The sequence below is a fragment of the Dermacentor silvarum genome, chromosome 5, assembly GCF_013339745.2.
Source record: "Dermacentor silvarum isolate Dsil-2018 chromosome 5, BIME_Dsil_1.4, whole genome shotgun sequence".
NCBI lineage: Eukaryota > Metazoa > Arthropoda > Arachnida > Ixodida > Ixodidae > Dermacentor > Dermacentor silvarum.
The window spans coordinates 178,188,310-178,260,398 of NC_051158.1; the positions used below are offsets into that span (position 1 = coordinate 178,188,310).

The window sequence follows — 72,089 nt, forward strand, 5'->3', positions numbered from 1 at the left end:
TTAGCCTTTCTGAGCTCTGCTATTTCGGCTCGCATTGACTCGATTATGCTGCGCATCTCGGCATTTTCTTTCCTAAGCTGAGCTATTTCAGACGAACCATGCTCTGGCGCCGCGCCCCCCGTTACCTTTTCGGCAGGGCTCCCTCCGCTCCGCACTCTGTCCGCCCAGGTGGCGCCTTGTTTCCCAGGACCGGCTGGCTCCTCGAACCGGACCGTGTTCTGTGGGCCGCGGCGGCGACGGCCCGACCAAGCCGAGCGGAGCCCGTCTTCTGAACATCAAGACCCCCCCTGGGGCGGGCGATAATCTTCCAGTGCTCCTTCGGGAGCTGGGGCATTCGTGATGACTTGATGATCTTGTTCTTTAGGCTAAAGGGCTTCCTGCTGCCATTGAGATGCTCGCGGTGCATCTCGCTGCTTGCGGGTTCACGGGTGCTGTCGCGACGGGAGACGCGCAGGGCGTTTTTCTTGACAGCGGCGGAGCGCCAGCCGTGCTCCGCACCAAATTCTTCCGGAGGAAGATCGTCTCCTTCCATTACTACAACCATTCGCTCTGTCATGACGAGGCCGGCGGGGCGCCCTGCCCGGCGAACGCTGGTTAGGCCTTGCTGTCTGACCGAAGGGAGCGCGGCGTCACGGAAGAGAAGCAGTTCGAAAAACCGACGAAAATGCCACCCACCGTTGAAAAATTGGTATCCGTGGGTTCCTCTTGTCCTTATGCATCCGTTGGTGCAGAAATCATCGAGATCGAGAAGACTTTCGCAACGAAAATATCGAAAAATCTGGAGCCGATGTGGGCACGGCCGTACTACTCGGCGCCTTCTTCCTCCATGGGTAGAGATAGAAATAGAAATTTCTATTTCTATGGGTAGAGATAGAAATAGAAATTTATTGACAAGCTCTCTTCTCCGAGCCTCAACACAGCCAATATAGCGGAACACAAAATCTCGATAACTGTCGTTCTCTTCCACCCAGTGACCGAAGTAGTCTTTGTCACATGGCTCGCAGTCTCGTGACAATAGTAACATATGTGTGTCGTTTTGAGGTGCCTGTTACCTGAATATATCTAAGCATGCATTTAGCCCATATTTATTGTTTATTTACGTAGAACAGAGATGCAGCCACTGGCACTACACTAATGAATTTTGGTTTGGGATAGTGGGATCATTGTTTAAGTGTATACAGGGGAGCGCAAAAAAAAAAGACGGACGAAGGAGGGACACACTTTGCGGCCGTCCTGTTTACGTGTCCTTTCTTCCGCGTTTTTTTTTTTTTTTTTACGCTGCCCTGTCTGTAGGACTACTACATTGCAGGTCGAAACACACGGCGGTATAAACAGGTTAGAAGATTAGTGAGCGTAGGCAACGCGAACAGCGTTTGTATACGATTGTGTGATGCGTATGTCTACAATGTGTTGGGTTTGCTCTGTGGTGTGTTGGTATGTGCTTGAATGTTAAATTTCTGTTCGGTTATAACAGTCGCCAAACTCTCAAACGTATTTTTCTTCCATGTCTTAATGAGATATCTTGCTCTATGCTGTTACTAGTACGTTTCAGCGGTTCTAAGTATTTCTAAGTGGCGCTGTCTGGGGATTATTCATAAAGTCATCGGTTCCTGGAAGGTATCCAAACCATAGGAACAAATGTAGGTAACCATGTGATGTTGTTACCAGATTTGGTCCAACGCATCTCTCCGGAGACAGCAGCTGAGCGCTTCTTTTCTTTACCGTGGTTTATACAGTGTACTATCGACGCATTTCTACGTAATTTAATTAAAGGATGAGATGCTGCATTTAGGAGCATGTTAAAAGTTGTACAATTGGTCTTCTTAAACGTAACCTCAAGCATGCCCTTTTCATGTAAGAAAGCTCGCTTATGCTACTCTAATACCTCCTAAAATTGAATATGCTGCGGCGATTTGGGACACCGATCAAGCCTACGTTATCACTAACGTCGAATCCTTGCAGAGTCGTGCCGTTCGTTTTATTTTTTTTTCAGCCTACTACTACTATACAAGCGTCTAAGCACTAGAATAAGAAACAACGTGCTGAACTGGAACACCTATCGTATCGCCGTAAACTTGCTCGTTAGCAACTTTTCCATAAGCTTTATCGCCATCCATCCCTGCACAACGATTTCTTTCAGTCCCCTCATGTCATTTTTTCACAACATGATTATTCTTTCAAAGTTAAACGCGTAAATTGTCATTCATCCTCTCATTCATTTAGCCAACCATGCATCCTTTCACCATTCAGCCAGCTCATTTATTCCTTGCACGATCATTCAGTGGAAGAATTTGCCACAGAAATCGACACAAAAGAATTCCAAGATTTAAGTGGCGCTGTCTGGGGATTATTCATAAAGTCATCGGTTCCTGGAAGGTATCCAAACCATAGGAACAAATGTAGGTAACCATGTGATGTTGTTACCAGATTTGGTCCAACGCATCTCTCCGGACACAGCAGCTGAGCACTTCTTTTCTTTACCGTGGTTTATACTTCGCTGTGATGGAAATGTCGAATAATATATTTTTTTATTGTTCTTTTGTTCATCCTTACCTTTCGCATTATGCCTTATGTTTTAATTGCTGTTTTTTTTATTATTGCTCTATGCATTCTTGTTCCTCTTTCTAACATCATCATCATCATCAGCCTATTTTTATGCCCAAGCAGGACAAAGGCCTCTACCTGCGATCTCCAATTACCCCTGTCTTGCGCTAGCTGATTCCAATTTCCAACTGCAAATTTCTAAATTTCATCACCTCAACTAGTTTTCTGCCGTCCTTGACTGCACTTCCCTTTTCTTGGTACCCATTCTGTAACTCTAATGGTCCATCGGTCATCTACCCTACGCATTACATGACCGGCCCAGGTTCGTTTCTTGTCTTAATGTCCATTAGAATATCGGCTATTCCAGTTTGCTCTCTGATCCATACCGCCCTCTTCCTGTCTCTTAACGTAAACATATACAGTGTTTATTATTGATTATATCGCTCCTCTTCCTCCCTATGTAATAGCCTTCCCGTGAGGGCTTTTAAGGGTCACATTAATAAATAAAAAAATGTAGGATCGTAAACTGAGAGCTGAATCACTTGAAGCGAGATGGTGGATTTAATAGCCGCTCGAACTGCACTGCTGTCGTGCACTCGCCACTCATTCCGAAAACTTTGATAGGTTCTGTGTTCTTTGTGAAAATATTCAAAACCTACGCACAAAGTCTGCTCCGGGCCCAGACGGAGTTACCAACAAGATGATTCGTAACCTGGATGATCAGTCTATTGAAGCTCTAACAAAATACATGACCATCTGCTGGGAAAGAGGCAAAATCTCGAAACAGTGGAAAACAGCAAAAATCGTAATGATCCCGAATCCAGGCAAAAAACTACAGCTTGACAACCTCAGACCAATCTCGCTGACCTCTTGCATTGGGAAATTGAGGGAACACGTGGTCCTCGACAGATTAAACAGATACATGGACAACAGAGAAGCCTTTCCACACACAATGGTGGGCTTCCGCCCGAAATTATGCTGAGAATTAAGCACCATAATGCTGAGAATGCAACATAATGCTGAGAATTAAGCACCAAACAATAGACGGAAACAGCTGCTCCCGGATGGATATATACCAGGGCCATACTGGGACTAGACCTTTGACAATGTGAAACATGAAGCAATATTGGAAAACCTGGAAAAATTAGGAGTTCGGCGTAAGACGTACGAATACATGAAAGACTTTCTATCTGACAGAAGTGCAATTTTAACAATAGGAGCAGTGGCGTCGGACGAACTAGAGATGGGAAGCAGAGGTACGCCGCAAGGCTCTGTCCTCTCGCCTTTTCTCTTCAATGTCGCCATGATAGGCCTCCCAGAAATATTTAGTAACATTGAAGATCTAAATCATAGCCTATAAGCCGATGATATTGCGCTATGGATAGCGGGAGGCAGTGATGGTCATATTCAGGACACACTGCAAAAGGCGACTGATGCGGTAGAAGCATACGTTGGGTCGAGAGGTCTGGGATGCTCCCCGTAGAAATCCGAGCTCCTGCTATACCAGCCAACGTCAGGAGGGAAAAAGAAAACCGAAGTCCCCAATATACAGCTCTTCGCAAACCAAGGACAATCCATACCACTGGGTACAAGTATAAAGATCCTCGGTATGCGAATTTAGAACAACGGCTACAGTATTGAAACCATCACACAGTTAGAAAGCAATACATATCAGACAACGCGTCTTATTTCGCGCATAGCAAATAAACACCACGGTATGAAAGAAAATAGCTTCATCAGACTAATTCAAACCTCGTTCTCAGCCGGATCGTCTACGTAGCGTCATTCTTAGACCTTAAAACTGAAGAAAAGAAAAGAATCAACGTCATGATCAGGAAAATCTACAAGCAAGCTCTGGGGATCGCGGTCTCCACTTCGAATGAACGTTTTGAAGCGCTGGGGCTCCATAACACCATAAAAGAATTGATAGAAGCTCACAGAACTGCCCAGATGGAGAGGCTCTCCAAAAGTCAAACTGGAAGACATATTCTGGAATCACTGAAAATCAACTATGAACCCAGAACTGACATCAAAACAGATATACCTGCGGACATTAGGAGACACCTATATATACCCCCGTTACCCAAACACATGCATCCTTCGCACAACGAAGAACGAAGAAAAGAAAGAGCCAAAGCATTAGGAAGCAGGTTTGGTAATTCTAAAGATGTGCTCTATGTAGACGCAGCCGGCTACGAACATCAAGATGCCATGGCAGTGGCAGAAGTCAATAATCGAGGACATGCAATTGCGTCAGCCACAATCCTAACAACAACGCCAGAGGTAGGCGAAGAGGTCGCCATTGCACTAGCAATGACATCTTCTCCCAAATATAAAATTGTAATAAGTGATTCCAAGAACGCCATATTAAATTACGCTAAAGGACGCATCTCGCCAAAGGCGCAAAAAATCCTCCAGGCTGGTTTCCACGGAGACCGAGCAAGGGGAATACAAATCATCTGGGCACCAGCCCACTCTGGCCTGCCAGGCAACGTGAATGCGCATGACGCGGCTCAAGGTTTCGCAGACCGAGACGACGTCACCAACACCAACACGGACGCATTCGCAATCCGCCGGTCGGGCAGAGATAGGCTGGTTTCCTTTAGGGAAATCATTGATCATTACAGACTAGCCAGGGCTAGATATCCAGCAGCACATTGCTTAATAAACAAGTGGCAATCAGTGGCTTGGCGGCTAATACAAACGAACACTTTCCCAAACCCCATTGCCTTCAGTTACTATCACACAGATGCATACACAGACTTATCTAAGCATTGTAACAACCGAGCAGATCTTCAACACATAATCTGGGCATGCCCAAAGAAACAATATAACAATAACTGTTCAAAACCACAACTACCCAGTTTAATAATAAGAAATGAGGAGCAATGGGAGACCGTGTTGCTCAGCTCGGACCCGGATGTTCAAGCAAGAGTAGTCCAAATGGCTGAAGACGCCGCCGCGGCTCAGGGGCTGCCGGCCGCCGTCTAAAGGGGGGACGGGGGAGGCTTCTAGTCGTTACCCCCTCCTCTAACCACATTTTGGGCAAAATAAGGTTATTTTTCTCTGTCTCTCTTGTGAAAATATGACAGTGGGGACAAAATTACTCTACACAGTGCTAAAGAAGAAACATTGTCAATGTTGTCTCGCATTTATACGTCGACGGCCGACGTGCACCTTGCACTCGTCGAGAACATGGACCAGGTCACTCGACGGGATGAGCAAACCGCGAATCGCTCTTCCCATTTTCTATACTTGCGGCTGTGAAGAATGAGTAATACTTGTCGCTGTTGGTGCTATGAAATTCCCAGAGAAGCCGAACCCAATACCTGTGTCACACAGACAAAGGATGAAGCGTTGCTACGCATGATTTTAAAGTGTGGCTCTGATGGTGCTTCACTCGCGTTCGAGAAGTTGCATGCCGATCGATGCCAATGAGGACTGAAATAGCCTTTGTGGCTGTAGTACAGGAAAGGCATCCGTAACAGGAACCGTGGGGGTAATGTTTGTATTGTTTTAAATCTGTACAAACAAAGCACTATAACAAAAAAAAAATCACATCGTATTTGCGCCTGGCCAATTGGGAGCGCCGCGGCGAAGAGAAAAGGGCTGCGGCACTTTTCATGTTCCAGTGTCTTTATATAGCAAGGTACAGCAAGGAATAAGGCGCGCATGCATGGATTCTAAACAAAGAAAGTAATGGCATGCGCCTTTAAGAGAAAAGGTAGGTATGGCAATTCAAAGCTCCTATATATGGATGTATTAGTTCGTGGAAAAGCCTTCTTCCTGTGCTGTAAGATGGTTAGTTATATAGACATAGTAAAGCACCCTGAAGGGGCTAAATTGGTTTAGTGTGTAATGCATGATTGATGTGATATGACTGCATGGCGCTTCATCTGATAGAGAGGTTAGTGCTTACTATAGTGCGATATAAGTCAGGTGAAATGCGGCGGTTCTCCGTCAAAGGACCCTCTGCGAGCCAATGGTGTCGCTGTGTCAACGTGACGTCGCGATCGACGTCACGCCGCTGCAGTTACTGTGATATTTGCGCCGTTCATCGGCGATTTAAAACACTGTGCGCTACAAAGCGGTTGTCATCATGCTTTGCAGGTGTTTTGTCTTGTGCGTTAAGTGCCGCTCGCGCTGCCGTTTTGTCCCTCTTGTGTCTGTGGAGTACGTTGCTACTCGCGCTTCGCGACAGGTGGCGATAACTACTTGTTTGATTTTTCATCAATTACGCTAGTAAGTTGTAAATATTACGGTTGGGCATAGCGCACGACGTTAACGCCAGAGAGAAAATAGAGCAGCGTCACGTATGGTGTTCCCTTTGGAGTATATGTTGTCACAGGACTATTCCTCAAGAGGAGCGTCGATGAAGAAGACGTTTTTGATCTAGCGCGCTCTCGCCCATATGGTTCAGCGCTTCATCGCCTTGTAAATATATTGTAAATACGTTTTACTGTTACGTCTGCCTCCCCGTAACATCTTGGTGGAAGTGCTGGAGGTATGACGCAAGACGGGGCTCCGCAGCGGCCGCCAAGTCGCCATGCTCGGCATGTCTACTGGTGGTAAAACTGCGTCACCGGCGGCCGCCATGCCAGCCGTCATCCTGGCTCCACCCCGCGACCCTGGGACCTTTTCTGGCGCTGATGGCGAGGACGCCAACCAGTGGATTCGCCTCTATGTGTCAGCGCACATTACAGGTGGGACCCAACCTTGATGCTGGCGAACGTCTTATTTTATCTGAAGGGAACTGCGAAGGCCTGGTTTGATAACAACGAAGAGGCCATCACGAGCTGGAGCTTACGTAAGACTCAGCTTCGGGAGTTGTTTGGCCAACCTGCAGGCTGCCAACGTGCCACCAAAGAAGAACTTGCCTCGCGTGCGCAGACGTCTACCGAGTCGTACCTGACGTACATTCAGGATGTGCTGGCCCTTTGCCGGAAAGTTGACGCCAGCATGACAGAAGCGGATAAGGTCGCGCATGTATTGAAAGGGATCGCGGACGATGCGTTTCAGCTGCTCGTGTTTAAAAACTATTCTACAGTCACCGAGATTCTCACTGAATGCCGACGCTTCGAAGAAGCTAAAAGCCGACGTATTGCCCACCACTTCGCCCGCCTCCGGAACACGGCAGCGACATAAACCTGTGAGGACTTTCGTATGACGAATCCACCTTTCACGTCGGAGACTATCACCCGAATCATTCGACGCGAAATCGAAGCCGCATCGCCTGCACATTTCATGCGAGGGGAGCCCAGTGATACCCAACCAGCCATTTCACTGTTACAATCCGTTGTTCGTCAAGAACTGGCAAACGTGGGCCTTCAAAACATCTGCACTGTCAACCGTCCTGACCTTTACCCTTCAGCCAGCTTCAACCCTATCCAACGCCACTGTCCTACTCCGAATTATCGTGATCCGAATGCGTGGAGGACACCAGACGATAAGCCAATTTGCTTCCGATGTGGACGTGTTGGACACATTTCACGGTACTGCCGAAGTCCTTGGCCCTTGTCTACTCGACCAAGCTTTTCCAGCTTCCGCTATCCACCCCGAAGTCAACCCCAGGTACCATCCCAAACTGAACCAGAAACATTTGCTGAGAACACTAAGAACGCTGCCCAGTACAGCCACTCGCCCTCACCACGACGCCGACCTTCTCGTTCACCTCCACCACGCCGTTCCCCGTCCCCGTCCTACGCCCGGCGTTTTCCTTCGGAAAACTGACGGCTGCAGCTCCTGGAGGCGACGCTGCTGTAACGACCTGCCCTCAAATTCCTCTGTTGACGCTCGCTACCAATGAGAACCTGATCGACGTTGAAGTTGATGGCCTACCTGTTGAAGCTTTGATTGACACCGGTACCCATATTTCTGTTATGAGCTCTCACCTCCGTCAGCAGTTGAAGAAAGTTATGACCCCTGCCCCATTACTTGTTGTACGTGTGGCCGATGGTGGTACGTCTCCCGTAGCTGGCCTCTGTACCGCACGTGTCAGTGTTGCCGGCCGTCAAACTTCTGTTTTGTTCACCGTCCTCGCCCGCTGTTCCAATGATGTCATCCTCGGTCTTGACTTTTTATCCGCCGCCCACTCCGCCCTCATCGACTGTTCCGCTGGTACGGTACAAATTGACCTACCAAGTGTAATTGATCAACCCGGACCGATCACAAGCCGCCTATGTTCTGCTGAGCACGTCCGTTTGCCGCCGCAAGCCATGACTTGTGTTGCTGTGACGCCCTCCCCACCAGTACCTGACGGTGACTATGTGCTCGCTTCCATCACTGCCGTTATCTTGACACACAGTGTTGGCATTCCTCACACTGTTATAACTCTACGGGACAATCTGACTTGTCTTCCTGTGGTGAATTTCGGATTGCGCTCACAAGTGCTCCCAAAGGGCATTTCCCTCGCTAAGCTGACGCCCTCCTACGAGTACGTTATCTCGGCCTTGTCTCCACCTGATGCTGCTCACTCGTGCACCGCCGATATCCCGTCTGCTTCACGAGATCTGTCTCCTACCGACCTTTCGTCCCACCAAGCTGATGATCTCCTTCGCTTCCTCTCCTCTTATCGCGACGTCTTTGACCTTTGTTACCGTCCTCTGCGCTGTCAAGCACCGCATAAACACTGGGGTTGCCCACTCAATCCACCGACGTCCATATCGGGTATCTCCAGCTGAGCGCCACATCATTCAAAAGGAGGTCGACAAGATGCTCGCCAAAGATATAATCTAGCCTTCCTGCAGCCCTTGGGCTTCTCCTGTTGTTCTGGTTAAAAAGAAAGACAACAGTTGGAGGTTTTGCGTGGCCTACCGGCATCTTAACAAGATCACCAAAAACAAACGTGTACCCGCTCCTACGCATAGACGACGCCCTGGATTGCCTTCATGGCGCCAAACATTTTTCTTCAATCGACCTTCGGTCAGGGTACTGGCAGATAGCCGTCGATGACATGGACCGTGAGAAGACCGCTTTTGTTACCCCGGACGGCCTTTATCAGTTTAAAGTCATGCCCTTCGGCTTATGCAACGCCCCGGCCACCTTCGAACGCATGATGGACACTCTCTTACACGGTTTTAAGTGGTCCATTTGCCTGTGTTATCTTGATGACATCATTGAATTTTCACCGACATTTGGAACGCATCTCGACCGACTTTCCTCTATTATTTTTGTGTTTCGCAAAGCCGACCTGCAACTTAATTCATCTAAGTGCCACTTCGGACGTCAGCAACTTATCATGCTGGGCCATCTCGTCGACTCCACCGGTGTTCGCCCCGACCCTGACACAGTTCGAGCCGTGCAGAAGTTCCCCGTTCCAACTTGCACAAAGGAAGTTCGTAGCTTTCTGGGCCTATGCTCCTACTTCCGTCGTTTTGTCAAGCATTTCGCGGAAATCGCACGCCCTCTCACAAACTTACTGAAGAAAGGCGTCTCGTTTTATTGGGGCGCTGCACAGGCTACCGCCTTCTCTACCCTCATCACGTCGCTCACTACACCCCCTGTCCTGGCTCATTTCGACTGCTCCGCTCCAACAGAACTCCGCACCGATGCCAGCGGCCATGGAATCGGCGCTGTTTTGGTCCAGTATCAGAATGGGCATGCCCGTGTTATCGTATATGCCAGCCGCCTCCTTTGCCCAGCTGAACAGAACTACTCCATCACGGAACGGGAATGTCTTGCTCTCGTTTGGGCGGTGGGCAAATTTCGCCCCTGCTTACATGGCCGGCTTTTCCCGGACCTACGACCGCGTTCGGCGTCGCTTCTTCTGGCCCGGTCTTTCGCGCTCCATTCGTCGCTACGTTGCTGCTTGCGAACTGTGCCAACGCCGAAAGAAATCACGAACGCCTCGTGCTGGCCACCTTCAGCCCCTTGGCATCCCGTCTGACCCTTATTTCCGAGTTGGCCTTGACATCCTCGGTTCTTTCCCTGCCTCTAATTCTGGAAACAGATGGATTGCCGTTGCTACGGACCACGCCACCCGATACGCAATTACACGCGCCCTCCCTACCAGTTGTGCTACGGACGTCACTGATTTCCTGCTCCACGATATCATCTTGCATCACGGAGCTCCTTGTCAACTCCTCACCGACCGTGGCCGCTACTTTCTCTCCAGAGTTATCGATGACTTGCTTCGCTCCTGCGCGACAAAACACAAAGTTACGATGGCTTACCACCCGCAAACCAATGGCTTGACCGAACGCTTCAACCGGACGCTTACTGACATGCTTTCTCCCCGCAGGGGCGTCTGCGCAAGCAGGCGTTTGGTGAGTTGCGACACCACGGACCCGAGCACATGAGGGTTGGACCCTCCCACGTGTCGCCGTGCGTGGCTTAGCCGTGTCCGGGGAAAGGGGGATCCTGGGGGTTGAGCCAAAGCCGGGTGTTTGGACCTTTACGGCCCCTCGGCAGAGGCAACACACCTCTTTGGCCTCTGCTTCACGTAGACGGCCCCCCTGGGCTGACCCACCCAGGGGAAACCGGCTGGTCGCCTTTTCCTGTCTCTCTCTCCCTCCAACCTTCGTCTTTCTTACTTTCACTCTTTCCTGTCCTCTCTTTATTTTCCTTTCACTTCCGACTTCGCGGGCAGCAAGGGTTAACCTTGTGCATTATATCCTGCCTTGGGTATATGTATTTGGTTATAGTGGTGGCGTACAGTTGGCGTTTGCAGGACCTGTCCCTTACAGACTCTGCAGCGTCCCCTTGTTGGGCTCCATGGTGGGTGGCTGGCGCCACCGCCGAAACTCATCCCACATATATGGATAGCTCATTTCCTGCACTTGCTGATCGCCGCCCGAAACGGGGGCGCACCGAAGAAATATTCCAATTTTTTGGCCGACAAATTGAGAACTTTCCACGATACCACGTGGTACATAGTGAGAAAACTGACAAGTCCGTGAGAGTGATCTCACCCTTTATTGTTGCAAAGACTCTGACAGAGACTATAGGACCAGGTTACAAGGCGACGAAGTTGGCCAGCGGTGATCTCCTTCTAGAACTCCGCGATAAGAAACAACATGATAAACTACAGAATCTAGTGTCGTTTGGAAATTTTCCTGTGACTGTGACCCCGCACCGCACCATGAACACCTCCCGCGGTGTTATTTCTGATGACGACATGTTGGAGCTCACTGAAGATGAACTTCTGGAAGGATTTAAGGAACAAAATGTTTTGGCTGTAAAACGAATCAAGATGAGGCGCGATGGTAAGGAGATTTAGACAAAACACATAATTCTTACGTTTGGTTCAAGTGTTCTACCCGAGACCATTGAGGCCGGATACGTCAAACTACGTGTCAGGCCATACGTGCCAAACCCGCTCCGATGCTGCAAGTGCCAAAGATTCGGCCACAGCTCTCAGAACTGCCGAGGCCGACTGATATGTGCTAAATGTAGTGCCACTGAGCATCTCTCTGAATCATGCGAAAACTCTCTCCACTGTGTGAACTGTGATGGGGAGCACGCCGCATACTCGCGGTCGTGCCCATCTTGGAAAAAAGAAAAGGAAATAGTGACAATTAAGGTAAAAGAAAACATAACTTTCAAGGAGGCACGCAGGCGGGTATTGCACCTGCCAAAAACCAGCTTTGCCGAAGTGGCGCGTCAGGGGGCAGCGCCACAGCGGCTTCCGGCGGCTGTCCGGCTCACACACAGTGAGCTGCCAGCGACGCCATCCGCCCCCTCGGCGGCTGCAGCTAGCGCTGCTCCGCAACCCGAGCAGAAGGGGCCATCAACCTCCGGGCTAGTGGCCTCCAAGGCCTTGTCCCTCGAGAAGAGGCCTTCACCGCGAACAAACCGCTCTCAAGAGCGGGTGTCCAGCGCTCCGCAAGAGCCAATGGACACATCTTCCAGCCAGACGGCGCAGCCAGCGCCAAAGGAGCGGCGAGAATCTCTCGACCGCTCCAAAAAAGAAAAAGCCCGCATCACAGGGCCCGACAAGGGCTCTGTAAGTTAAATTAGTCTCTTTTTTAAACACACAGCACAAAAAACACTTCCAACATGAATACACAAATAATACAATGGAACGTCAGAGGACTCCTACACAACCTCGATGACGTCAAAGAAATTCTACACAGGTTTAATCCTAAGGTGCTGTGTGTTCAAGAGACACACCTTAAACCTACACAATCAAACTTTATCCGGCAATACGCCATTTTTCGTAAAGACCGCGATGACACAGTCGTGTCTTCCGGTGGTGTGGCTATTGTAGTCGATAGAGGTATTGCCTGCCGGGAATTAAAACTTCGTACGCCCCTAGAGGCAGTTGCTGTCCGAGGGGTGTTGTTTGACAAGCTAATCACTATTAGTTCCATATACATCCCTCCTAGCTATCCACTAAATAAAACGGAATTGCAAAACTACATAAATGAGCTTCCGGAGCCATACATAGTTCTCGGAGATTTCAATGCACATAACACCTTGTGGGGAGACACGCGTTGTGATGGAAGAGGTCGCCTAATTGAAAACTTCCTTTTTTCCTCGGGAGCATGTTTACTTAATAAGAAAGAGCCAACGTACTACAGCGTGGCGCATAATTCATACTCCTCCATAGATTTGAGTATCGTGTCGAGTACACTAATTCCGTACCTGCAGTGGTCCGTTCTGAAGAACCCCTTTGGGAGTGACCACTTTCCAATTATACTAAGTTTAACAAAACAAGATGGTTGCTCGCCACATGTTCCCCGATGGAAGGTCAACTCTGCTAACTGGCAACTTTTTAAAGAAATAACATATTTAGGCCGGGATGACATTGCGTCTCTTAACATAGACGATGCTGTGGCGTATATAACACGTTTTATCACTGACGCTGCAGAAAGGTGCATACAACAAACTAATGGACTAGCTAATAAGCGTCGCCTGCCTTGGTGGAACGAGGAATGCCAAAAAGCACGTAAAAAGCAAAACAAGGCCTGGGGATTGTTTCGCAACTCCCCAACAGCCGAAAACTTGATTAATTTTAAACAAGCGAAATCGCAGGGCAGGAGAACGCGCAGACGTGCTAAAAGAGAGAGCTGGGAAAAGTACATCTCCAGCATAAACTCGTATACAGATGAAACGAAAGTCTGGAATAGCGTGAATAAATTAATAGGTCGGGAGTCACATCCCCTACCCTTAGTAAATAGCCAAGGTGATAGCCTGGAAGACCAGGCGGATACTCTAGGCAAACACTTCGAATATGTATCGAGTGAATCGCACTATACACAATCTTTCCTGAAGTTCAAAGAACGCGAAGAGCGGCAGCCCCTTAATCGCAAAGGTTCATCAAATGAGGCTTACAACCGACCATTCAGCTTAGCCGAACTTAAAGCATCTCTCGCTTGTTGCAACAACTCAGCGCCAGGTGGCGACCGTATCATCTACGAAATGATTAGGTACTTACACCCCGAAACACTGACAACACTCCTCTCTCTCTTTAATGCCATGTGGGCGGCTGGATATATTCCTTCCTTGTGGAAAGAAGCCATAGTCATCCCGATTCTTAAACAAGGCAAGGACCCGTCTTTAGCTAGCAGCTACAGGCCAATAGCGCTAACAAGCTGCCTGTGCAAGTTGTATGAAAAAATGATAAACCGGCGCCTAATCTGTTTCCTAGAAAATGACAAAATACTAGACCCCTTCCAGTGTGGCTTCCGAGAAGGTAGGTCAACAATAGACCACCTTGTTCGCATCGAGGCAAACATCAGAGATGCGTTTATACATAAACAGTTTTTACTTTCGGTCTTTCTAGATCTAGAGAAAGCGTACGACACGACATGGCGCTTCGGAATTCTGCGAGATCTTTCCGCGATGGGGGTCCGTGGAAATATGTTAAACACAGTCGAAAGCTACTTGTCTAACCGGACGTTTCGCGTAAGAGTGGGCAATGTTTTATCTAGAACATTCACCCAGGAGGCTGGCGTGCCACAAGGGGGTGTGCTTAGTTGCACGCTCTTTATTGTAAAAATGAACTCCCTGTATACAGTTATTCCACGCAGCATGTTTTATTCTGTGTATGTCGATGATGTACAGATAGGTTTCAAATCATGCAACATTGCTATCTGCGAACGGCAGGTACAGCTTGGATTAAACAAACTGTCTAAATGGGCTGATGTAAATGGATTTAAAATAAATGCAAAGAAAAGTACGTGCATACTTTTCTCAAACAAAAGAGGCATGACACCAGTGCCAAATCTCACGATTAATCAAGAGGAACTATCCATGAGCAGTGAGCATAAATTCCTGGGAATAATTCTAGACTCAAAGCTCACCTTTATCCCCCACCTTAAATATTTGAAGGCAAGGTGTCTGAAGACGATGAACCTTTTAAAAATTTTGTCGCGCGCAACATGGGGTAGTGACCGAAAATGCCTACTGAACTTGTACAACAGTCTTGTCCGATCACGCCTTGATTACGGGGCTATAATTTATAATTCCGCAACGCCAAGTGCATTAAAAATTCTAGACCCCGTTCACCATCTGGGCATCCGCCTCGCGACCGGTGCTTTCCGAACAAGTTCGATCCACAGCCTCTACGTAGAGTCGAATCAGTGGTCACTTCATCTGCAGCGTACATACAATAGTTTTACATATTTTCTTAGAGTACACGCGAACATTGAACATCCCTCTTATTCAACCATAAACGACATGACCACTGCCATAATCTTTCAAAATCGACCGGCATCGAGAAAACCGTTCTCTTTGCGTGTGCGGAATCTTAGTGAGGAAATGGGTGTTCCGTTGCTTGAACACTGTCTTATGGCTCCAGCGAAACTGTTACCGCCGTGGCAGTGGCAGCTCATAGAGTGTGACACATCATTCGTGGAGGTCACTAAGCACGCACCAGAGGCACATATCAAAGTGCATTTCCTTGAACTCCAGTCCAAGTACACATGCACAGAGTTTTATACAGACGCTTCTAAGTCACGTGACGGGGTGTCGTATGCAGCCGTCGGCCCATCCTTCTCGGAATCCGGTGTACTCCACCCGGAAGCAAGTATCTTTACGGCTGAGGCCTATGCTTTATTGTCAGCTGTGAGGCATATAAGGAAATCTAAACTTCAAAAATCAATCATATTTACAGACTCTCTAAGTGTCGTAAACGCTTTAAAGTCACCCTGTAAACAGAAAAATCCTACACTCATTGAGCTCTATTCCGTACTGTGTAGAGCATATGTATCTAACCAGCATATCATTATATGCTGGGTGCCTGGCCATAGAAGCATTGAGGGTAATGTGCTAGCTGACCGAATGGCTACGTCAATAACATCGCACGCTACTAATCCTACAGCTGCTGTTTCTGCAACAGATTTGAAACATTTCTTCCGTAAGAAATTGCGAAGCCATTGGCAACGTCTGTGGGATGCACAAACAAATAATAAGCTTCACTTGATTAAGCCACAGTTAGGTTTCTGGCCCCCCGTAACGAAAACACGACGAACTGATGTCCTATTCTGTCGTCTCAGAATAGGTCATACATTTGGCACCCATAGTTTTTGTTAACCGGGGATGAACCACCAACCTGTGGTAGATGTGGTAAGAGGCTAACCGTCCTCCACGTTCTCCTGGAGTGTCGGGATGCCGAAGCAGATAGAAAAAAACATTTCCCTTTAGCTTACCGCTATCATGTCCCTCTGCATCCCAGTATGTTTCTTGGTGAGGAACCACTGTTTAGCACTAAAGCAGTCCTCGCTTTCTTAAATGACGTGGTACTGCATGTTCTAAGCCCAACAAATTCATAGCGCATCCTCTCTCCAGAGGATGCCGCTGTGATGGTAGTTTTGTATAAGCACATGCCTCCAGGCCCTTGTGATTCAAGGGCTCTGTTTAGGCAGTAGTGCTTCTTTCCAACTACTACATCTTAAATATTTTAAATATCGTGTCATTCTTTGTCAGTGCATTCTTCATTTCATAGTACACCTCATTAGTCATTGCCATGATTTTAGTGCATGTATATTTTACGCATTTTACAGCGATTATTTTTAGGCCCCTTTACAGCCACACTTCATCTACTTCTCAGAATTCATCGCTCCACTGCACACTCACAAACACTGGCATGGCGCTCTTTGGCCATAACTGGCCCTTGCGCCATAAAACACCACACATCATCATCAAGTCGCCAAATAGACGAAGGGGAATTTTCGGGCTTTTCACCATGAATGCAATAGGAGCTGTCCACTTAGTTCCGTGATTTAATCTCCCACCTTTTTTATTTTATGTCACTCAGTTGGGCTGAGACTGAATTCTCAAATGCGAATTGCATTGGAAGGTTTTTTGTCGCTAATTTTCTGTCAGAAGCCTGCAATAATTTGTTGTTTAGGACAAAAATAATTTGCCAATTTTTTACAAATAGTCACATGGTTTGAGTTTGCATTAAGTCTATACTTATTAAAATAATTCCATAAGATTGTTACCGCTGTAACGTTGTCTCACTTATACTTCTTGAGTAAGCTGTTGCGACGTTACAGGTTGGTATTTCAGCAGGTAGATTTCATTGGTATAGACAGCTGCCACAGTGCATGCTAAGCAATGAAACGCATAAATGAAATAAAAAAAGGCGAAAGCTTGCACTAGGCCGCGCGAAGCTCCAGACACAACGAAGCTGGCCGATTGATTGCGTCTCTTGGTTACAGCTATAGGTTAATTATATTTCACTCTTTCTTTCTTTTTTTTCTCTCTCTCTCGTTCTTTCTCTATTTCTCTCTCTCCTTCTTTCTCTTTCTTATTCTATCTTTCTCTCTTGCTCTCATTTTCTCTTTCTCTCTCCCAAATTTAGGAAGTTGTGTTGCAATCGTCAGTACAGTGCAACCTTATGGTTCCCGTAAATGCAGATTCTGCAAGCGTGGGTGTATAGCGCAGTGGTTATGACGCTCGGCTTCAGACCATGGGTCCTTTTTTGCCTAGAGCGTTCCTTTTGTTTTATTTGATTTCTCTCAGGCGGCGAGCGCTGACGCGCCAGGATGACGTCACGCGCATGTGCACTAGCGCGCAGCTCGGGGGAGCTCGGCGGAACCGTCTCTGTGTGGCGTCACCTGGTTGGCATGGCTACATTGCAGCAATTTCGTGTCACGCATAGAGTAACATACAAGGATTAAAGAGGACACTTCCATAGGCCCCTGCGGCTGATTCGATTTCGCAGCGCACCTACCTGGTGTGTGGAATCTACACAGACTTAGAGATTGGGAGCGCCATAAAACTAATCTCAAAGGCTATTTTCTGGCGATTGGAAAAATTACACTGCCTCCAAGATTGCCTTCCTGCGAGTGCTCGTCTCGGAGGCTATATTTAGATTTCTTAACGCGTTGCTTGCATGCGTCGAGTAGCTTCGTGTAATCTGTACCGCCAGAGCAGCAAGCACACGATGCCACTGTGTGTTTATGCAGACATTTCAAATAAACATGACAAGTGCTGGAAGAGACGAGACTTTGTTTTCAAGTCATATTTTCAGTAAGCACATGCACACTTTTTTTCCGCAACGTTCGATGAACGCAAGCACAAAAAGATGGGTGCACTGCAGAATGCAAGACATGCCAATACAGCTTCATTATGTTGAGAATAAATTTCACCGCAGGAATAAGCAGGCGGTATCATGAAATACCCCACAAAACAGTAAAACAGCAGAAGACAGCATTAGCATTAAAGAGAAAAACAACGCTCGTCTTTTGAAGCATAGCCTTTCTTTTTAAGTAGTAGTTTCGGGCTGCATAGCAAACAAGAACTGAAGGCTGCTCACTACAGTTGTCAGTCAACCCACGCTCTCTCCCTGTCCTGCCGTTGTTACTGCACCACGCAACACAGCAGTAATTGCCGTAGCACTTGACTCCGGACGGCATGACCTGAAAAAAGGAAGTGTTGGTTATGTATTCTCTCCCGCCTTCGCACAATTTTTCACCCACGCACTTCACATCGCGCTTTCGCGAAAAACGTCACGTACAATTGCCGCAGAAAAAAAAAAGCAACCTTCGGTGCCATGCAAGCGCTACGGAGGCAGGCGTGTATATTCAGAATACGTCGTAGCCACAGCTTACAAACATTCTTCTCAATTCGCAAGTTCTCTCTAATTGCGCTCGTAACAAAGGCTTCAAGCAATCTGCGAACACCACGAATAACGATCCTAAGCATAACTGCAATCTTTGACCCAATCGCACACATATGCATTGAATTCAGACTGTACGTGTACCAGCTTGTGTCGACTCACTTTCTCGCGCCAATAAACGATTTTCTAGCGAACATGCTGCGCAGCATTCAAAATTGCTGTTTCTTACTTAATGTGAAGCAATCCGCAAACATCATGCGCGAAGTGACGAACACAAAAAAGCGCTCTGTGCCGAACAGCACAATGCGACAAATGTCAACTTACGGCTGAAGTGACAAATACATAAGCAATTTGCAAAGTAATGAAGGGAAAAAAGAACGGAATGAAGGCGGTCTTACCAAGCAGCAGCCAAGCAGACAGACGTTCAGGCAGACGAACCCAACGAAGACCAGGGAGATGTTATCGCACATCTTTTATAGCGTCGCCTTGCCAGATCACACCATGTTCACGATAACGCCATCCCGCCATCGACCCGGCACTCTAGTCATGGCCGCCCTACTGATCGACGATTTCGAACTGTCCAATCACAGACGATAAAGACGGATTCAGAGCCGCACTGCGAGCCAGTGGAAGCCACGTCCACAGCCACATAGACAAGTAGACGTATAGTGTACTAGAAAAGTTACTACAGTAGATAACTAGTAGGCGCGTTCCCTTGGAGACAGGGAGTGTTGTAGTGCCCTCTAGCGGGCAGCATGAAGCTGCGTAGCTCCGCTGCTTTTAGGCTGGAGTGTCCACTCTTGTAATTCGTATGTTACTCTATGCCACACGCACTAATTACGGCTAGCTTAAAGTGCGGAAGAAGACGACGATGCTCGAGCCAATGCTGATGATGATAACTTCGGGGCACACGCACAAATTACGGCTGGCCTAAAATCGCGAAGACGACGACTCTCGAGCCAATGCTGATGATGATAATTTCGTGGCACACGCACAAATTACGGCTGGCTCAAACAACTTCGCTGTTAATAAAACACCTTGCCACTTCTGCGCTTGCTACCCGTAAGCAATGTTTGGATGCCACATTTTTTACATGCAGTTGCAAAAATTGCTCATACTTTTTGGCAGGTGCGAAGCTACAGACATAATTCAGGATATATTACTTGTCAGCATTTCACCCGTTCTCACTGTTGTGTCAGAAGGGGAAGCTGGAGCAGCCAGCTGCATGAGCTCATGGAGCTCGATTGCAGTGTTAAGCACCGTGAGAAGCAGTGTATGGCAAGTTGAACAGTAAGCCAGCCACTGTGTGCCGCAGCACTGCTCACAGCTCAACCAAAGCCGATATGTAACAAAATATTCAGCAAGAAAAAATGGGAGGCCTACATCAGACAATGTAGTTAAAACCTGCAAAAAAGTATGAGCAATTTTTGCAACTGCATGCCAAAAATATGGTATCTTGTGACATTGCTTACGGATAGCAAGCGTTAAGTGTTAACTTTATTCCAGGAAATGAGGTTTTGTTTGGAGCGTCATGAGCACATTACCGTTTTCTGTACTCAAAAATTATTCTTTTAGTATGGAGTGTTTCCAAGTACTGTTTAAACAAGCACATTTACTTAAACTAGCAAGCTGGCGACAAATAGCTTCAAGGTAACTGTGAGCAACATTCCAGGAAGCTGCCTTCGTTAGGCACATTTGTTCCAAGTTGGTATTTTCTATGACTGCTCAATCTGGTTCAGCTGTCGATTTCTCCTCGCTATCGCTGACATATTTCAAGCGATTTAGGAGCTTCGTGGGAAGTGAGCATGCCTGTTATACATAATTTGTACGCTGCAAGACCTAAATTAAATGGCCAGATGTTCTGCATTCCTCAAATAAATGCTCAGGAAACTATGGTAGGCAATGCTTGAACATTTGCAACTTTTTGAGCCAGCACAGGCAGAGTGGTATTGCTGAGTTTGTTCATGAACTGCGTGCTCATCACATTTCTTATGCACTCGTTTCCTTTATTGACGGTAAATATGCACCATTATTCGAAACAAAAGAAACATTTGTCATATTTAGCGTCTGGACACAATGAACTAATATATAAACCTGTGTTCTCCTACCATACCAAATGTCACAGCAGTGTACCAGCAGAGCATGCTGACATATTTTGCATTTTAAAACGTCGACGCATATGTCGGGGCCATATATCACAACGAGAGCACACAAATTGATTCCGGTTTTAAAGAACAGGCAATGGAGTGTGCTTTTAGGGCCCTCTTAGTGATCTGTGCTATAAAAATATTTTGTGCACTGGTTGAGGTATAAGATATGCATTGTAAGCGGACGTAAGGAAATGTGCGTATATTATCGGCCACAAAGCTATCATGAAGCGACGATGACGTCCCGCTCGGTCAGCTGTGACTTCCAGCCCCTCTTCTCACTCCTGAAGCCGATGTCATGGAGCAGGCGGCGAAGAGTACGTGGATTCAGGGGAGTAACATCACCGCTAGCGTTGAAATCAGCGGCAATTGTATTCACTGTCGGGATCTCATTGCGCACTTCGTGAAGTCATCGTATACTTATTTGCGTCGTCCCTTGCCTGCGCTTTGCGGCCGCTTTCGGGAGGATGTCGCAAGATTTCCATCATTTTCCTTCAGATTCTTCTTCACGGCCCTCACCAAACTCACACTGACTCCAAGAAGATCACTGACTGTCGCGAACGCTTCTTCCACGCTGAGCTCTGGGTGCAGATGCCGCAAGCGAACGTGCGCGTTCCTGATCATCATCCGTCCGCAGCTGCAGATGACACGGTCGCTATTGTTTTCATGTACCACCAGCGTTGCGTGGATATCAACGCACCATAGTTTTCAGTCGAGAACGATAAAGCACATTCCAATGCCACTCGGTCCGGCTCCATGGCGGAAGAGAGAACCGGCAATGCGCAAAACCAGAGGCGCAGGCAAACCCAAGCAAGCGGTTAAGGGAAAACCCGGAAGAGCATAAATTCACCGTGAGCAACAAAGTTGCAGTCGTTATTCGTTCTTAAGGCTTATTTTGTGGAAAATGTAGGTAATTTTCCACAACAATTACATGGATGTTCGCAACTAAACAACAGCAAAAAAAAACGAAGGAAAAAAAACTTATTTTTTGTTTTCTATTGCACTTCTCCAGCGTAGATCATAATTTCAACTGCATTACCTTTTGTTCAACTCACTACTCCAATTGACAAATAAGTCCTTTCACCTAGCTCTTGTATTGTGACCAGCAGATGAAGAATTTCAGCTAAGATTTTATTTTCGCGCGAATTAAGGCGCCCTTCGGAACTATACTTGTGCGTGCGGATGCACTCGGAGGAACCTAGCTCCAACGGCGACACTCGTAGGTGTAAGGCGGTCGTCCGCGACGTCACGTTGACACGGCACCATTGGCTGGAAGAGGGTTCTTTGACGGCGGAAAGCGGCATTTCTCTTGACTTTTATCGGGCTATAACCTTTTCTGTACACAGTTGTCCCGTGCCCAACTCCCAGTCCACCCTGTGTCTCCATATCTCGATGTGGATTCTCAAATTGCACTATTCTCTCGTCCTCTACGCTTCGTGTTTGCGCCATTATTGGCTGTGTGTGAACTACGTCTGTCAAAATAGTCAGATTTCTTGTATTTAAAGATCTGCACAGCCAACAAAAACTGTGCAAAAATATGCTAAGCGAAAAATTTATTTCTTCTAAGGAGAGCTCGTTATGGTCCATTTCAGGTTGCAGCATATCGATCTCTGCCTCGTTGTTCAGGACATGGACGACATATTCTCACCTTTGGCTTTCTTGTGGCACGCTATGATTGTCCTGGGCTGCTGCAGTGAGGTCAGTATAAATCAACTTTTTTTTTTTTTGCTACAATGCACACTCGCTAATACAGATACAGTTTGGTCCTATTGGCGGTTCAAGCGCAGATGGGAATACATTTGTAAATGCTACAAGAACAAAAATCCTGCAGTTCTACCTGCCAAAACTACGACATTGTTATGCGAATAAAGCACTGTTTCCACATAAAACTGTTTACACAGCGGATTCCAACGTTGGACAGTCTAGCTAATAGCTTGCGCGCGTGTGTCTTCTTCGTGGTCGTCTTTGTTCGGACGACAGTGTTACGGTCTTCTCCAATGTAAATAAGTATCATTATGCCCTGAGGCTGAAACGCCATCCCGGCTTATATAAAGATCGGCGGACGTAGTGGAGTGGTAGGATTTAAGGCAAGAGACGTGGACGATATCTCTTGATTGTGATGAAGATGACAATAGTAAGAGTAGCGGGGACGATCGCGTACATAACCGTTGTCACAGTACGAAGCATTCCGTAGCCGACTTTGTACGAGGGAGAAGCTTTTCTGAGAGCCCAACATGATGATACGGGAAACAAAGGAGCATAAGAAAGCTAGGAGTAAAAAGCACGTCCTGGTGTCGTCGATTGTACAAACGCCGTTAGTTCCCTTTCAAGGTCATAGGCGAGCATGAGCAATGCGACGTGCATGGGCGGCTTGGGTAAAAGCATCACGTGCATATTCACGAGCTGTGGTTGTTCATGATAGAAGTAGTGTGTCCAAAGGTAGCGTACGTTCTCGACCGGAGAACTGGAATAACGGGGAGTATAGCGCAGAGCGAGATCCCAATTGGTGGGGTCAGACGAAATATACTTCGAAAGCGTCTCTTTAATGGTCCGATAAGACGTTCGGCGACACTGTTCGTTTGCGGGTGGTACGACGTAGTGAGCTTCCGGCGCGTTGAGCATGAATTCAATGTGTTTACGATGACGGTGAGAGGAAGGTGTGGCCACGATGGGTGACCAGCTGGCATTGTGTTCCATGTTATTGAATGACCTCGTGTAGACTGAAATCGGCCACCTCGTACCGCAGCTTGTTGGAAGCGCTCGCGTGATAACGTAGCGCATGGCGTAATCGGTGGCAACCCACTTGTCGATAGGGTTGCATTTAGGAAAGCACGTCTCAGCACGTCTAATCCAACACGAACGAATGCTCCGGACGGGATGTAAAGAAGCTGCAGGTACGCGGCAGGTAGTGTAAGCGGTGTTTGTCGCGTTGGCATTTACGCCTGCAGTCACGTACTGTCGGACGGCAGGGTCAAGGCCAAGGTCAAGGCCGGGCCAAAGGAAGCGTCAGTGGACCCGGTGGAAGGTAAGAGACGCCGAGTCGGGCAGTGGATTCATCATGAAGTTGGTGAACAACCGTTTTAAGGTGCTTGGGAACATTGAGGAGAAGGGGAGGACCATCAGGTTGCACATCATGACAATATAAAAAAAACTGTCAGCCCTTCCACTTTGGTGGAGATGGAAGACCAGCGAAGCTGTACTATAATGGTGGGAATTATGTACTTACAATTAGGACTACTAAGATGTGATGGTGTAATTGGTTATTTGAACGATTGAAGAATGGGAAATATATATGATCCGGTGGTTTTATTTACTTAGTAACCACAGTGACCATGGCCTTAGGGTCGCTAGACTGTAAAAAGAAATAACTCTCAGGTGGGAGTATAACGCCTGTCCTCTAGCGACCCCCCGGTTGGGAGTTTATTATGCTCTGAATGATCGCAGTATCACTTTTACTCCGTGCGGGCGGAATTTTTGCGTGGTGCCATCAGAGTTTTTTTTTTTTTTGTCATTTGTATGTTTTGCTTCAGGCTGGGGTACACAGGGAGTATAAAAAATTATGTCAATTTGCATGGAGAATTTTAGATGTAAAGGCACGGGTCAAATTGCGAAATATACGCACAAGAATAAGCCAAATTCTGCGAAACAAGTGAAACGAGACCCGACAACCAGACATACATAAACACAAACATTTCAGAAACATTCGATAAAGAACTTAGAAAGACATCGAACGTACACGAGATAGAGCACTGCACGGGCTTGGGCTTACCCGAAAGCCCGAGCCCGGCCCGGCACGGCCCACGGGCCGGGTAGGGCAGTTTTTTCACGGGCTCGGCCCGTGCTCGGGCATGGCATGTGCTTTTTGACCCGGGCCCGGGCCGGGCTCGGGTATTTTGACGCGGGCCCGGGCCGGGCTCGGACTTTCTGGTGGTGTGCATGTAACGGGCAGCGACTTATCCTCGCGTGTCTCGACTCTAAAAAACCTGTTGCTCTGGCGCAGCTGGAAGGTAGCAGTGCTACTCCTGTGTACGTCTCTTTTCTTCTTCCGTCGTATACTGCGCTTTCTGAACAAAATTTAATAGTCCAGAAAGACCAAATTCGCCTCAAACCAAAAGATGCCATTGCATTTCTTACCTACATCAATATAATTAATGCTTTCAGTGCGGTGCAAGCGCGTTCCCTTCTTCTTCTTCTTCTTTCTAGGGTTTTACGTGCCAAAACCAGTTCTGATTATGAGGCACGCCGTAGTGGTGGGCTCCGGAATAATTTTGACCACCTGGGGTTCTTTAACGTGCACTACAACGCAAGCACACGGGCGTTTTTGCATTTAGCCTCCATCGAAATGCGCCCGCCGCGGCCGGGATGCGATCCCGCGATCTCGTGCTCAGCAGCGCAACGCCTTAGCTGACTGAGCCAGCCCGGCGGGTAAGCGCGTTCCCGACTTGCTGATTCTTCAAAGGCGAATTGGTAAAACGATGACGGGTATGATAAGATAATTCGTCAACCTGCTGAAATATGGCACTGCGTCCATCCATGATCGCACGCATGTTTTCAACCGGCCGCCTAGCAGCAACGCATTACGCTGCACCATGGAGGAAAGAGAAGCTTTCTTTCTCCATTTACTCCATCCAAGCGCTACGCTCACGACCGGTCGTGGCTGCGCTTCGGCTATTGTGCACTTGAATACGGTTGAGTGGGACGAGCGGCTGGGGCGGCGCATGCTTTGCAGTGAGGCGCCCGGCGTGGAAAAATACTGTGGCGGCGCTGCGAAAGAAGTGGATTAGCCCGCATCAAGGCCGGGCCTTTGGAAACTGCTGGCGATACTGCTCGGCAGGGTCATTGGTACTACTTCGCGCGCTGGTATTTGCGGGCACACCGCTCAAATGGTGCTATTAATTTGCATTTGAGATGTATTTACGCCTTAAGAATAAATTCCTTTCATTCTGTTCTTTATTTTATTTTTTTTTAATGCCGCTCGGTGATCCTTCTCGGTCTCGGGCCGGGCTCGGGCCTAAGGTCAAGGGGTGGCAGGCCAGGCCGGGCGGGTAACGTAGATTATTTCCGGGCCCGGGCTGGGCAAGGGTCTCGCTATGAAACTTTTGGTCCCGCTCGGGCTGGCCGCCCAACGTAAAAACAGGCCCGGCCAGGGCCCGGGCTGAAAAAATCGGCCCGTGCAGTGCTCTAACACGAGACACACAACAAGAAGCAACCCTGCCAGTATATATAGCCACGATACTGTGTGCCTCGAAACGGCCTAGCGATCATCTGTACTGTTTTCAGAATTACGACTCACATGCTCGCACATATGAGATCTGCCTCTCTGAAAGTAACATGAAACCTAAATCCACACGAAACTGTTAATTGAGAATAGTGAAAAAACAACGTTAATGGCATAATTTTTTAAAAATTACAATGCAATTCTGTGAGCGCTGAAGTGACTTCACACACTGCCGGCGTTCGCGGCCAAAAAGTAGTGCGTTAGTTGCAGTAAGCAAGAAAAGTGTAAGTGCGCGTGCTTCATGACAAAATTAGCTTTGTGCGAAAAAATGGCGGCACGTTAACAATTTATTACGTGTGGGCATTACCTGTAGCAGCCCAAGTAACACCGAAAATTGCGTAGTCATATATTTTTTGACCGCACTACTTGCTTAGCGTCCAAGCAATGTCCCTCGGTTGTGAAACGGAGCTATATCGCTGATGTGGCAAACGAATCCTCACGCTGGGAGCCAGCATGTATGCTCCTAAATCAGCATCTTCGATGGAGCATGATGTTAATGCAATATCCGAAGCAACGACGTGATGAAAACAGAACTGTGCGATAACAATTTGATTCACATCGCTCAGTAAGAAGCTTTATTCACACTACGTACTTACGTCCTATACCGTATTATTTCTTGGGCGAGGATATCCGTGCACAAATTCATAAAATGAGTTGCTTGCACCACGGTCTTACTAGGGAGCCTACCGGTGCATGTAGGCTCCCTAGGTCTTACTTACTGACAGCGCAGCGCCGTAACGGTGTCTGAATATGGCATTCATGTGCGGCTATCCCGGACGTTGTCGCTCGAACAGTGGCTGTTTTTGCCATTGCTACGCGGCACTTTACACCGGACATTGTCAAAAGGACATAAAAGTGGTATTTCACGCACTGAAGAACACAAGTCAAGGTCACACAACACGAAAGCACAGCCAGAAACCTGAGCCGACATCAGGAATCAAACGGTAGCTTCGTGGTCACACCTAAGCCTTTTTCCGCACTTGAAATCGTTGCTCTTGCATTCATCGTTGCCAGCAAAGTGATCGCAGCTAATGTACATAAAGATGAGATACAGTGAGCTTCAGGCACGCCTATAACACTTTCTGGAAGGAAGTATAGGAAAGAAAAGCAACGAAACGCTGTCACGGAACGACACTTCACAGATGTAAACAAACCGTCAGCCATGAGCACCGCCAACTCCGCCGAACGCGGTCGGTCGCTGGCGCGGGGCACAGTCCTATGGGAAGCACCACGTGACCAACCTGTTCCGGCAAGGGAGTTATTTACAACTCCATGTGCGGAGTTCCCGCAGAGAACAGAATTTTGAAGGCGGAGTAAAATCACGTCATGTCCGCCCTTATCCTCCCGCAGGTAGCGAGCGGAGTGAAACGATGGAATGCTGCTGTATGGCTCCCATACATCAGAGTAAATATTCAAGGATGGGAGTATATAGGGCACATCACATTGTTAAAATTCCCATGTGGGGGTATTTTCGTTTACAGTGTAGGGTACACCGCCATAGGATGTACGGCAAAGGTTGGTACGTTCTTCACCAACGCCGCGCGCGTTCGGTGCGAACGCGGGCAAAACGCCGCCGCCGTCGAAAACAGTTCTGCGCGTTGTTTGTGTGACCGCACACAACCGCTGTCAAAACGCTGGCGTGAGCAAGCGCGCCAGCAGCAGTGAGCGAAGGTTAATGCGGTGTATCGCTTCAACGGAAACTGAGCGGCGAAAGCACAGCGCATACAAAGGTAGGAGCTGTGTTGCAGATCGCTGTCAAGATACGGTGCGCGAGACCACCCGGCGCCGCGCAAAGTACAATTTGCTCGCAGAGTAGAAGCCGCAAGCCCTCCCTCCCGCGCTGCCTACCCGCTTTCCTTTTTTCGCCTGCGAGATTCCAGGTCCCCTTGCCCCTGCTCGCAAGATACGCATTTGGTGCCGCAACACAACGTTGCTCCCCATCGAATTAGTCACTCTTGAACGCATACTCTAGGCTTGCGAACGCATCAGCGACCCAAAAGTCAAGAATCAAGCCAGATGGGATGGCGCAATCAGTGGATCGGACAGTAAGAAACAACTATGGGCTGTCCAGCAGGCCCACGACGCTGCTGCGCAGCTAGGCTTTCGGTCCCGGAGTGGCAGCTGCCCGCTTAGCGGCCTTTTTGGCCGCTACTTCCAGGACTCAATAAAGTTTTCCATCCATGCCTGCCCCCCCCCCCCCCCCCCCCCACTTTTTTTCGTGCGACGGTAGACGTCGCGTTTGTTCTCCCCCGTGCGTTCGCTCCCCGTGAAAGCGCGCGTCCCTCGCGTGCTTTCACGCGTACACACAGCATGTTGAGCGCGGCGCCGATTTTATCGCCCTTGGACGTTATACGGAAACACAAGCTGACGGCGGCGACGACGCCGACGCCAGAAATCCGCTTGCAGTGTCCATATAAATCTTATCGCAATAAAATACCCTGAAGGAGGAGCCACGCATTCGTGGCGCCATCGCTTGAGGCGACGCAGAACCCGTGCCGCCACCCACCGTAGTTGCTTAGTGGCCATGGTGTCAGGCTGCTAAGCACGAGGTCGCGGGATCGAATCGCGGCCACGGCGTCCGCATTTTGATGTGGGCGATGTACTTAGATTTCGGTGCCCGTTAAAGAACCTCAGGTGGTCCAAAATAATCTGTAGTCCTCCACTACGGCGTGCCTCATAATCAGATGGTGGTTCTGGCACGTAAAACCCCATAATTTGACCCGCACCGCGGAACTCACGGACCGCCGGCATTCAAAATAGTGCAGGCAATCCTGTCTCAGCGCCAAAAGATGACAAGCAAGTGTACAGTGACCTAGTTGAATCTGCCTTTTGAACGTCGCTATTGGAAATCAGAAATAAAACTTCAACGTACTAGAAGTTACAGCTTGAGTGATATTGTGAACAAAGATTACGAAGAACTCAATATTTTTTGTCACTTGTTTGGGTATTAACAAGCGTATGTAATGCGGTCCTGTACAAAGTGTTGGGGGCCAGCGACCACAGTTTCTTGACTTTTGAGTGGATGTCCGGATGATCAAGATTTGTTCTGACAATGATGTCCGGGTATTTTCGTTTGGTTACCCGGATAACGACTCTGGCTTATGGCTCAAGGTCACTTGAAGGTCGACGACAACGGGAGCTAGACGTATTTCCTGCTCAATATGCGGATGCCACGCATTGTGGGAATCGATGTAAGTGAATCTTTGTAGGCTGTTTGCTTTGACTGACGATAATTATTGTCCTGCATGTCGCTTCCGGTGGTGGTGGTCGTCTTTCATGGCCGCCGCGTGTCGTTCCTTTGCCTGACGTGTTCGTGCCAGCATACATTCACAGTCTGCACAACGTTTCGCTGCGTGGCGAAGGCGCTCCTGTTCCGCGCGACGCTTCTTTCGGGCCTTGGTATCCTCGACGTTGAGTGCACGCTTTGAAGCCATTTCGCTGGCGCCTGTTCAAGAGCTCCTGCATACATTTCCAACATGCTGTTGAGACGCGCGCCGCAAGTACTCTCTTCAGACTATGAACGATTGTTATGTTTCCACTACCACAGCCTAGCACGATTGCACAGCCCAGCACCAGCATTTTGTCGCACAGGAAAGCAAGCACAGCACGCGCCATACGCACAAAGTGTGAAATGCTGCCGCGGCGGCGCCGGCCATCTCGCCTTCATGATGAAGGTCGCCGCCAGGGGGTGCACGTTTGTGTCGTAGCTGTTTCGCGCTTCCACAAAACCAAGTGCCTCGGAAAATGTGGTGACATCCGGTCGGCGAGGGCCAAGCTATCACATCGGAGCACAATGTGTTCAATGTTCAGCTCATCGTCCCCTTATGTCCTGCACCACACAGTACTGTCGTCTACCGACTGGTCGAAGCGGCGTCTATAGAACTTAGTGCGCAGTGTTCCCGCACGGTCTCTAACGAAAGGGCACTACCAACACTCTTTTCGTACAGCTGCTCTGCACAGATGGTCTCTTGTGGGCTCTGTACAAGGCTAGGCTAGATGTTTGGTCCATAGCGGATTGCCACATCGACGTCTCCGTTTCCTGTACTCTTGTTCGCACCTATAGTGACCATTTCCTTTCGCTGCCGCCTTGGATGGGGTCATTAAAGAGGGCAAACTTTCTGCACAGGTTGTAGAGACGCCTGCTCCACTGTGTGCTCACGCCCTTAGAGGTGTGTACGGGAACGCGCGCCTGAGGCGAAGACGTCCCTCGTAGGCAGCCTTGCTCCTTGCTTCGCGAGCCTCAAAGCAGGGCCATCCGAGTTTGCCCTGGATGGCCTCGACTGCAACACGCTCATGGCATGCCACGCTCCAACCAGTGGCGTGTTTCAGCGGACAGGCAGATGACGGCGTTGGCAATTGTTAGCACCGGCACGTGTATTGCCTTCGACAGCTAACGCACAAGAACGAACCTGTTGCACCGTCACAAGCTCCGTTGTCGCAACACATTGGCGGCTGTCATAGACGCCTGTCGAACCTGTTCTTCGTGGTGAAGTTCTGTGCAGCACTCCGAATTAGGACGAATTAAGAGGAAAAAAATAAACGCAGGACAGGCGCTGACCCTCAACTGAAAGTTATTTTGAAAAAAAAAATGTCGCAGTTTCGCCCGAAAGGCGAAGCATCAATTGCGATAGCAAATTAGTAGAGAGCTATTCGGAATAGGGATAGTAGTTTTACCGGAGGCATAAACTTGGACACATTCGCTTACTAACTGAATTAACAAGCTTGGTGTTAGCGCGCACAAGCAAACATGAATAGCTCACACTGAATGACCGCAGACAACGACTGTCAAAACGCTGGCAGCAAGCGCAGCCGCCGCATCGGGCGAAGGTTCGTGCGGTCTATCGCTTCAACGGAAACTGAGCAGCGAATGCACAGCGCATATAAAGGTCAAAGCCGTGTGGAGATAACAGACGGTGCGGGCGACAGCCACAGCCGCGGGCAAAGTACGAGCGCAGTTGTTGGCAGAGTAGAAGCTGCGCCTCCCCCTCCCTCCGCGCTGCCTTTCCACTTTCTTGCTTTCGCGTGGGTGATTGAGTGGCAAGTTCCCCTTACGCCCGGTGGCAAGATACGCCTTCGGTGCCGGAGCACAGCGTCGCCCCGCTTCCCTCCCTCCCATACCCCCACGGCCTTTCGCGCGACGGTCGCGTTTGCTTTCCGCCGTGCGTTCGCTCTCCGCGATAGTGCGCGTCCCCCACGCGCTTTCGCTCGCGCATACGGTGCGTGGCGACGATTTTATCGCATTTGGACTTTATACGGAACCTCACGGCAACGGCGACGCCGACGGCAGAAATCCGGTTGAAGTGTCTATATAATTGCTATCGCAATAAAACATGAAAGAAAGAAATCCACATGTCTTACAACACGTGATGAAACCCCAGAACTTTGTTGTCGTCCGGGAACAATCTCCAATTTGAAGTTCATCATCTGCTCCTATCTTACGTTGCCACACGTGCTGATCAGACATTCTAGCTCTTTGTCCAATAGTCAAAATGACGGTGGACCGACGCAGCCTTACCCTTTCCTTCTAATGTGAAAAGCTTCGATTATTTCAATCGCAGACTGGGATCGGTGCCTCGATAAGACTATATGGTTTCACTAAAATATGGAGTGCAACCGCATAAATTCTCCATGAACGCTTACCAGCTCGCTCAGTTTTTTTATCCTAATGTTCTTCGTGTTTGGAAAACAGGTATACCGCTGAGGCGTGAAAGTATCTTGGCTATCTTTGTATAGGTATCTTGGGGTGAACCCCAAGACACCTGCATTCATCCGCCACTGGGATGCTTTCTCCTCCGGGAAGCAGCATATTATTGTCCCCCTCTGTTACATCGTTAATCGGACACTCCGCTTGATGAAGGCGAGGTAGACATAAGCTGACAAGGTGGAAGAGTGGACGTTTATTTTCAGTTCACGTTGCAATATAAAGAAAGGTTAAGGAAGGAGGGAAAGGAAAGCAAGGTAATGGATAGGCATCCAGAATGGCATGTGTAGCTGTCGACTTCAGCTGAGTGAAGAAATGATAACACTGCAGTTTACATTTCTCCATCAATAATACTGAAGACGCTGCACAGGTCTCCACTCTCTTGTTGAGCGTCGGAGTTCCGTGGTCGCTGTAGGTTCACCGTTTCTCTCCTGTTGTGCGTCCTGGGGTTGGGGTGATGACTGACGCTAGGGTAGTGACCTTTCACGAGTTTGGGCTTCTGTCTTTCGGCCTGCTCCGGGAGTTTCTTGCGGAGTTCTCGAGATGGACGAGCTTTCACTTTCCCTGTGGCGTTGGGTAGACGTTAGGTCTTTCCTTGTGTGAACTTGATCAACGTGTCACCGAACGAGGCCCTCAAGCGTTTCCACTGGCTAGCTTCGTCTACTGACTTTAGCGTGCCCGTCTTCCACTTTTCACCCTTACCGAAATTACGGACGTACACATTTGTGTCCGGCGCCAGGGTCCAGTGATCCGATGTTCCCTATCTTCCTGCAACAAAAGGAGGAAATCATGTGTCGAAACGTAACCAGATTTGGTAGCCGATGGAGATTTGCCTGAGGCAAGGGGTGTTCTTCGGTAGTTTAAAAGTAGTCTGCAAAGGCAATCTTCTAATCAGCCCCCGTTCATCTTCTTCAGCCCATCTTTAACAGTTCGAACAACTCTCTCTGCTAGGCATTATCACTGTGGATGAAACGCAGCCGTGCGCAGGTGGGTTATGTTTTTGTTCGCAAAATTGGCAAACTCTTGGCTAGTGAACTGCGTTCCGTTATCTGAAACAATGGTGCGAGGAATGCCGAACCTGCTAAAGAAGCTGCGCAGGCGAGTGATAGTCGAAGACGTGGTCGCCTGGTTCATTGGTACGGCCTCAATCCATTTGCTGTGAGCATCCACGAGAACAAGGATCATGCTTCCTTTGATTGGCCCTGCGATATCTAGATGTACTCTCGACCAGTTTTTCTGGCAGGTCGGCCAGTTAACTGGTGGAGCAGATACCGGCATTCGTCGATTTTGGATGCAGCTCGTGCGCCCCGCTGACAGTTGTTCTATGCCGTGGTCTATTCTAAGCCACCAGAAAGCTGACCGACCGATGGATTTCATCGCCGGTGATCGTTGTTGTGTCTCGTGCAACATGTGCAACATTCTATGTCGCGCGTTGACTGGAATGGCAACTCTACGGACTCAATACAGCAAACGGTGGGCCAACGACAGTTGTCTGTGATCATAAAAGGGGAGTACGCTTCGTTCTGGTGCTTTAAAGGGACCCTGAAACGATTTTGACGATTTTGTACAAACGTACTGAGTCGTTAGAGTAGGTCCTTCTGATCATTATTTGACGCATCTAGCGCTCCACGTAAAGCGTGTAATTTATTATAACGTTTTAAAAATGTACATCGATACCGACTGCAGCACGCCAAGCGGCTGAGTTTTGTGCCCAGATGACGCGATTTGCCCAGAATACGTCACTGGGCCAGCTATCCGATTGGCTGCCCAGGGGGCGTCATCGATAATTTTTCCAACATTATGGTGAACAAATGTTGTTCGTAATAGTTTAGATGTTAGTTAATTTGCTTCTATAAAAAGAAAGTAACAGAAAGAGAATGCACAAGGACATGTATCACTACACAAAAAGCACTTTCGGCCCACAGCAAGTGTCGTCTGCTTGTGTTGCAACGTGCTCCGTGATGACGAGAGCTGCGCGGTCAGTGTTGGTCTTGTTCTTTCTTTTCACAAGCACGATGGTTCGCCCTTGCTCTATGGGCTGCAAACGTAGCGAACGGCGACATGTCAAGCTCGGACATCGTGCCCCGCTGCAAGGCAGCAGACGAGCGGAGTGGCTGCAGCGCATCGGACTGACGGTATCCAAACGGCGCCAGCATCTACGCGTTTGCGGCCGTCACTTCACGTCGAAGGGTTGCCACAATAGAATTTAGCTTGTCCGGTATTCAGGTGAACGCAAGCGCAAGTGTACTAGCCGTTTTACCACGTTTTACGTGATGAACGGAGGGGCAAACGTGAACTGCTTGCACGGTGCAGCCACCTGGCGGCACAAAGCTCAACAAAACACACGGCTAATATAGCAGTATCCAAGTTTTTTCTACTTTACTGCGGGCTCAAATTTTTAGCAGGAGCGTAATCTTGAACACATTGCCTTTTTATATGTTTAAAATGTTTGACACTTGGTTACAGGAATATTAAATCTGTATTTGGCTGTTTAAGCTCTGCGCCACCAGATGGCTGGACCATGCATGCCGATCAGGCCGCACACGTACATCTACGAAGCTCCTTCGTCACAGCGGTATGGAGGGGCTCAAGTTGGCGCCTCTGGCTATCCGTCAAAGCACCCAGCCCGCCTGTGGTTACCGGAAAACCGGACACGCTCGGCGCTGCGACAGAACTCTCGCAACGCACGCTGTTTGATCGCTCTCGCTGGGGATCGACGGCCGGGCGGCTAGCGGAGAGGTTGGAGTCTTGGAGAGCCTTCGCGCGCTGGCTCCAAGACAACGGGAAGTAGACGACAACGAACGTCACAACATGACGTAGAGCCAGCGAAGGCGGAGCTTAGCCCCGATCACTCGGCGAACGAGTTGAGGAGGAAATGCATTGCTAGGGAGGAGGGCAACATGTAATCGTCCGTAGCTCTCTTAATATGAGACGTTTCTCTTGAATTGTGACGCGAATGTTTTACTGTAGCTGTATCCTACACGTCTACAAAATTTGTCCGAACCGTTTCAGGGACCCTTTAATGCTTGGATGCCACCCGTCTCTTGTGTACTGCACGACCATTGAAAGTACTGGGTCGCCTGCGGTTAGCGCCTGTCTTCTGCCGAGACAGCCCCCTCCTGGATACATGCGAATGCCAAAGCGTAGTCACGTGGCTTCCCTTCCGCGATTGGCTCCGAAGTTTCTTACGGCAACCTACTAAGCGCGTCTGAGTTGAGGAGCTGCTTTCCTCGAACATCGAAGACAGAGCTCTGAGTACTTTTTCCCCGAAGCCAAAAGTTTTCCTCAGGTACTTAGATGATTGCGTCTGTATCGTGAACTAGTCGCAAGTCGAAAACCTGCAGAGCCATTTAAATTCCATAGACCCGGATATACAGTTCACGTCGGAGCGCGAACAAAACGGATCGCTACCATTCCTAGATGTACAAGTTACACGAACCAACGGCAATCTAAAATTCTCAGTCTACCGAAAACCAACCCACACAGGCCGCTGCCTACACTTCTCATCCAACCATCCGGCAAACCACAAGGCATCGGCCGTAAATTCTTTACTGAAAAAAGTCGAAACTCATTGCACATTGGAATCAGATCAAAAGAAAGAAAGGAGAACGGTTCTCAACCAACTCAAAAGGAACGGCTATACTACGGAATTCATTCGAAAAAAAACCCGACAACAAAAAAGAAAAAACAAACAACGAGACCTCCAACCGTTGACTTCCCCTCGACCACAGAAACGAGTGTCCATCCCATATGTCAAAGGTACCAGCGAAGCTCTCAGCCGAATATTGAAAAAAGAAGGCCTCAAAGTCGCGCATCAACCGATGAACACTTTGAATATCCTCATTCCTAAACCAAAAGACCATCCACCAAAAGAAAAAGCTCAAGGCGTCGGCTATAAAATCAGCTGTGGCGACTGTCCGGCGTCGTACATCGGGGAAACCAAAAATCTAAAAGAAAGAATCAGACAACATGAAAACGACGTCAGAACATTCAACCGAATACGCAGCGCCGTCGCCGAACATTCCGAAGACGCCGACCACAAGATTTATTTCCAAGAAAACCAAATCCTTCAAACAGAGACAAACTGGAGAAAAAGGCTACTACTCGAGTCTTGGCACATTCAGAACACGGCGGGTAATATAAACCGCGTGAAGGGCATTCTTCCTTCTTTGTATGTTCATGGCCTTGCAGACGCGACGAAGGGAAGAAAGGACCCCCCGCTCTAGGTCAGCAACACCAAAACAACTCGTCCCCCCCCCCCCCCCCCCTGTCCCTCGTCAACGCATTCCCACGACTAAAGGGCGCCCAGCATCGGTCAGCCCAGCCGACTAGCGACGCCGAAGCCTCCCCCCCCCCCCCCCCCCCACCACCTATTTTGTCTGTCTAGAACAGGTGCCCTGCCGTAAGGTGCGTAAGGTCTCCGCACCTTACGCTCTCTCCCCCTTCCTCTCCTTTGTTACGACGGACCTTTTAAAAGCGGCACACCGCCACCTCCGAAGAATACCCCCTGAAGAAGGAGCCGAATTGGTTCCGAAACGTCGGGCTAGTAAATTTCTTTATTTGGTTGGAGTCAATCTCTAAGTCTTAATCAATTTTCCCAACGAGACAGGTATTTCTGTCGAACTGTTTAGCTTCTAGCGAATACTGTAACTTGTAGCGATATACTCCCAAATACAGCGCCCAGCGCTGTATTTGGGAGGATATCAGGAGGCTCAGGAGCTGCTGGTCATCTGTGACCAGGATGAATTCTCGGCCCAGGAGATAATCACGAACCTTCATTACTCCAAATACGAGGGCTAATGCTTCAAGTTGAAGTTGCCAATAATTTCTTTCTGCTTTCGACAATGTCCTCGAACGAAACGCGATCGGCTTGTTGACGTTCCCGTTCTTTTGAAAAAGCACTGCGCCGATGCCTTTTCACAGCGCAGCTATTAAAGCTCTTCGGTTCCCCGCGTAGCGTTCGCAAAAACTTGCTTAGCGATGACTCACTGCGCACAGCTGCACCTCGCTTCACCTTACGATAGCCAATCGATAGCCATTCAATAGCTAATCGATAATTGATCAACAAAAACAATACATTCCGGAAAATGCTGGGGATGACTTGGTAGTGCTTAGCCTATCCGAAATACGTGGCCAATACCTCGCGATAGCCAATTAATAGCTCATCAATAATCTATCATTAATTACTAAATTCCGAACAATGCTGGGGATGACTTGGTAGTGCTTCGTATAGCACTACGTGGTCAATACCGCGGGCAAGATACGTGACCAATACCTTGCGATAGCCAATCGATAGCCAATCAATATTTATTTATTTATTTAATTATTTATTATACATATTTTCAAGTTTCAAGGCCTAGTAGACACAACAGAAAGGAGAGGTGAGAACATACAATATTTGCAGTACAGAACAAGAACGGAAAAATTAAACTGTAAGGCACTTTGAAAGGAAATTTTGAAGTTAGTGGTGTCACAAATGGAGATTGTGGAGGCGGGAAGGCGGTTCTATTCATTGGCGGTTCTTGGCAAAAAGGAAGAATGGTACAAATTAGTTCGACAAGATGGCAGTTCAATTTTGTGTTGATGGTCGATACGAGATGATATGTAACTGGGTGTGGTGAAAAGGGTTTTCTTTAAGAGGAGGGTTAAGGTAATATATTCTATGAAAAAGACAGAGACCAGAATACTTGCGACCTAATGAGAGGTCAGGCAGATCTAGTGTTCTTTTTATGGACGTGACGCTAGAATGACGTGAATAATTTGAGAGAATAAAACGGGCGGCGCGGTAATGAATGCTTGCAAGGGAAATGACGAGATTGGTATGAGCAGGGTCCCATCTGGCACAAACATATTCTAATTTCGGGCGGACGAGAGTTTTATATAGAGTAAGCTTTAGTGAGGCGGGTGCTGATGCAAAGTTTCGTCTCAAATAGCCTAAGGTTCGGTTAGTTTTGTTAGTGACATATTCAACATGCACGTTCCAAGAAATGTTGTTAGTGATATACAGGCCAAGATACTTATATGAGTTAACAACCGACAAGGCATTGCCATTAATAGAGTATGGGAATATATCAGAGGGGGTAGAGCTAAAGGAGACGCGCATACTTTTGCATTTCGTTATGTTAAGCTGCATTCGCTATTTGATGCACCAGTTGGATACACTGTCCAGGTCGTCCTGTAGCTTACGGGAATGACTAAGGTTAGTTGTCTTGCGATAGATGACACAATCATCCGCGAACAGCCCAATGGTTGAATTAGAGATACAGTCAGGAAGGTCATTAATGTAGATGAGAAAAAGCAGGGGACCGAGTACCGATCCTTGTGGTACACCGGATGTTACGGAACAAGGTCTGGATGTAAATTCGTTCGCGGTGACATACTGGGTCCTGTCAGAGAGGAAATCGTTTAGCCATAACCTTGGGGTCAATATTAAGAAGGGAAAGTTTGAAAATCAGTAAATCGTGAGAAACAGAATCGAAAGCTCGTGAGAAATCAAGAAATACGCAGTCGCTGTTGAATTTCTGGTCCGCATTATTAAACAGGTCGTTTGTAAAGAAAGCAGTTGCGTATCACAGAAGATTTTCGAAAGCCATGCTGTGTATTATTAACGAAAGAGTTGGTCTCGACAAAGCTAATAAGATGTGAATAAATAATATGCTCTAACATTTTGCTTGGAATGCATGTTGATGAAATTGGTCGATAATTTTAGCGGAATGAATGTCACCTGATTTATGAACCGGAACCACCTTTCCCACATTCCAGTCATTGGGCAGGGCAGCAAGCTGTAAGGACTGGTCAAAAATATTTGATAAAATAGTGGATGAAAACAATTCAGTGCATTTTAGCATTCTTGAGTTAATGGAGTCAGGGCCACAGGACGAGTAAATTTTTACATTGCTGATCAGTTTGCCAACGCCGATCCAGTCAAAAAAGATCGAATCCATAGGCGGAAAACTTGCATCTGATAAAAGAGGCACAGCAGTTGCAGGCGGCTGCTGAAAAAATGAGGAGAAGGTATCATTCAAGATATCGCAGCGCTCGCGGGGCGAAACAGGCACATCAGACCGCACTAACTGCAGGGCATTCTTTTTAGTACCAATCTAATAACTAATGTAACTAATTAATAATAATAATAATAATATTCAATAATAACTAATTAATCATCAATCAATAATAAAAAATCCGAAAGAAATGCTGGGGATGGTTTGGTATAGTGCTTAGCATTCTTGAGTTAATGGAGTCAGGGCCACAGGACGAGTAAATTTTTAGATTGCTGATCAGTTTGCCAACGCCGATCCAAATACGTGGCCAACACCTTGCGATAGCAATCGCTCGCCAATCAATCGATAATCGATACCGATCAATAATCAAGAAATTCCGGGAAATGCTGGGGATGACTTGGTAGTGCTTAGCCTAGCCCAAATACGTCGCCAACATCTTGCAAGCCAATCAATAGGTAATCAATAAGCAATCAATTATCAATAAATTCCGGAAAAGCATAACTCGTAAGGCCTGGAGCAGCAAGGTGCCAATCAGCTCCGCTGTTTCTTTAGCCTTGCGCTACTAGTGCAAGCTACGCATATTTTTTTTTTTTTTTTTTGTGATGCGTCCCACTCTAGTTTCAGCCGATGTGAATGGTCCAAATGAACACCCCTGCTTGTAGCAAGCACCGTTTTGCTTTCTTTAACGCTGTTTGTTGTTCTCCTCCCCAGAATCAACGTGTGTTCTTTTCCAACCACCGATACAATGGAGCGAGCACAGACGATATGTACGGCAAAATTTTGAGTAGAAAGTGATCATGCCATGAAAAGAACGCATTCAGCTACATTTTAAAGGCTAGGGGCTTCTGTTATTGCTTCGTAATTCTTTTCTATCATGTGCAAACCTTGCTGATCGATTGGATGGCCAAGATCTGTAATGGACATTTGCCGAAATTTACATAGCCCGAAGGCTTAGGCAAGAGATACGAACATTAGTAAACGAAATGGCAATCACTCTTCGACAGGAATTACACCAGTTAAAACACGAGCTTCAACAAGATAAGGAGCGCCTGAGCAACGAAATGCAACGGGACAGACTGGAACTCAAGGAGACTTTATCGCAAGATAGGCTGGAAATAAAGGAAGAAATCAAAACCACCCTGCAACCGATGTTCATTGAGCTAACCCAAGAGTTTAGACAACAAATTCGCGACGAAGTTACTCGGACGGTCGTCCACAACGCCACCCCCAACCGCACCCGTGTTTGTCCGCTCGAGGCAAGAGAAGATATCCGGGCGCATCCATACGCATGCCCTTCATCTCAAGCCAGTTTACAATAAAAGATGGCTAGACAACAAAATGTCGCGCAAACACAACCCATCAAAATTTGGCAATGGAACTGCCGCAGTTTCCGCCGGAAACGAGGAAATCTAACGCAGTTCACACACGCACAGACACACACACCAGACATATTGGCACAACAAGAAACATACATTGAACCTAACTGTCTGGATACAATACAAAGAACACCACAATGGTCCGATTAAAACAGCGACATTAGTGTGAAAGAGGTTAACCGCAATCGACCACACCCTCAGCTACGAACGCATACCGCACGTACTCATCGAAATCATTCTTGTAGACAGGAAAGAGCCTAGCTTCTTTGTCCTCAACATCTATAGTGCCCCTAAAGAGCGGGCAGACTGTTTCGATGGGCTCTTCAAACACGCACTAAAGGAAGCAAAGCAACGTTTGCTTATTGTAGGGGACTTCAACGCAGCACACCCCACGTGGGGTTATAATACCGCTAATCCAAAGGGTCGGCGGCTAGCACTGACGATAGCACAACTAGGCTTGACCATACTTACAGACGCAGCCCACCCAACGAGAATAGGCAACAGTGTCAGCCGAGACACCTGCCCCGACCTTACGCTGATTAAAGACAACAGGTACCAGGGATGGCACAACCTCGATGAGACCCTCAGTAGTGACCACAATATAATAGTAACGCATCTAATAACACCGCGAACAAAAATTAAAGAACGTAAAATACGAATGACGGATAGGGACAAGTTCCGACAGCAGCGTAAGCAAGAAAGCACCAACGAAACCTACGAAGGCAGCTTGAAACCAGAAACTCTGCAGGAATGGATCCGCCAAATTCAGACAGACTTCCGTGCGACAACGAAAATCATCGACACGTCACCAGAACATCCCGATGTCGACAGGCACCTATTACACCTTTGGAATGCTCGCCATTGCCTCCAAAAAAGGTGGAAAAAGCAAAAGCACAATCGCAAGCTCAGGTAGCGGATATCCGCCTTAACAGTTAAGCCCAGGCGGAAAGTTACGCAACCGAACTAACGCGAAATAATTGGAAGAACCTATGCAATCAAATGCAGGGTACCTTGGGCACCGCCAAAACGTGGCTACTGCTTAGAAATCTCATCGACCCCAATCAATCCAAAGCAACGAGCAGCAAAACCCTTCAAAAAATCTTGAGACAGGAACCTGGGACTGATGCGGCCATAATACAACAGCTAAAAGACGCTTACGTAGGTACAGGCCCCAAACCAACTTACATAGATTATCCGCATGCGGAGCCTTCGGAATTAGACAAAGACATCACACCACATGAAGTTAGAGCCGCACTGCATCGAATAGTACGCAACACCGCCCTGGGAGCAGACGGAATACAGTACCGGCTTTTAAAAAACCTCGACGACAGATCGATAAAAGAACTTACAGATTATTTTCAGTACCACTGGCTAGAGGGCACGCTGCCGCAAGAATGGCGGCACGCCGATATTACAATGATGCCAAAACCAGGCAAGCAGCCCTCTCTAAACCAACTGAGACCCATCTCGCTCACATCATGCATAGGAAAGTTATTTGAAAACGTCGTCCTGGCAAGACTTCACCCGTACCTAGAAGAGCAAGCCTTATTGCCGCACACAATGTTCGGTTTTCGAGCGGGGTTATCCACTCAAGACGTACTACTGCAAATTAAGGAAGAAATAATTGACCATATCAGCACTCAACAAAACAAAGACATTCTTGCGTTAGACCTGAAAGGCGCGTTAGATAACGTAGCTCACGACCTCATACTCACCAATCTAGCGGCAACAAAGTGTGGCTGACGACTATACAATTACGGCCGGGCGTTTCTATAGGCATCGACTATAGGCATCGGAAATATACGTTCGGACTCTTTCCCTCTTGCGGGAAAAGGCAAGCCTCAAGGGTCAGTGCTTTCCCCCGTGCTATTTAACATAGCTATGAGCAGACTACCTGCACTACTAGATGCCGTACCGGGAATTAGGCATGCGCTTTATGCTGATGATATCACCATCTGGGCCACCAGTGGCTCAGATGGTCAAATACAGGACGCACTACAAGCAGCAGCCGATGTCACCCAGCTCAAAAGTCAGAACCGCTTATAGTAAAAAAACTCCAAAGGAAACATCACCTACCGCCTGACATCACGGTGACTATCGAGGGTGAACCTGTAAATAAGGTTAACAAATTACGCTTACTAGGACTCCACGTTCAAGCCAATGCAAAAGCGACATATACCCTGACGCTACTGAAGAAACAGATTAATCAAGTAGTGCACATGATCCGGCGGGTGACGAACCGCCGCCACGGCCTAAAGGAATCCGACGTCATGTGCATCATACACACTTTAATCGTAAGCCGCATTACCTATCACGCACCTTACCACCGACTCACCCAAAACCAAACAAACCAGCTAGACACACTCATACGAACAGCGGTGAAAACGGCGACAGGCCTTCCTATCTACACCTCAACAGCCAGACTATTACAGCTTGGTTTGCATAACACCATGGCCGAATTAATCGAAGTCCAGAAAGTCGGTCAGATCGAACGACTGAAACGTACGTCGAGAGGAAGGCACGTACTCAGACAAATACGTTACCCAACATCAGAGTTTGCCCCACGAGAGCCCCTTTCAATCGGCCCAAACATCAAAGAAAGCATTACAGTGGCCCCCATACCTCGGAATATGCACCCCGAACACCATAAAGGCAGGCCCACTGCACGTGCAATGGCACTACACTGAGCATACGGCAACGACCTCGACACCTTCTATACAGACGCCGCGTGCTACCCCGACATTACAGTCAAAGTGGTAGCGGTGGCTGACTGGAGGCGCGAAGCACTATTATCAACCACAATACGCACTGACAACTGCACGGAAGCCGAAGAATGTGCCATAGCCCTCGCCATCAGCGCTCAACGCCCAGATAAGACCCTACATATTCTTACAGATTCCCAGCAAGCACGTCGAAACTACGCACAAGGACGGATTTCACCGATCGCTCCTAAAATTCTACACAAGAAGCAAAACATTCCACTAGTTCACCTAGTCTGGACAACTGGGCATGCGTCTCTCCCTGGCAATGAGCGCGTTCATGCGGCAGCCTGAGGCCTAACCCTCCAGGCACCGGTGGAAGGCCAGTCCAACCCAGACAAGGTGGAAACGATACCGCTTACATACACGCATATACTACAACACCATAGACTATCCCGTAGAACATTCCCTCCACCACACGTGAAGCTAAACCGTGCAGAGGCAGCCGCTGGGCGCCAGCTCCAAACTAATACGTTCCCCAGCCTTGCTCTCCGCCACACTTTTTACCCTAGCCAGTACCCCGACAAATGTCCTTTCTGTGGTGGTCACCCAAACCTCTACCATTCTACGTGGGAATGCTCCAAACCACCCGGCTTACCTAGAATACCCAACCCCTCCCCATCCCACTGGGAAGCCGCTCTTTCCAGCTCAGCCTTCGACGACCAGCGATGCCTGATCGACCGGGCCAGCCGGATAGCAGCAGCAAATGGGGCCCTGGACTGAGGGCTCCACACTCTGGGACTTCGTTTTAAAACATCAAATAAGGTTTTCTACTACTACTTACATTTGTCCAGGCGCAGTTTAACGCCACTCTCGCGGAAACCCTGAAGTACGGCTTTTAGCACGTCATCACTTCCGGCTCTTTTGGACACCAAGACATCGTCTAGATAAGCTTGCGCGCCTGATAAGCCTTGTAGAACTGTTCCCATCCTTCCTTGAAAAATGGCTGGCGCACAGACTATGCGGGAAGGTAATCTGTTGTAGCAGAAGATGCTTTTATGCATATTAATCACGCATATCTGGCGCGATTCCTCATCGAGAGGCACTTGGTGATACGCAGCACGTAAATCCAGCGTATTGAAATGTTTTCCACTGCTTAAAGACGCGCACGTGTCATTGATACCTTTTAACGGGTACTGTTCCAGCTCACATGCCGAATTTAAAGCGACGTTGAAGTCATCACATTTCCTAACGGTGCGTCCTTCTTAAGGAGAGGTACAATGCGCGTAGCCCACTCGGAATGCGGCACCGGTGACAAGACGCTTAATGCCACGAGCCTATCAAGTTCTTCAGATACCTTGTCACGCAGAGAGAAAGGAATAAATAGATCGGGCCTTGCAGAACCTGGGCGTGGCTCCCGCCTTCAGCTGTAGATGTGCCCCGGGTCCTTCGATGAGGCCTAGATCCGAGCTGATAACATCTGGAAACTCGGCGAATACGTCAGCAGTGACCTGCGTTCCGGCATTTTACTGCCAAGTGACCACGACGACGGCAGCGATAACAACGAGCATTACTCCAACGGCAGACATTACTGTTGTGTCTTATGCAGCCACGACGCCCACAATGGGCCAGGACCTTTGTCGTTGTGGTAGACTGCGCCCTAATTTTAAGCACCGCCGACGCGTCTGCAGCCATTTTATTCGCGTCATTATCTGCAGCTTCAGCCGACAGTGCCATCGTTTCGGTGTCCTCTAAGGACATATCTTTATTTGTCAGGAGTTGTTTCTGCAGTGCACTCGATCTTAAGCCACACACAATTCTATCCCGTAGCATTCGGTCGAGCATAGTACCAAAATTGCAGTTGTCTGCAATTCGACGAATTTCAGTAATGAATTCTTGAACAGGCCCACCATGAAGCTGGCAGCGGCTGAAAAAAAAGTGTCGCAGTTTCACCCGAAAGGCGAATCATTAATTGAGATAGCCAATTAGAAGAGAGCTATACGGAGTAAGGATAGTAGTTTTATCAGCTGCATAAACTTGGACATGTAGCAGCAGCAGCAACGCGCAGAACTGTTGTCGAGGCCGTGGGCGTTTTGCCCGCGTTCGCACCGAACGAGCGTGGCGTTGGTGACTGTTGCCGGTGCCACTGGCGGCAAATTCGGAGGTTTTCGACGAGATCAAAACGGCACACTCGTCGAGCAGCGTCAGAAGTCTTTACCACCTCCCCCCCCCCCCCCCTTGCAACGTTTTTATATAACTACGCATGTGGTGCCGCAGCTAAACGTCGCCTCCCCTCTCTCACTCCCGTGAGGGAGGGGGGAGGGGAGGGGACGTTTAGCTGCGGCACCAAATCCGGGCAATCTGGGCTAGCTTCTGGGCCTCGACAATCTCACTGAAAGTGTTATGAAGGCCTAGCGCCATAAGTGTTATAAGGCCTAGTGCCATAAGTCCAAGTACCTGTTTGATACTGTTTCTGATGATCAGATTGAGCTTGTTCTCATCCCCTTTGGTCCAGGGGTGAGCTACAGCTACGTAATTGATATGGCTCATTAGGAAAGCATGGAAGAGACGCCGTAGATTTTCTACCGATAGTCCGCCTCGTTTGTTGGTAACTAGTTTGATTAGTTTAGACATGGAGTCTGCGTTAGTGGCTATGCGCTCTATGCGGAGTCCGTTCCTGCCGTCCTCCTGCAGAATCACTCCTAGTATACGAACCGAAGTGACTTGTGGAATTTGCGTACCGTCTTCTGTGTATAATGAAATGGGTGAGTTGGGAAGCCATTTGGGACCTAGTTTCGGTCTGTACAGTAAACGCTCAGACTTCTTGGTCGATAGCCGTAAACCCGTCTGTCGGAGGTAGGCCTGTACCTTGTATACCGCCGTCTGTAGATTGCGTTCGATGTCCCCGTCGCTAGTGCCCCCACACCAGATGGTAATATCATCGGCGTAGAAAGCTTGGTGGACGTCATCGATTGAGCTCAATTCTCTCGAGAGAGCACTCAACACTAAGTTGAAGAAAAATGGAGAGAGCACTGCTCCCTGCGGTGTGCCTCTGGGACCCAAGTTGTACGTCTTGGAACCTAAACAGCCTAGTCTAATGGTGGCTTTGCGTTCTTTGAGAAACGACCGCACGTATGCATAGAATCGGTTGCCGAGTCCAGCGTCGGCAATCGCTTGTAGTATGTGCGAGTGTTCAACGTTCTCGAAAGGCCTTTTCTAGATCTAGTGCGAACACGGCCCTGGTGTCCCGGGACTTGCCCGTTAAGATCTTGTGTTTCAAAATAAGCATGACATCCTGTAGCGACATGGACGGCCGAAAGCCTATTTGATTAAAATGGACGAGGTGTTTCTGTTCCGCATGTTTCGTGGCCCGTTTGAGAATGACGTGCTCAGCCACCTTGCCCACACACTAGGTGAGGGAGATGGGCCTGAGCAAGCCGAGCTCAAGGGGTTTGCCTGGCTTAGGTATGAGCACGACGGCGGCTTCGCGCCACTCAAGCGGGCTGCAAAGAAATGGCAAACCTAAGCCGTGTACAGAAATGTGTACACCATGACTGAACAGGATACAGTAACCTTTAGTAAAGGGACACGTAGCCTTTTTGTATTGTAACTTCTCATATGGGCATACAGTCTTCCAAGTCTTCACCCACGCGTCCTGCTGCGCATACCCATGTATTTAGGACATTGACTCTTCGGCCACCCGTCAAACTGTACCGCAATACACCAGCGTAACTCACCGAGCAGCACTTCATCAAAATTACATTTCAATAGATCGTCTGAATTTTAGCAACATTCAGTTACCAATGTGAGCAGGATACTCTATTCTGAAAATATAGGTATTTAAGGCACTTTGTGGTAATTTCTCCGGTGCGTTAATAGTAGCGCTTTGGACAAGGTTAAAACGCTGTTCTAACTCAGCAAGGAAGTCACGACTAAGTGCCGGAAAAACGTATGTTATCAGAAAAGGGTATCCTTTCGACGTAGGTAACGGAAAGTTTTTGCCCTTGAACCAAGGTTCGCCCCTTGAGCTTGGCTCGCTCAGGCCCATCTCCCTCACCTCGCGTGTGGGCAAGGTGGCTGAGCACGTCATTCTAAAACGGGCCACGAAACATGCGGAAGAGAAACACCTACTCCCTTTTAATCAAATAGGCTTTCGCCCGTCCATGTCGACACAGGATGTCATGCTTATTCTGAAACACAAGATCTTAACAGGCAAGTCCTGGGACACCAGGGCCGTGCTCGCACTAGATCAACCGATCAGCCGATCTTCTGAAATACAATTTTTTGATAGCGCTGCTCAATTAGTTACACTAGTGCTTTGCGGTGAAGTTTGACGGGTGCCGAAGAGTCAACGTCCTAAATTCATGGACATGCGCAGAAGGACGCACGGGTGAACACGTGCAAGAATGTATGCCCATACGAAAGACAAAAAAAAATGGTTCATAAAAATGGCACATTGAAGGCAGCCAGTACTGAAAGCCTACCAATTTTCCATAAATGGTGCCTGGCACCAGTATCGAGAAATTGGGAGTAATAATCTGCAATGAAGTGCGTTGCTGTTTCAGTTATTGTTTCTGCATGCCCTGCAGCAAAATTCTGTACGTAAATATCTGAACCGGAGCAGCAATGCATTTTATGGCTTGTTTGCCATATGTGCTTTTGAGACTATTTTGCGACAGAATGCTTCCAGCAACCGCACCAGCTCTGCCGTTAAGTACAATTAGTTGTTTACATGCTCATCCGTCAAATATAGGTAATATTCTTACTAACGATTATTTCGGAAATTCGGTTGCGATTGCTATAAAACGTGTTCAATATAAATCAACACTTCGCCTCAAATTCTCTATTTTTATTATTGAAGAACAGTCTGTGTTCGTCTTCCTCTCTGTAGTACCGTCCCGTTGTGCTGCATTTCAAGCTGGTTCTTATGTCAAAATACCAACTAGCCCAACACTCAACTCTTTTAAAGGCTGGATTACAGCGTATGAATCACCTTTGCCAACTTGCTATTTTACAGCGCCGGTCAGTTACATAAGGCAGCTTGCAGTAATTAGTTATAGAAGGCACGATGTATCAAAAAAGTTGTACCTCTTGAACTAATCGGGCACATATTTAGTAATTTTAGCATTAAATGGGCAACACACAGAATAATTGATGAAATACACAGTATGCTGCTTTTGTAGAGGCGGATGCATTTTAGAGAGGCTCGACCCACAACCTATTTCTTTGCTGTGGACCATGTTGAAAGAGAGTTTTCTGTAAACAGTATTATGGCACCATCACAATATAATGAGATTTCTAATTATATCTTGCACAAGTGGAAAGCACCACATCAGAAGAGGTGGCACAACAGAGAATCCCTACGCATTTCTGCATGCAACATTGCCTGCACCGCAAAGAAACTTATGGAAGTATGAGGCAGCAGTACCCCCATTCTGTAAATGATGCGAGTTGCAGCTCAGAAGCTGACACAAAACATTTAGTGAAAATTTCCCTTCACAAGCAAAAATACATTTTGCCTTGCTCTGTTCTTTTCCCTTCATAGCCATGAAGCGCTAATGAAAAGACCTTGGAGCACAGCACTGCGTGACAGCACAAATTTCTACAGCAGCACCTCATGGAATGGTGCCAATAGACACAAATGTTGAAAATTCGTGTGCGTTATGATTAAATACAAATACATATAAGTTTTAGACTATCATAAAGAAGACGATTGCATCCCTGTTACGAGCACAATCATGTCTTTTAGCTGCCAGTATGTCAATTGCTAATTCTTTGATCTTGCTGGGTAGTGCAACCTACAAGGACAGAATACTAATCTCACAATCGTATACTTACTTGTTAGTGGCGCACTGCAAACACAGCTCTTAATATCTAATGAAATAGGCATAAATACACCACAAACACAGGAAAAAAAACTACCACACAACAAATATTTAAACACGCGTGCATATTTGAGCATGCTTTTCTGCTATCAAATTTCGGTAACAATAAAAATTCTACATTAAAGAACTGAACGCATATTAATTCCCAAGTCACTTCGTACACCCTTCTAGTTCAAAAGACAACACCGCAAGAATGCAACATCAGTAAAACCAACAGTAAAAAGGCAACATCGTCATTATAAATGAATTAGTGCAATTAATATTCTTTAAATAAGGATAATTTACAATTCATTTCTAAGCCACTCGCAGACACACGCCAGCAAATAAATAACCGAACAAGAAGCATCGCTCCCCTAGGTCACATTTATTGCTGCCTACGGCATTGGTTACAGCATTCACAACACAACGGATGCTCACTACTCTCGGGTAAGCGAACAACTTTTACCATTGGTCACCGACAATGCGCCTCGTTGCAGCGGTCACACAGCACAACAAACATTTCCCTGCGCCACGGGGTCATGGCTTCATTTCAGCAGCTCGCGCACCTTCTGGAATCCTCTAGGTAACTGTATCACGCCTCACGGGCTGCTCAGACACACAACACTCCTGGTAAGCGCACGCCACCAAATCGGAGAGCGTAAAAACGTGGTTAAAGCGATGATCAAAAAGCGCGACACGATCGTTTCAAAAGGGCCGCACCAACGATTCTCTTCCCGGCATGCATCTCGAGATTTGCGCCACGCAGATGACATATCAGTGCGCTCATGTATGGCTAAAACTGAAGCGCGTTTGATTACGTCATGCATCCAGCGCAACTAAAAATAATAATCAGACTACACTTCCGTCAAAGTGTCACAAAACCATATATCAACATGTTATTACTCTATAATTTAAAGATGTTGCTGGTCGTTTGTATATGTATGTTTTCTCCTTGCTCATTTGGTCGGCCGCCATTGTGGCCTCATATCGTGAGCGCACGTTCATCTTTATACGAGACCTTACTGGAGCGGCTGTCGCCCGTTGTCATGTGAATATAGCGGCGTCTTTCTCGCGTGTTAGTGAGCGCGCAGAAAGTGGTGCGTGTCTGGCGTTCTCTAATGAACCCGAGATTTGCTGCAATTTAATCGCGTTAAACACGAAAAAAAAAAGAAACACGGCGGCAATACATTCTGTTCCAGTGTACACTAAGTCTTATTACAAAACATCTTTCTCCTCCTATAGAATAGTTATTCGGCCTGCTTAACGCTTTTAGTCTGTCGGTCGGAGAGCTTTCACAGTACTCAAGCGTGCGCCCTTCAGTGTACGCCCGCTTTAAGGTTGTCGCGTTTCACGAGGAGGAGGCGGAGGAAACAACTTTATTTCGTCAGTTTGGCTTAGGGAGGGGTGGCTACCAGTCGATGCCTTACACCCACCTCCTCGGCTCTTTCGATGGCCCGAAGTTAACCTTCAAGCTCGGGTAGCGGAGTACTGCTTCCCACGCTCCGGGAGATCTGGTTGGGGGGGGTCTTACCTGCAGTTCCAGAGAAAATGGTCTAAAGAGGCTATGGACCCACATAATGAGCAGTGTGGGACTATCAGGTCAGGGTAAATGTGTGCGCATATTTGAAGGTTGGGAAAGGAGATAAAACAAACGCGACTAGCGGGAACTTTCATACAGAAGAAAATCAACGGAATTATTAAGTACAAATATATATTCAATCACCCAAATGCATACGCTTTTAGATTTTGTGCAGGTTTACAATTCTGCGCTTTATACCAAAGCCTAAATGCCCGCGTTGGTAAGCGTGGGGCTTTCCACCCCATTGAACCATAGTGATAATTTATGCCACAACATCGTTTGTGCGGCTTGCTTTTAAATTATAATGGCACGTATGCAGTATGGATAATTGACCAATGAATTGAGCATGCGATTGTGCAAGATTTAAACTTGTTTTGACATTGCGAAACCAGGGATCCCTACTGGTACCAATGAAATCTTAATTTAGTCCAGCCTGTTTCAGTCCCCCGGCTGCGCACCATATCGCACACGTAAGTCCCGGCTGAAAGTAGCATATCAGGATTCCAATACGACGCAATAATCTTTAAACTGCCAATCCATACAATAGGTCCCCTGAGCCACGAATTACAACTCTTTTAGTAGGTTACAATCTAAAGCTTACGAGACATTTGGCATTGCAGTAACTTTTAAAATAGACGCTTCGACACATGTAACCTCTAGACGCGACTAAAATTAACAAAACGAAAAAGATCAGTTTGTTTTAGTAACAAAGTAACCTTTATGTTACATGCTATTTGCAAGTATAGGTTAACTTAAAGTTACCGTCCAAAGAGGGTATATACACGAGCGTTGTTGCATTCCACCCCTATCCCAATGCATCCTCCGCGGCCGGAATCGAACCGAGCCCATCGAGCTCAGCAGGGCAATCCCATAGCATCTGCGCTACCACTGTGGGCGGAATAAAGCCATTGTTCGCAACAAATATTGCAATGAAACTTTCTGTGGTGTGTCTAGTGAGAGCATCAATTCTATGCCACGTGTGCTGATAACGACGGCATCCTTGTCACCAATCAGTTCTGGCACGACCTGGAGATTATTGTCAAGCATTTATTTTTTTAACGAAGGATTCAGAAAAAGAACGACACCCCCTCCCCATTCTCTGCCGCCACCCCCCCGCCCCCCTTTAGCTTCGCGACCGAAATGTGCGGCGCTAGTGCGGTGCAAAATTTCAAATTGAGCAGCACACCTGCCCCCCGACACCGTTCATTATTTGAATCGATTATTTAAGCCCCTCCACGCCCCTCCCAGTTATAGCTACTACTTGCCGGACAACGATTTCTCATGGAATGTTGCATTTCTCCCAGGTGACTCACATGATGCAGTTCGATCCATACGAGGACGTGATAGCCACCGCTCAGTTCACTCTTGACATGGTCTACATGCTGGTGGGCTTCGTGGCCGTCTCCTTCTCGGCGGCCGCCGTGTGCGAGGCGCACGATGACTCGCTGCCTCAGGTCAACCGCCTGGCGGCCGTGCACTGTGCGGTTGCACCGGTCCCTGACCAGGAGTTCCTGGAGCAGGCGTCCCTCCTCATGTCGCAGATGCAGACTAAGGACGTGTCCCTGACGGCATGGAAGTTCTACGAGCTCAACCGCGCCGCACTCGTCACGACAGGAGGCGCCGTGGCGACTTACGTGGTGGTGGTCCTCCAGATGGCCCCGTCATTTTTGGAAGCCGCGAAAGAATGAAACATTCGTTGCTTGAGTTGGTTGAAAAAGCCGCAAATAAACGCACAACCAAAATCACATAGTAATTCAGTAATCCAGCCAACACAAGGCGTGATGGTCACTTACCACGTTTAAGTGCCTGCCAAATATGTAAGGCCGAAATTTCGCCGGAGCCCAAGTGATCACAAGGCAATCTTTCTCCGTCGTAGAATAATTCGCTTCCGCTTTTGACAGTGACTGGCTAGCGCAAGCTATTACGCTTTCAACCCCCTCCTTCCTTTGAACTAGCACGGCACCGAGGCCTACGCTACTTGCATCGGTGTGGATTTTCGTTTCGGCGTCTTCGTCGAAGTGTGAAAGCACCGGCGGTGACTGCAGCCGTCGTTTCAGCTCCTCAAGAGCGTCGTATTGCCGTATTTCCCACTTAAAGTCGACGTCGGCTTTCGTGAAATGAGTTAATGGTTACAGTGTGTTGAAAAGTCTTTTATAAAGCGCCGGCATTACGCACACAGGTCAAGGAACATTCGCACTGCGTTTTTGTCGACGGGCGGCGGGTATACTTATAGCAATGGCAGCGTTCTTTTGAGCGTTGGGACGGGCTCCGGACTTGCTGATGATGTGACCTAGGAACAGAAGTCCTTAGTAAGTGAAACGGTGCTTTTCCGGCTTCATGGTGAGTCCAGATGACTTCATCACCTCTAATACTGTCTCAAGCCGCCTCAGGTGATCGTCTAAGTTCGTGGCCACCTCATCCAAGTAGGCGAGGCAAGTCTGCCACCTCAGTCCTGCCAAGACTGTGTCTATCATGCGCTGGAACGTTGCAGTCGCACAGCAAAGTCCGAGTGGCATCACCTGAACTCGAAGAGACTGTCTGGCGTGATAAATGCAGTCTTCACTTGATCCATCGACGAACAGTACTTAGTATTGCAGAGTCAGTCTAGTGCGTCGTATATCCGTGGGAGAAGGTATAAGTCCTTCTTCGTTATTTGGTTCAAGTGGTGATAATCGACGCAGAAGCGCAAAGTTCCATCCTTCTTGACTAAGACCACAGGAGACGCCCGTGGGCTTTTCGATGGCTATGTGATGTTATCGTGCAGCATTTCCTTGACTTTTTCCCTTATAGCTTCTCGTTCTCGCGTCGACACTCGGCAAGGGCTCTAGCGGAGTGGCCGACCGGATTCTTCGGTTATTATGCGATGCTTCGTAACTGGTGTTTGCCGAATTCTCGATGACGTTGAAAAGCAATCTTTGTATCGTCGGAGAAGACATTTGAGTTGTTGCTGCTTACTCATAGGAAGACTTGGATTTATGTCGAAGTATGGTTAAGGAACCATGGTCGTCGAGGTAGATTCGGCAGAATGGGAGAGCACAAACGCATTCCTGATTTCCACAATTTCCTCGAGGTAAGCGATTGTCGTGCCCTTGTTGTCGTGCTTGAACTCTTGGCTGAAGTTGGTCAGCATCACTTTCGCTTTTCCTCCGTGCAGTCGAGTGACCCCTCTTGCGACGAAAATTTCATGATCGAGCAGTAGATCGCCCTCGATGACACCTTTTACGTCTGCGGGCGTTTTGGTGTCGACAGAAATGACAATGTTGGAGCGAGGCGGAATGCTCACTTGATCTTCGAGCACATTCAAGGCGTGATGACTACTAGAGCTCTCCGGCGGTGTCGTGTGATCTTCGGATAGCGTTATCGACTTTGACTTCAGGTCGACGATTGCGCCGTGTTGGTTCAGGAAGTTTATGCTGAGAATTACGTCTAGTGAACACTGTTCGGGGATAACGAAGGTGGCAGGGTAGTTTCGGTCTTGAACGGCAATTTTTGCCGTCAAGATTGCGGTCGGTGTTATTAGGTGTCCTCCAGCTGTCCGGATTTGAGGTTCTTCCCATGAAGTCTTTACTTTCTACAACTAAGCGGCAATGGGTCGACTCATGGCGGAGTAGTCGGCTCCTTTGTCCAATAAGACCGTGACTGCGTTGGCGTCGAGAAGCCGGTCAAGGTCGGTGGTTCTTTGTCTTGCGTTGCAGGTTGGCCTTGGCGTCGCAACACGGCTGCGTGGTGTTGAGCTGTGGCTGGAACGTCGCGTCGTCAGGTCTTTCGTCGGCGCATTCTTTGCTTCTAGGGTTCATCGGGATGGCGGCGTCTCGTTGAAAGGTCGTCTAGATAGTCTTTTCGGCGCCTTTGTCGGCGGCGGAGGATCTTCATCAGTTCGACGAACAACAACCGCACCTCCATCGGTTGCTGCTTTTAGTTTTCCGGGTATGGGCTGGCAGACCGGCCCCGGGCTGGGTCATTGTGTGGTTGACGTTACGGCAACAGGTAGTGGACTGGGGGCGTACTCTGAAACGCTCCACTTCGGCGATAGTATCAGTTCGGTGACAATATCGACGTCAGGCGTGCGCCGATTGCCTGGTTGAGCAAAACTGGAAGACGTCATGCTCAACCAGCCAAGCAGCTCATCCAATTTTGCTAAAACATACATGCCCCGTTGGCGGAGGCATGGCCAAGTCGATAGTACCAAAGAAGTGCATCGTTTCAGAATACGTCCCCACTTGACGGCGAACGAGACGGTCATCAAGGGATCCACTGAGCGGCGGCGAGGTAGTCAGCGATATTCCGAGGACGTTCACCTTGCTGTGGGCATGACGCACTCACGGCGAATCCTTATAGTCCCATCTCGCGGTATGGGCACCGGCGGTAGACGTGGCCCGCTTCTCAGCAGTGATATCACAGTTGACGGTCATCGGGAGCACGCCAAACGTCGGTATTCCTTGCGGTGGAAGATGAAACTGTGGTATTACCGAGCCGTGGCGTGAGCGCAGATGGGTAGCGTGACGGCGGGTAACGGCGGCGTAGCTCATTGCTTCGAGCTGAGGATACGGCGGAGACGACGACGAAGTGATTCTTGTACAGATCAGTGTTCCTTCGCGCTGCAGTATTTTCGGTTATTACCCGTGGTTCAATGGGAGACGCCGCTCCCATTGCTACGGCAATGGAAGCGGAGTCAACAGAACGCCGACGGGACGTGACTACCAAGGCAGGAACCGGCCCGAGGAAGAGAAACTGCCCTCCAAGTCAAGCCGGCAGTGAGGACACTGTGTTGTACTCCTGCTCAAGCGATGACGCCTCAGATGATGAAGGCTTCGAGAGAGTGGTACACCGGAAGGCCAAGAGAAGAAACATCAGCGAACGGTCTTCGTCAAGTAAGTCAACTGTCCTGCCACAGCGAAGGCCATCGGCGCACACACCTCTCTTTATGCCTGACAGGCCTGTGGACAACCTCAACCGCCTTAATCGACAAGCGGTTTCCGTTTCTCTGGAGGCTCTTGTCTTTAGGAGAGATTAAAGATATCAGGATGAATAATCGAAAGAATTTCCTGGCTATTGATGTTTACAGCCGAAGCGCAATCAATGCTTTAATTGCCGTAAAGCTCCTGGGCAACATTAATGTCCACTACGTCATTCCGCAGGACTACGAAACCACGGCTGGTGTGGTTTACGATATTGATACATCGATAAGCGACAGCGACCTGCCAATTTTAATCAAACCTGCGACAGATGGTATTGCCTTACTGCAAGCTCGGCACCTTGGCAACTCGAGCTGTGTAAAGCTCGTCTTTAAAGGTGGCTGCCTACCATCACACGTAAAGGTAGGACATTTTCGTCATGTGGTACGGTCTTTTGTACCAAAACCACTTCAGTGCAGAAGATGTCAAAGACTTGGACACGTGAGTGCTGTCTGCCGAAATTCAACGGTATGCCCACGATGTTCCGAACAACACGACGCTGACACCTGCCGTGCAACGGAGCTCAAGTGCACAAATTGTGAAGGATCGCACGCTTCATCCTCAAAAGACTGTCCACGCCTAAAGAAAGAGCAGAAAATCTTGAGGAAAACGGCCAGAGACGGATCATCACACAGAAATGCTTCTGCTGCAATAAGGCGACATCGCTCCCGAAAGGGAAAGTCCAATAAATCCTCTTCAGGTTCGAGGGAGATGACTCGTCGTGCAGCGCCGCCTCCTGCTCCATCTGTCTTCAATAAGAGCCCGAATGTCAGCGGGAAAAGCCGCCATGCTGTTGATACCTCATCAAGTGAGGAGTGGCCAGCGCTGCCGAAGACATGCCAAACACCAGAGCCACAGCACATGACTCGCCAGTTGCAGTCCAACGTCGCTGCAGTTGACCACATGCGAGACAAGGATTCACAAGTGATTGCTATGCGGAAGTCGCTCACGAATGTCATGTGTCTACTACTGACAAACATGGATACTCCGGCTGCTCGTAGCGTCCTGCAAATACTGGACACGTTGACTCCAGTGCTTGAAAGCTTCGTATAGCACTATGGCCCGTTCCTCGCAGCTATTCCACAAGGAAGTCAAGAAAGCCTCTCTATTGCAATGGAATGCCCGAGGCCTCAAATCAAGAATTTCAGATTTTAGGCACTTTTAGACACGACACTTATAGACACGAGGATGGGAAAACCCTTTTACCATCCTCGTAATTTGTGAACCGAACGTGAAACATTCATGTCCTCTACCTCTGGTGATGTGAGCAAGGTCATATTAGATGTGAACTGACATACGTGTTGCACCCAATCCCACCTCACGATCCCAACCAGTACGTTTGTTTAATCATAAAGACGAAGGATCTTGTGTTTACTACTCTCGTCGCTGCCTACATTGCTCCTTCAAGTCGCTTCGACTCTAAACGACTGCACGACGTGTTATCCCTACGATCCTCACCGGAAATTTTAATGCTCACCATCCGCTTTGGGGGAGTTTGAAGATGGACTCTAGGGGATAGAGGCTTGCATATTTTGCAACACAGAACGACCTTTATTGCCTCAACGATGGTAGTCCAACATATTTCTTAGGGATTACATACAGCAGCTGCCTAGATCTGACCCTGATCTATCGGCGTCTTGAAAGCAAAATGCAACGGTTCTCAGATATCGAATCACATGGCAGCGACCATATTCCCACGTATCTGAAGATCAAGGGACTATTTAAATACTCCTGCACGACTCTCCAACGAATTGAATGGTCAGCGTTTCGGTCACACATGGAAGAAGTATGTCAGTAAGGAAACCATTCTAGTCTAGAACACTAAATTCAAAAAGCCGTGAAAGAAACTACGCGCGGTTATCAGCCTTTCCCAAAATATGAAGAATTTCAAGCCGAACAGTGTTGCCAGGTCCGACGAGGCGGCGTAGCCAAAAGCTAGAGAAGTTGTAGCCCAAATGTAGCCAAACAGAAAAAAATGTGCAAAATATTTCGTAGCCAAAAATAGCCATTGCTATTAGCAAGTTTATTTGTGTATATACTTTGACATTCGACAACGGCAATCCTTTTTTGCAATCCTTTTTTGTTTTCAGCTAAAACAAGTCTTTCGCACTATGATGTGTCGTGTTATTTGCCTCGTCGTTTTATCTTGTTTTTTTTTTCAGTTAGCTTGGCCCGGGTTAGCTGGTACATGCTCTATAGTGTCCATTTACATCAACCTGGCCGCCATCTTAGGTCTCTAGCAGGGCAAGAACATGCGTTAAAATAAAGTGACAGACAACAGATGCCACTCATTGTATGAATCGGTGTAAGCGGAGCTTTAAAAGAGCGCAAACCTGCACACTAGTGTAAGAAGCACGCAGTCGTTTTCGGCGACGCGCACGTCCCGGACTCGCTCGCTCGAAATTGTAAAAGCCGCGACGGCGTACAAAGAGCAACGGTAAACAACAAATTGATAACAGCGGCAATGCTGTGAAAACCGGTTACTGTAAAAAAGCAAACCATGTTGATGGCTAATAAAGTTTTAGAAAAGGGGCCCCTAAAGTTTGGGGCCCCAAAGAGCTTTGCCGGTGTTTGCGTTGGGGCATGCAGGAATGAAGAGTATTGGAATAGGCGTTTTTCGTTTGCGGATAGCGTATTGCGTTTGCAGCGTCACTACGGCAGCAAAGAAAAGCTGTTATAAATATTAAAATAAAATATACAATTTTATGACAAGAAAAGTAATTTAGACTTTCGTGTTTTCGCCTTTAATTACAATTTAGAGCTTATTGTATTAGCAGTATGCAACTTGTTGCATACTGCTAATAGGAGGAGCTTTTGAGTAACCAACTTTACGCACCTTCACCCAGCCAAGTCAATCCGTGATAGGCCTATGAGCCATGAAATCGACAATTGAATTTGGAATCAGCGGCGTATAATGAATCAATCTTCATTACACATGTTAGTTGAGAGAAAGCGATAACCGCAATCACTTCTTCTAGCTTACGAACTCCGCACATTACCGCCAATCGAGCCCAGTTTTGTGCTAAATTAGAGCCGTCACTTCGATGGGCGCCGCTATGTTTGTTGACGAAAGCTTTTGGGGCAGCTTTTGGGGCTCCCGCTAAATCAATGAAATGGCGTGCCCGACGCAAAACCCAAACACAGTTTCCGTCTTGCGCATGCGCAGTGGCTTCGACGCTATTTCTTTTGGGCCCCAATACGTTTGAGGCCCGTATTCTAAAACTATAATAATTGCGGGGGTTTTACGTGCCAAAACCACGATATGATTGGGAGGCATGACGCAGTGGGGGACTCCAGATTAATTTTGGCCGCCTCAGGTTCTTTAACGTGCACCTAAGTACACGGGTGTTCCTGCATTTCGCCTTGATCGAAATGCTGCCGCCGTGGCCGGGAATCAAACCCGCGTCCTCGAGCCAGCAGCGCGACACCTCACAAGTTAAGCTAACACGGTGGGTGAAGTTCATGTGACGTGGTGCACGGATGTCATCGTGGCAAGCATGTTTCAATATTATCAGAGTGAGTATCTGCATCCATGACGTTACGGGCAAACCATCTAGAAGTGAAAGCACCAGAACCCACCTTTGGCTCGGGGTCTTGCTCCCATTCTTTTTTATACGTTCTTGCATACTTGGCCCACTTCCTCATGTTTGGATTCTCCTCTCTGAGGAGGATCCGGTCTTACGTCCAACCGATCGAAATGAGTCTCGAATCTAAGCACGAAGAAAAATTGATCTAGCAGGGGAAGGAAAATGGCAGTAAAGCTTCGCGCGAGAAACGTGTAGTAGGTTGAAAGCTGTGCCCGGCGCGATACTTCACCCGGCCAGAAGACATGGCCATGAACACACTGGAGTGTGTCATCCACCCGTGCTTCTTTTCTTTCATGTCGACGCCACGATCGCCTGAAGGCCCCGACCCTATGTTATTGCTCTCCCTTCCTTAGCATAGCCATGTTAGTACAATGCACTGTGAAAAACCCACTACTCCCTGGTTCATCCCGATGGCCGGGGATCGGGTGCATAACGGTCAAGCGGGTTGTGAGTTTAAGCGCATCGAAGATCAAAGCCAACGGCTGAGACAACGGCGCAGAGAGGGAAGGAAAGGGGGGGGGGGGGGTGAGTCATTTCGCAAACGCACACACGCACAGCCACGCGGCTGGCTCAGCCATCTAAAACATAGCCTTCGAGATTTGCTTCTACCCGATCAGAGCCACCTCTGAGCGTACTGGAGCGTGGATTAGGGCGCCACTTATAGCCCAAACAAAGCCAAGTCGCAGATTTTCAGTAGCCCAAATATAGCCACATAGCCAACTCGTCCAAGTCGACGCCAAAATGTTTTTCCTGTAGCCCAATTTGGCTATATATAGCCAAACCTGGCAACACTGAAGCCGAATTGCAGCGATTACTTGCGATTCGCCGGCGGGCTGAAAGAAGATACACGAGAACTAAATCCTCCCACGAACTCAGAGAGTCAAGGCGAATGCAAAAGAAGATTCAGCGGCGCATCGATGCGCTCCAATCTCAAAAATGGAAACGATTCTGTGAGTCATTAGATCCACGTCAGCGCTTACCTCAGATATGGAGGACCGTGCATGGACTTCGCGTATCACCGCAACCGCGTATTCCTTTCAAATCTCACGTTTTGCACTAAGGTTGCAGGGAGATTGAGATTGCTGAAGAATTTTGTTCAAGACCTGCTGGCGTGCAGCCCCAATGTGCACTTACACCATGCGTCACTCCTGCGTCTCGGGACTCCCGTATGGATGTCATGTTTTCGATGGAGGAGCTTGAAGCGGCCCTGGCTACTTGCAGGCGCTCTTCATCCCCTGGACCAGACGGCGTTACTAATACCGCGCTCGGCAATCTTGGCCAGAAGGCGCAACTCATGCTGCTAAACCATTACAACGAGTCTTGGCGCAACAATGTGGTTCCACGTGAATGGAAATGCAGCCGCTTGGTACCACTTCTCAAACCAGGTAAATCACCGTTAAATTTGTCATCGTGCCGCCCCATCGCTCTGGCCAGCTGCATCGGAAAAATAATGGAAAGAATGGTTTTGACGCACCTGGAATGATACCTGGAGAATTACAATGTGTACCCAGATGCTATGGCTGGCTTCCGGCGTGGGCGCTCATCCATAGTTAATGTCATCAATTTGGTTACAATTGTTCAACATCAAAAAATTCTGAAACGACTCACTGCGGCATTGTTCCTTGACATAAAAGGCGCCTATGATAACGTAGCACATTATGCCATTATGGAGGCTCTGATTGAAGCCGGAATTGGTGGCCGCACTTTTGAGTGGCTATGCAGCTATTTGACCGACAGACATTTGTTCGTGATGACCGAGGATGGCGCCCCGACTCACCACCAAACAATCCGTGGAGTACCTCAAGGTGGGGTGTTGAGCCCGACACTATTCAACTTAGCGCTCGTTGGCCTAGTCAGATGCTTGCCCAACACCGTTGGACTATCAATCTATGCTGACGATATCTGCATCTGGGCGTCTGCTGCAACACGACTGCAGGTACGAGCAAGGCTACAAAAGGCAGCTATGTTAACATCACTGTACTTACGAAAGCACCTTAGAGCTGTCTTCAGAGAAATTCTGCCTTGTTACATTCACTCGGAAGGCAATGAGGCCTTACTCTGTAAGTGTCAATGGGCAAGCAATTGCAAACGCACGAAAACACCGCTTTTTAGGGGTAATTATCGACCGCGACCTATCTTGGAGCCCGCACGTTTCATACCTAAAGAAGAGGTTAACGACCATAACACACCTCCTCAATTTCCTCGGTGGAAAATCATGGGGCACATAGGTGCGGTAAATGCTGCAGCTTTAAAATGCCTTGTTCCTCGGTATCGCAAGATACAGCCTCCCGGTGCTAGGCAACACCTGCAAAACAAAGCTGCGTGTACTCCAGGGACTACAAGCTCGAGCCCTAAGGACGTGTCTCGGTCTTCCGAAGTGTTCGTCTACGGCGGCAACGATTATCATAGCGCGAGATCACCCAATATCAACGTACTTAGCCACCGACGCTCTCAGGGCGCATATTCGGCACGTTGCCCGACTACCTTCCCACCATCTTGCATTTTTACTTACAGAAAGACCACACACAACTTTCAGCCATATAATTGCTGCCAATCGTATCTCGTTGCCATCGAACTACATGCCTGCAGCAAGACCATCCTCGCCGTTATGGTGCCTGCACAAACCTGACATACGCCTCACCATCCCAGGAATCACAAAGAAAGCTCACATGCCGTCATTTGCCCTGATACAGGCCACGTTAGGACTTTTACATGAGATTCACAGTGGCCGCGTACATGTTTATGTCGATGGCTCAGTCACACCTACAAGTTCAGCTGCCGCAGTATGATTCCAGCAAGATCCGTCAAGATACAGTTAAAGACGTCACATGTCTCATCAACGACAGCTGCTGAACTGGTAGCCCTCCGTGCGGCTCTTCATTTCATTCTGGAGGAACCACCCCATCTATGGTCAATCTTCTGTGACTCCAAGGAAGCATTCCAGAGTTTACTCTCAGTACTGCGCCATGGATCACATGAGCAGCTCGTCGCAGAGATAAGACAAGTACACCATCACATAGTTGATGAAGGGCACGATATAATATATCAGTGGTTGCCTAGTTACTGTGGCATACATAGCAATGATCGAGCGGACGCAGCGGCACGATCTGCCCATAACGGTGTCAACTGCGTTGCCATTCCTCTTTAGAGAGCCGACGCAGCGAAAAAACTTTCCGCGCTTGCGCGTGAACTAATACTGATGCAATGGATTTCATCCGATTCCACAAGTGCTCGCCTTCATGCCCTGGACCCTAATTTACAGCTCCGTATTCCGTTCAACCTTCCACGACAGGACAGCACACTTCTAGTCCGTCTATGGCTTGGAGTAGCATTTTCAAATGCGTACTCCTTTCTCATCGGAATGGCCAATAGCCCACTTTGTGAATTCTGCGGGTGTAATGAAACAATCCCACACCTTCTTTGTGAGTGCCCTCGTATCAATCCGCAGACAGCTGCTCTCTCAGCGACGATAGATCAACTGGACAAACACCCATTAATAGAAAACATCTTGGAAACTGGCCTACACAAACAACATCGCGCGCCGCCCTGAAGGCACTGCTGCGTTACTTGAAAGACGCCGGACTCAGTGACAAATTGTGACTCTGCACTGTGTTACGTAGGATGGAAAGCTCACACTATGCAACACGAGAATGCCCTCGCAGACTGCGTAACAGTGCCCACAGAAACAGTCCTGTTTTGTGTGCGTGTATGATTGTAGTTTCTTTCCTTCCTTTTTTTTATTCTTTATTTTTACTTATTTTTTTCTCTCTCTCTCCTTTCGCATCCCTTTTCCCTCTCCCGGTACAGGGTAGCCAACCGGAGATAACCTCTGGTTAACCTCCATGTCTTTCCTTTACCTGTCTCTCTCTCTCTCTCTCTCTACGGCGGTTGAGGTACTCGCAGTGATTGCTGGAGCTCTTGGCGGACGATGTCAGGAATTGAATCCTCCTTGGTCTGAGCCGCAGAAAAAATTTTCCGTAGTTCTTTGCGCATAACTTGTCTTATTGCCGGCCGCAAAGCATCGGAGCAGAGTGCTTGAACTTCTGTAGAGTCTGGCATTGAGCGGTGATTGGTGTGCAACTCTAACGTCTTCTCAATCGTCGTGGTCTCTGACAAAAATTCTGCTATGGTCTTGGGTGGGTTGTGCATCAATACGGCGAAGAGTTCTTATTGTACATCGCCCATGAGAGGTTGTACTTTCGTCTCCTCAGACATTTCCGGGTAGGCGGAACGCAAAAGATGAGTCATGTCTTCCGTGATTATTGCGACGTTCTCGTTAGAGAGCTGCACTCGGGCTTGAAGTAGACGTTCAGCCCATTCTCTTCTGGTGACGCTTGTCTTCAAGAACTCACTGCAGAAACAGATGTCGTTAACGAGGTTCAATAAGGTGACTGTTTAGGCATGTTGGTAAGACATGAAAGAACTTTAAGTGCAGAAGACGAGGACAGAGAAGAGGCTAAGACACACGAGATTAAACTTACAACAGCGTTTTATTTCGAAGCAAGCAACCACATATATAGCAAAATCTGTGACATCAAGTGTGCGCCGCCCGCAAGAAATTCCTATCTTCAAGCAAGAAAGATAACTCCTTCCTAGAAAGGGCAATAGACGGTTTTGACACACAGGTGTCACCAAACCTGTAAATCAATTGCGCTTTGATGATCTCGCGGGTTAACTGATTACGACTTTTGCTAACAATTGATCAGGCAATATATACCAGACTAGACGTGGCCTTATTTGTGGCATTTGTCTGATTACACATGAAATTTCTAGAGTTCGCATCCAGAAACCCCCCTTTTATATCTAACACATTGTAGCGATGCTCCCAAAGCCTGTCGTTAAGACAGCGACCCCTCTGACAAACACAGTTCGTCCCCCCGTTCAAAGGCAGATCGTACCCGATTCCTTCGCACAGTCAACGAACTTTGACTGACGTCTCTTTTTGCACACAACCTCCTTGGAAGCACATGGCCTGGTCAATCTGCACAAGGACTGCAGTTTACAGGGAGTGGAAAAAAGCACTTTTACATTCTCGCGCTGGCCAATCCGCTCCCGCTCCCGGCGGACGCTGACTTCTCCGGGCTCACTTGCGCCCGAGCACCACCACGCCGTTCTAGGGTCTCTCCCTCATCTCTTCGTCTTCCTGCCTTTTCTCCTACGTCAACCGTCGTCTACGACCCTTAATGGTCGCTTTCTTCTTAGTATTTTGTTCCGACGGCGCGTCAGATTTCGTGAGCTACTTGCGCTCACCCATTCGCTCTCGATGTTGTCTATGCCGCACAGCTCCCTTTATCTACAACACTGGCTTCGCGCACTGTCACTCCCTAACCCATACATGAACAGCAGCGTTTTGCGGCGGAGCCTTGCATTACAAGAATATTCGTTTAAGGTAGAGCAGATTAAAGGCACAGCAAATGTCGGTGCGGATTATATGAGTTGGTTATGAACATGTCATCTATAATAGTTACCTCGTGACCACTTGACTGTGGAGTTTGTATGCATGTGTGTGTGTGTGGTTTTGTTAACACAGTAGTGTCACAAAGTAGTGTCTTGTCGCGCACTGAACTGCGGTTTATTTTTCTCCGAAAAACAAACCAACATCGCGTGTACTCACGTTCCCCACGTTTTTCCTCCAAGAAATTTGAAAACGTGTGAAATGGTCGTTAGGCGTTTCTTCAGGTGGGTCACATGGGGACATGGTGGTCACATGGTCACATGGTGGGCCACATGGGGACTCCAGCTGAGGTCTCCATCAATGATCACTCCTAAGAATATGCGCACCCTGCCGTAACATACGTTTTGCCCATCAATTGATATGGCGTAGTACGTCATTGGCTTCCGCGTAAACGCCAACAGCGCACATTTCTCAGGTGAAATCAGGAGGTCTTGTTCGCTAAGATACGCCGATAGTGAAGTAGCGGCTTTTTAAAGCCTCGCGCGCACCTGAGGACGTGTTACACCTGACGTCCACGCGCAGATGTGATCGGCGTGCATTGATATCTGGACATCACTTGGTATGCGTTCCACGAGACCGACAAGAACAAGTTTGAATATTGTGGGCTTAATACGTCGCCTTGGGGAACACCACGGTATGTGTAGAGTTAGGTCGGACCGTCATCGGTCTGCAAAAAGGACCTCATGTGTAAGTAGTTGCGGGTCCACCGGTACACTCGGCCACCAAGGTCAACCGATTCAAGAGCACCAAGTATGGCGTCATGAGCAACATTGTCATAAGCTCCTTTTCGTCGAGAAACATGGCGGCAGATAACCGTTTCAATGTTTTTTTATCTTGGACATACGTGACGAGATCGATGACATTATCCATAGAGCCGCGGAGTAGTCGCAAACCGGCCATAGCGTTCGGATAAACTTTGTAGCGTTCCAGGCATGATCGTTTCCAATCTGGAAAAGATCATGCGTTCCGTCACCTTCCCTACGAAACTTTCCAGCGCGATTGGGCGGTATGGCGTGAGCTCTAGTGGTCACTTGCCAGGTTTGAGGAGTGCCACGAGACGGTTTGTCTTTCATTCTTGAGGGACGTTTCCATCCCGCCAGGATTCATTGAGTAAAGTGTTCCAATGGGAGAGTCGGGGTGGATTCAGAGCGAGAGTGACTCCGTGGAGCAGAAAAAGATGGTCTGCCAAAATTGGTGGAATGGACCGGAACTCTGCGTGACGTATTTCCTTTACCGCGTTTGTCTGCTGGAGGGCGCCGCCGGTGGCGACTCGCGAGTTGTGGTGGTAATGGCGGATGACATGAACGGCTCGGCTAGTTCGAAAAAGCGTGCGTCATTGCTTCTGTTATTCGATAGCGACAGCTCCGGGTCAGAAAGCTTAAGTTCCGACACTGGCGATTTCTCCAATAGTGACAGCGAAGCTGAAACTGCCGCTTGCGAGCGGGAATTCGACAGGATATTCCGCATTCCCGCGAAGAGGCCCAAGGTAGTCGATTTCATACAGGACGACGTTCAGAACCGAACTGTTGTAGACGCCGTCGGCTTTTTGCCCGCGTTGGCATCAAACGCGCGCGGCGTTGGTGGCTGTTGCCGGTGCATCTGGGGGCGGCTCGGAGGTTTTCGACGAGATCAGAACGGAACACTCGTCGAGCAGCGACGGAAGTCTTTACCACCTTCTCGCCTCGCAACGTTTTAGTGCGATAGCAATTATAAGGACACTACAAGCACATTTCTGCCGTCGCCGTCGCCGTGAAGTTCCGTATGAAGTCGAACGGCGATAAAATCGTCGCCGCGCGCCGTATGCTGTACGTGCGAGTGAAAGCGCGCGTGGGACGCGTGCTTTTTATTTTATTGCGATAGCAATTATATGGACACCGTTCTTTTGACGCAGAAAGAAACATGCGAGGCGCACGAGGCTCTACAGCAGAGCAGAAGGAATTTAGAACATCTGAGAAGAAAGATAACAATACCACAAAGCAGGAATCTTTAGATTCACAGTTAAACCAATCTTTTGAGGCTCGGAAGCCTATCGTGTGCTTTAAATGCCAGAAACCAGGACACATAGCTGCGGGGTGTCGCGTTCCAAAGGTATCGCCGATACAGTTCGTTATGGGGCAGGGCGAAGATTTGCTGCAACCTTACCTACATGACATGGAAGTTAACGGCCGAGAGTGTAAGGTCTTGCGCGACACAGGTGCAACGTATGACGTGGTGCACTCTTCCCTAGTAAATTCTGGTGACTTCACAGGTGATTACGTGTGCTTAAGGCAAGCCTTGGAAGAAGGCACCCTGAGCTTACCAGTAGCAAACGTAACATTGAAAGGTGCGTTCGGTGAAATTAAGACCGAAGCAGCTGTCTCGGATAGCGTAATGCCTCAGTGTCCATATTTGCTATCAAACAGAACGGCAAAAGAATTGCTGAATGCAGGCGTCACACTTGACATGAACCCTGTAATGGTTGTCACGAGGTCGATGGCGAAAGAAACTGCCGCTCACCAAGAGCCGTCGTCACGCGTTGTCAGTGCCGAGGATCAAAGAAGGGGTCAATCAGATAATGGCGATGAGGCAAATTCAGACACGCATGAATCCGCCCACGAGGAAGGCGAACAGGCACCGTGTTTCATTCCACCCACGAGTTGCGATTTTCAGGCGTTATCTACCGTCGACAAAGCCACGTTGATCGAAGAACAGAAAACGGATTTAACCTTGACAAAATGCCGTCAAAGCGTCGCAAAGCAAGGTGCAGGCAGTGGCTCGTTCTATGAAAGAAATGGCGTTTTGTACCGCGAGTTTCGGGGCAAGAAAGGCGCAAGCGCTGACCAAATCGTGGTCCCTCTAAAGTACCGCGAGAACATACTGGAACTTTCCCATCGGGCAGGCTGGTCTGGTCACCTCGGAATTACCGAGAGAGGCTTCTAAAAAGGCTTCTACCAAAAGCGAGGCTGCTAAGCGAGTATTACTGGCCAGGCTGTTTTAAAGATGTGGAGGAGTTTGTTCGTAGTTGTGACGTTTGTCAGCGAACTGGGAGACCACACGAGAAACACAAGGCCCCTATGACTGCCGTTCCTATTATTACTGAGCCGTTTCGTCGAGTCGTAGTTGACATTGTGGGGCCCTTGCCAATGACGAAGTCGGGATATAAATATCTTTTAACGATGGTGTGCCCTGCAACTAAATTTCCTGAGGAAATGCCGCTGCGCTGTCTTACATCAGCAGAAATAGTAGACGCCCTCCTTTTGATATTTTCCCGCGTGGGTTTTCCGAGTGAAATACAGTCGGATCTCGGCAGTGCCTTCACAAGCGAGTTAACAACCACCTGTCTTAACAGGTGCGGTATCAAGATACACCACAGCTCTATTCAACATCCGCAAAGCAACAGTGTAGAGAGGGTTCATTCTGTAATGAAGCGGGTATTGCGGGCTTTGTGCTATGAGAAAAAAAAAAAGAATGGGACGCCGCGTTACCAGCTATGCTTTTTGCCTTACGTTCGGTGGCACATGAATCGACAGGTTTTAGCCCTGCGGAGCTCGTGTACGGGAGGGCGCTGCGCTCCCCGCTTAGGCTAGTTCGTGAAAACTGGGAAGAGAAGGGTAGCGACCCGACTGTGGTCGAGTACGTTTGCAACCTACTGCAGCGCCTGTACGACACGCAGGCTCTAGTGGAAGCTAATATGCTTGAAGCTCAGACAAAAGCAACAAAAAAAAAAAAACGCTACGACAAAAATAGCAGTGTGCGCCAGTTTCACGAAGGGAAAAAGGTGCTCATGTTGCGTACTTCTAAAGCTAACAAGTTGGAGGTACACTGGGAAGGCCCCGGTACGATACAACACAAACTTTCACACACAACTTACGTTCTTAAACTGCCAGGTCATAGGAAAGAAATACGTATCTATCACAGCAACCTAATGAAGCCCTATGTAGAGCAAGTGCCGCTAACAGAGCGAGCGAGCGAGTGAATTGGCTGCCTTCGTAACGCCTTTCGGCACCTTCCGGCCTTTGGTTCTTCCCTTCGGTCTTAAAAATGCCCCCCTTCGCCTTTTCGAGACTCGTGGACCAAGTGCTAGCTGGAGCGGAGGCATTCGCACTACCGTATCTCGACGACATCGCAGTATTCTCAAATACTTGGCTGGAGCACGTGAACCATTTGCAGGAGGTTCTAAGTCTCCTTGGCGAGGCTGGCCTAACTTTAAAAGCTCAGAAGTGCAAGTTAGGTCGCTCAGAAGTCTGCTACCTAGGTCACAGATTAGGTCAAGGACATCGAAGTCCACTTGACTTAAAGGTTCTGCCAATCAAGGAATTCCCTCAGCCGAAAACGAAAACTGAGCTCCGTACTTTCTTAGGGATGGTAGGCTACTACCAACACTATATCAAGTGTTTCTCGCAGGTTGCTAGCCCCCTTACAGACTCGCTGAAAAAAGACGCTCCTAGACGTGTGCAATGGGACGAAGCAAAACAAGCGGCCTTTAATTCTTTGAAGGTAGCTCTCACCGCAAAGCCCGTCCTGGCGAGCCCAGACGACTCGAAACCTTTTCTTGTGCAGTGTGACGCAAGCGAAAAAGGGATAGGTGTAGTTTTGAGTCAGGAAGACGAGCACGGGCATGAGCATCCCATTTTGTATGCCAGCCGAAAGCTGTCTGCTCGTGAACAAGCTTACAGTACCATAGAAAAGGAATGCGCGTGCCTCGTTTGGGCTGTAGAAAAACTTACCTGTTATTTGGCTGGAGCAGAATTCATTTTCATTACAGATCAAAATGGCATTACAAAATGGCAGGTTGTTACGTTGGAGCCTCAGTTTGCAACCGTACGCGTTTACGGTTAAACATAAGATAGGATCGCTGCACGCAAATGCAGATGGTCTCAGCAGGGCTTTCTCTCCTTCGGCGCCGGTCGGCCTAGTGGCACCAAAGCCTTGATTCAGTATTCGCATAGAACCGTAACTGTCGCAAGTCCTCGACAGCCAATTTTGTTCCAATTGGAAGGTTTCCAAAGCACTCTGCGTATGAGGGTCTAGCCTGGCCGCACTCAGCAGTTGTTTGCGGTGTTTGCGGCGGTGTTTGCTGCATCACCTATGCCCAGGACCCTGGCCCGGGATTCATGCCCTCGGCGTCGCCTGCAGTTTCCTGCCTCACCATGCACTTCACATTTCCCCACATCGGCCAAACGTAACAGCATTGGTACAGGGTTGCCTGTGCTTTTTTGAACGCCAGCGGTCTGCGACAAGGAGAAAAAACTTTTAGCATCTGGTTTCCCTTTGACGGTCGTCAACGCGATAGCCGAGTGTCTATTTCCAACTCGACCTAGTATTTGCAGGGGCCGGAGTCATAAGGACCGGCTCATGCATACCTCCATGCACTTCTTTCTTTTGAGAGAGAGATTGTGGTTGTGAAGAGGAAGCGGTGCCATTTTCTGCAGCCCTTTAGGGAACACGACTCAGCGCCTTGGGGAAGGGGCGGGGACTGTAAAGACGAAAGAAAAGAGAAAGAGAGAGAAGGTCGATCGATTACACAGCCCTTGACTGTAAGAGGTAGCCAGGCGGCGCATTCACAATGGAGACTTTGCAAGAAAGCTGCTGAACATGCGCGAGCGTGTGGTTTGCGAGCGCCCCCTACATGGTTGGAATGATAGCAGACGACAGCTCCCAGCCTGGCTGGTCACTCCGGCACGTTCAGGCAAGCTCCCGTGCCCACGTTTCCGAGTGTCATGCCAGCGCACTGCGTCGCGTATGGGTGTACGAATTATTACGGCAAGAATAACGTGGGTTTTTTTTTTTCGGTTTCCGTCCGAGAAGCTGTATCCACTAAAAAGAGCGTCATGGGTGAACGCCGTAAAGCGGTTGAATGCGGACGGCTCAGTGTGCCAGCCAAACGTGTACTCAACGATTTGCAGCGAGCACTTTATAGCAGGTATGTCATGAATTTTGGCCTGTACTGAGTCATTTCTATTAATTTTTCCCCTTCTTCAATTTTAGGCCAACCTTCAAACTTTTCTAGCCACCCTGACTACGTGCCAACTGTTTTCTCATAAACCCGAACTGCCGGACCGGCTGCAGTGGACCGGTGTGGTCGTGGGATAAAGAGGCATGTAACAACACGTAAGCGACAACGAAGTAGGATTCCGGTGTGGCATGCGCACGACGGAATCAGGTAGTGGTTTTAGACCGTGCTCGTTCTAGGTGTGCACTCATAGTTATCTGAATGTGGGCTCGCGCTGCCGGCGTCTCGGCGGCTTAAACCCCGGCCACTGGATAAAAAAAAAACACCGCATATCCACGGGGTGAATGATGATGAGTGGGCGAAGCTCCGGAGGGAATCATCGGTAAACCGTGAATCTTCCGTGTAATTCGCCCAGTCTCGCCGCACTAAATCGAACGATTGACTTCCACCAATGACACGCGCCATATGTGACGTCATTCCTATTTTATAACAGCGCCCTTCATTATAATTTCACCATCTCCCGCTTAAGGGGATGCTAGCACAAACGCGTTAGAAACGTGCAGTACTCTCTAGTAAGGGGGAGAGGCCACAGCGTCTTACGCAGCCGTTTACAGATGCCGGAACGTGCACCGCGTTTGCCGACGCCATCACATGACTGCTGAGAGAGCATAACCCCCGTATTCATAAACGCCCCTCGACTTGAACTTGACTTGCCACCGCCTTCAACGCGTTTCGAACGCGCTGCCCAAGGCAGAGGCAAGTCAAGTTCAAGTCGAGGAGCGTTTATGAACACGGGGGTAAGGCGGAGAGGCCACAGCGTCTTACACCAGCTTCTTACACGCGCCGTAACACGCTAGCACAAACGCGTTAGAAACGCGCAGTCTTTCGTTAATGTTGGGTATTTAGTGTCATCGTGGTGCGTGTGTCCATGTGCGCTTCGTGGCGTAGTGGTTAGCGCCACGAGATCAGAAGCGAGGGGTCCCTGGTTCGATTCCGCGCTACGGACACAACTTTCGGAATTTTTTTTCATAAAAGTAGACGTGGCTACCTACTACTACGATGACGATTACTACTACTACATAATACAGAGGAGGGTCAGACCCACACCACGGCCGCTAGATAAAAAAGTTGCAGTGGCTTAGCTCGGCTATGCCAGGATATACGTAGCGTTAGCAAAGGTTCAGCTGATTATTCTTAGCTTTCCTGGTTGTCTCCTACGCTAAACCGCTAATTGCCAGGCAACTACTTCGGGATCCGATGAGTCAAGGTTCTCCGTTCTTCTGCGCTGTTGAGCAGCATAGGCGCTCTCCTTCTCCATGGCTATACCACACTGGCAAACGCCAGTCAGAAGCGCAGCGGCTCCAGCGCAGTGTCAGACGGCGACTGCACAGCGAGCGAGCGCGCGCCGGCGCCAGTGCGTCTACCACGGCTACGACGTCACTCCTCTGGAATGCGCAGACCGGCGACGGTGAGTCGCGCGCGGCGGCGGCGGAGTGCGCGAGAGGTGCCGGCTCCGGTGGCTCCGGTGGTGCGCAAGCCATGTGACATCACTGATCCTTGCGCATGCGCAGCACGGCTCTTGATGTGCCACGCGAAACGGGCTTGGCTAGGCCAGTGTAGCTAACGCTACAAAAAAGGTGCGGCCTGCCGCGTCGGTCGCGTTGCAATGGGAGCGAAGTGACAGCTGTAGTTGCGTTGTCGGCCGCTTGGCTGCGCCGAACGGCGCTAGCCATCGGCTTGCACGCGCGACGGCGTTGTAAGCGCGTTCCTGACGCATTTGCCGTGCCGATGCCAGACAGCAGCCCCCGATGTGTGGCGCCGCGGCGGATCACACCGTTTTCAATGCACGCGGCAGGCCGTACCTTTTAGGGGCGAAGCTCCTTATAGCGGCACCCGTTCGTCCCCGTCGTCGTCGTCGTAGTAGTAGTGTGTAACCAGTCTGAGAAAAATGAGAAAAAAAAA

At 48.5% G+C, this 72,089-nt stretch overlaps 1 protein-coding gene across 1 annotated transcript; it reads left to right on the forward strand.

Annotated features, from left to right (window-relative positions):
• Nucleotides 1-22,278: 22,278 nt before the first annotated feature.
• Nucleotides 22,279-51,886, forward strand: LOC125945826 (uncharacterized). The gene is made up of 2 exons (XM_049668131.1): nt 22,279-22,398; nt 51,503-51,886. The coding sequence occupies exons 1-2, from the start codon at nt 22,279-22,281 to the stop codon at nt 51,884-51,886; spliced, it is 504 nt and encodes a 167-aa protein (XP_049524088.1).
• Nucleotides 51,887-72,089: the final 20,203 nt, after the last annotated feature.

Coding starts and splice junctions, on each gene's coding strand:
- LOC125945826 (XM_049668131.1), top strand. CDS start 22,279: ATGGTCCATTTCAGGTTGCAGCATATCGATCTCTGCCTCGTTGTTCAG. Junction 22,399..51,502: donor TCCTGGGCTGCTGCAGTGAG/GTCAGTATAAAT, acceptor CATTTCTCCCAG/GTGACTCACATGATGCAGTT.